Source organism: Anabrus simplex, chromosome 1, assembly GCF_040414725.1.
Source record: "Anabrus simplex isolate iqAnaSimp1 chromosome 1, ASM4041472v1, whole genome shotgun sequence".
Taxonomy (NCBI): Eukaryota; Metazoa; Arthropoda; class Insecta; order Orthoptera; family Tettigoniidae; genus Anabrus; species Anabrus simplex.
The window spans coordinates 1039226348-1039298436 of NC_090265.1; positions in this window are offsets into that span (position 1 = coordinate 1039226348).

Here is a 72089-nt window from a genome sequence, read left to right on the forward strand (position 1 = left end):
TGGAATAATTACGAATCCAGACGTTCTGATCTGGGGCATGGGTCTGAAGAGGAAAAAGCAAAACCTAAACGATCTGGGGCCAATAAGAAGAAGAGGCCTAAGAAAAGCAGCAGTGATAAGAGGGATGAACGTTCAGACGAGGATGCCAGTAATGACGATTATAGTCCGTCAAGAAAGGCTCAAGCAAATGCGAAGAAGTGTAAGCCAGCTGCTAAAATGAAGATGGGGATGATGAAGAAGATGTGTAAACCAGCTGCTAAAATGAAGAACATGGGGATGATGAAGAAAAAGGGTAAGCCAGCTGCTAAAATGAAGATGAGGAGGAGGATGAAGAAGAAGGGTCAGCCAGCTGCTAAGATGAAGAAGATGAGGAGAATGATGAAGAACGGTAAACCACCTGCAAAAATGAAGAAAGTCAGTGACAACGATAGTAACGAGGACAGGGATTTGAACCCAGAAACTTCGCATTTTTATGTGAATGCAAGTTCGTCGAAAAGTTGGAAGGACAAACCACCTAACTTCCAATAAGTCAACTACAATTCACTGGAGATCTACCCCGCAACCCCGAACTCTCCAAGCAACCAAGAACTACCAGGAAGCTGAAGGCATCAACCAGTATCCGTACACCAGGAGATGAGCAATTGCATAAGAGAGAAGAAAGGAATTCGTGTTCAAAGGTCATGTTTCATCAGACGTCAAAATTAGAAAATGCTAAAATGCTAAAATGAAGAACATGGGGATGATGAAGAAGAAGGGTAAGCTGATAGGTAAGGAAGGTAGGTATCCCTCAATATGGACCAAAAGGATTTGTGGATATCCTTAACGGTTTAGGCAGAGTAAGTCGACTATGTTGTCACCTGGAGTCATTTACTTCGAGTTGTTTAGAAATCATTACTGGTCGGTTTCCTTTCATCACAGTTCAATTTTTTGTACACAAAATTCTTGTTCTGCAAATCCTCTAGGGTACAGTGAAATCTGCATAATAACGGACAGATAGACAGACAGACATTAAGTTTTTTTTATTTATTTATTTATTTATTTATTTATTTATTTATTTATTTATTTATTTTATAGCCAGGGACACATACTTGCGTCACGCGAACGTTGCTACGAATACCTAGCGGTCAGTCCCTCACTGGCCCCACCCCTATTTTTTCATCATAAAGGTTAGAAACTGATATTAGTTTATACAAGTACACACGTAGTTTCTCTTAACTTCAATAGATCGGTCTACTGTTTTAAAACCAGTGTGTCCATAACATGACGATGGTAGTGCTGCACGAAATGGAATTACAATATAATTTGCATAATACAGATCGAGAAAGTTTTTTAAATATTACCATCGCATTCTATTTTTAGGACGTATGTCGGTGAGATTTTGAGGGTGGTGGTGGTGGTAGAAAAGCAGAAATGTAAATCATTTGTCGCTGACGATTCCTCTCCCCCTTCCTCCTCTCAAAACACCTTCAGAATAATAATAAAAATTCTCAAGGATAGCTGCACAGTTCGTTACTCGCTAGTTGGACAATAGCAAACCAAATTCATAGGAACACGATGATCATTGGATGGCAGACGAGATTCTCCAGAGACGAACAAGGAGCGCCATTAAGCAAAGCTTCAGCGGCGAGCCCGTTACACGTTCTGAGCGTCATAACTCCTCCCGCATCTTTCTCTCTCATGATTTAGTTGGCTTTGCCAGTGTTTACCCTGGTCTTGCGCGAGATCTTCTCCACCTCGCGGTGAATTAGCAGTGCCGCCACCGAGACCTTTTATTTAGTTCTGATAACGAGACGCTCCGTATTAACAGAAAAGTGTGACCTCATTCTAGCTCTTTCGACGAGAATTTTGATGCTAAACACGAACTGAATATAGCTAAATGAAAAGACTTCAAAAAATAAAGAAGGAAACAGGTTCACTTTATGGCTTCTACTGTTCCAGAAAATTGCTTTATTAGGAGAACTGGAGGCTATATTGATGACATCAAAGAATAATACACGGAGAGAGAATAGTGGAGAGACTACAGCGCCTTAAGGCAGTGACTATGAAAAGCAAAGGTGAAAAATGATATCATAAGCTTTAAATTCCCTACTCTAGGTAGAGTTGGAAGAAACAAGAATCGATCAAAGAAATTCGGACAGGAGATTAGAACGAGTCTGCCCATAGAGACTGGAAGAAAAGTCAGAATCAGTTATAGACAAAATGGTCATCAGTATACCTAAAAATGTACAAACTCGTAGGAAGAATGCACAAAAGTAATATTTAAATAATGGAAGGTTGTAGTGGTGATGGTGATTATTGTTTTAAAAGGAAGTACAACTCTCCTAAGGCTAATCAGAGGCAAAAATGAAGAGGTCCGACCCTTCGAAGAATGAAGGTACCAATGACAGGAAGGGAAGAGTCACAAAGGAATCTAATGCAATCAGTTTTGGAAGAGAACAAGAATTGGCCAAGGGAGGTCAGATAGGAAAATAGAAAGTGGCGAAGGTTGAGAACCACTGTTCAATAATCATGTAACGAAAATTACGGATTTGCGGCTTAAATATTGGTCATAGATGCCATTTTTCTACGCTGCTTTCATCATTAGGAAGATTTTACGAACAACTTAATCTACTGTTAAAAGTACTTTAAAAGAATAATTCAAGCACATAACACATTTTTGAAATAAACAAATTTACGAGTTTTACTTTAAGGAATGTACTGATTTGATATTTTAATATCCTAATTGAGGACCGTTTTTGTAAAACTAGCTTAATGCAGGAAGCATTTTTTTCATAAATCACTTTTTTATTTTACAGACAAATTAAAATTTCCTTTATAAGCAGCAATATTTATGTTGGCTTAAACATGTTTAACGACATTCCTTCCACATAATCAAATTGATGGTAGCTAACTGACAAGTTAGAAAAAATGGCTTTCTTTTGCAAAACTCGCTTTATGTAAAAAAATAATCACAGGAATAATATTAAGTTTACACACAAATTGAAACACTTTTTACTTACAAACAACAATGTTTATGCATGTTTTAAGACAGTCCTTCCATATACACCCAATAATGATGATAGTCTTCGACAACAAGGCAGAGAAATGTACTTTCTTTTACAAAACTCAGTTTGTCCTTGCCACTTAAACTTTAACGGTATTTGAATTTACACATTAAATAAACGCTTAAACAGCAATTTTCTGTTTTTTTTTACTCGAGTATTGGTGTCTCCTCCTCCTCATAAATTCTTCGTGAGCTGTCATGGTCTTCATACCCTGCACCATGAACAGAGAATATGTCCTTGTAGAAGCTTGAGGCTTCGAGAGTAATGGTAAAGAAATGCATTAGCTTTTTAACATCCTTCTTCTTTCCTGCAGTTACGTGGTTTGTTTTGGGGATAATGTCAGCTCGTTTTAGTACTCTGAATGAGGAAACATTCTTCTGATCCAGTGAAGTAAGTTGTTTTAACGACGCATTACACTTTACCGTTGCTTTGGCTGTATGAGATCACACGAGCGTCCATCATTTTGAAAGGTAAGGTAGCCTTGATGAGTTCCTCAGGAATACGTTTGAAGTAATAGGAAAACAAGTTTTCCCCGCACTAATACCTTTTTAAACTTTTCTATAATACTCCTATATTCACAAAGCGATATGGTGTTCTCCTTCCTCCGGTATTCTTCCTCAATCCTGCCAGAGACACAATCTGGTGGCATTAAACCATACCTGCCGTGCGTAAAACACTTGGCCAACAGAGAGCTTCGGCAAAGATTGATTTTGCGCCATGTCAAAAGCAATTTTATGTAGTTTTCAGAATAAGCGTTCATAATGGCGTGGAACTTCTTTGCACGGGCTTTGTGCACTCTCAGCTCTGTTCTACACACTTCTTGAAGTTCTTCAGATTCTGCAATCTTTATTCTTAGTTCGAGTTCCCTGCACTTTTTAACAGATGTCGCTGTGCGGATTACCGAAACCGAGATTAAAATTGTTATTTACCGGGCAAGTTGGCCGTGCGGGTTAGTGGCGCTCAGCTGTGAGCTTGCATCCGGGAGATAGTGGGTTCGAGCCCCACTATCGGCAGCCCTGAAGATGGCTGTCCGTGGTTTTCCATATTCACACCAGACAAATGCTGGGGTTGTACCTTAATTAAGGGAGGCTGGGACAGAGTTTTTGGTGAAAAATATCGATTTTTCAATTTGTGCATATTATTGTACGCCGGAATCCTGCGGATCATTTGGCGGTGGTATTGTTCGGGTTCCGCCATTTTTAAAGTACTAGCGTGACATTTAAATGTCCGGTTGAGTCCCCACCCACTAGCTTTTACTTACGAGAATGTGGTTTGTTTTTTCATATGTACATTTTCAGGTATTTAAAATGTTCCAGCTGAACCAATTTGGTTTCAAATTCCATGAGAATTTCATAGGTAGTTAAAACCTATATTGTCTTGGTATTAACAGAAGGAATTTTTTATAATGTTGATACTTTAAAAGAGGTATTTTTTTAGCATAATTTGAGAAAAACATAAACACATAAAACACACTTTTCCTCACATTCATGGACTACATATGCAGACTTCCTCTCTGTTCAAAATTCTTTCCATATCTTGAAGTGCCTGTACACCAGTTTTCAATGTGATATTTGAAGTAACTGTTCAGCTAGAGCATTTTTTATGCTTTAAAAATATTAAATTGTAAGTGTTAATTTCTCAGAAAGTTATGTTGCTATTTTCCTGAAAATTTGTATATGACCTTATTTCACCATTAGGAGACCACAAACCAAATTTTATTCAATTCTATCAATAATTACTATTTTTTATAAATTCAGTCCTAGCCATGGCCGCTTTCTTCCCACTCGTAGGCCACACCATCGTCGCCATAAGACCTACCTGTGTCGGTGCCACGTAAAGCAAATTGTAAAAAAAAAAAAAAATTAAAATATCTTATAGAACATTATCTTGAATTTTGATACAGAGCAAAAATGTTCTTGCCTTTACTCTTTACAAAAGTTCTCCCACATGATATTTACATTTAGTGTTGGTGGTCAGTTTTCCTAGACTGTAATGGCTCTCTCTACACTTATACGTTATAATATGATGTTTCACTTGCTGTGCAGTATCAATTTCATTTTGCGTTGCTCTTGAACCACCCCTTAGTTCCTTCATTGCGGTCCTGTGTTCCTGATAATGTCGAGCAATCCTAGCTACCCGATCCCGCGACACGCCTAGAAGTCAATAAAGTACAGATAAGTAGTAATAATATTAAACACAAGAAAATAAGAAAGTATTAATAGTTTGTTTTTCAAGAAGTTCATTGCAGAGTAGAACAATACATACCTGTTATTTTCTGAAATGTAGCCGCACAAACTGGCACAATCGACCGATCTCTAATCTTTATCTTGTACTTCACGGACACTGATCTAGGGGATTTAGCTTCAGTGGGATCTACAACATATCTGGCAGGTGCTGTGATATCCGTGTACTTCAAAAGGATTGCATCTTGATTGCTCTTGCCTCCAGTAGAATACAATAGATTATTGAAGTCTAAAAGATGATCAGCAATGCACAGACCTTATCTACCATGTTTGTAGACAAGGAGTGCTGTAATATATTTTGAAATGAACTCCTAGCCTTTGAAGACATTGGAGTGCTATGACCTACGGATGAGCTGCCATTTTTCAGCGAGAAAGTGCCGACTTTTGTAGAAAGAGAATGTCATGGTTAACACAGCAGTTCCCTCCAGATGTTATTCTACAGATACAGATACATAAATATCTACTCACATGTGATGTCAGCAAAAATGAGTTCGCCTGCATGGCAATCTTTTTTCTCACAAATAACAAGATACAATATTAACATACAAAAGTAACACAACAAACAAACCACTCAATCTCTTAACACAGTAAGTATAATGTTCACTTGTCATATGTCCTTCTATCCCTGAAATAACAAAACAAACAAAAATTTACATTTTCTCTCGTATCCTATTGTTCTAAAAAATAGTCATTTCAACTGAGAAAAACAGATAAAGAAGACAAAGCTATTGGCACAAAACACTGCACTATTCACTGCACGACCATTCGACTGTTATAATGAAACACTCTCGAGTTCCTTAACGTGATGTTTCTCTGTCGGTGGCACACGTTACAATAATTTTTGTTTGGCATCTTTTGGAAATAGGATAAATGTGTTCAGGGAGCACTGTTCGTTTTTCTGGGCATAATAGCGATACCCCATGAGAAGCCAGGTTTGCGAAAATTTCAAGTGCTGCGTACTAAAATCTAGCTCTAAAGCTGCTCTGTAAGCTGCATTAGGATTAGCTGAGTCTGTCATCTGTCTTAGCACAGAACAAAACCATTTCCAGACAACCTTGTCACTTCCACAAGTAGTAAGTTTACGCCCCTGTGTGTCAATCTCCAGACATTTTTTTTAGAGTGGGGATTGGGTGATGTTGTGACGGAATTGTTTGTCTACTGTTGGAATTATTTTCGTTTGAAGTTTTATATGTGGCTGCCATCCAGTCACTTAGTACATGAGGATCTTTAAAATTTCTCCACTTATCATTCCATTTCCTATATGGGTACTTCTCCGTGATCTGGGGTTGTGTTTCGTTCTTCTCTAATAGATGATTTTATATTACTCTTGTAGGAGGAACGTTGTTCCCTGTCACTCGTATCGTATCTATCGCTTGGAGCGCTCTTCTTAAACATCGTGTCGGCACTAAATACTTTGAAGATTGCTGACGTGTATAGCAGCTCCTACTCCTGTTTTTGCATCAACAGCGCTTGGCATTTTTCACCGAATGCTATGAGACCCAGTCCTCGTTTCTTACTTGTGATCTTGCTACACCAAACACATATCCTCGCCATCAACAATAACTAATACAGAGTTCAACTCACTGCCTTATTTTTACCGGCATGGGTGGAATTTGTGCCACGTGCCACACAAGCTTATATGCCGCACCTTTTGGATTATGTTCAGGTTTCGACTCAAACTGATTGACAATGTGGCGCGCACCCTTGAAACTATGGTTGTCCAATTTATGCCAATATTTTGGGCCATATTAGGGGTGAACACTAATCCAAAAATCTTAATTCTATCTTTAATAGGTACTGAATCTATTGACATCTATTGTGACCAGTTACCAAGTGCTAGTATCTCGGATTTTGATAACTGACTTGGGCATTAGAGGCTTTCTCGTAAGTTGTTATTATGCACTTCAACTGTGGGGCAACGGTTGGTGTCTGCAGTAATATGGTGACGTCATCAGCATAAGCTGCAACCGTGAACAGGCTCTGGGTGTTGGAAAGCGTGCACATCACAAAGTGGACTGCCCGAATAAAGGGCTCAATACTTAAGCAAGAAGAGTCGTACCTATGTTTTAATTGGAATTGGTCTGGAAAAGTGTCCGTTAAGAAGTATACTAGAATGCGCCGAACCATAAAGGGTTCGAATAAGATTGCCTATTGCGGTTGGGAGACCCAAGCGTTGCAGCACTGGTAACAAGTACCCATGATGCACTCTGTCGAAAGCTTTTCGGAAGTCCAATTTTAGAATCGCGCCGATTTCAGTTAGTTCTGCTTCAGAGTGAAACACTCTATTACTTACTGCCTGCTGGATGTGGGTTATTTTCCTTTCGGGAATAAGATAGGGTCGTATTCCTTTCGCCAGTATTTTCATGAAGAATTTGTAATCGGTGTTGAGGAGTGTTATCGGGCGAAAATCTGATACAGTTCGTGGTGCGGGGACTTTGGGTATAAGGATTATAATTACTTAATTAATGCCTGTGCAATCTTGTAGATTAGCGAACAATATTTGCAACAGTGTTGGTTGTTTTCATGATGTTCCAGTCCTTTTTGTAGAAAAAGTAAGTCAGACCATCAGGGCCTGGAGCTGATCTGTTACTGGCCGTTCGTAGGGCCTCGAATAGTTCACTTACTTCAATTGGACGGAGGAGCTGCTGCCTGTCATTACCACTGAGTTGTTGTTCGACGAAAGACAGAATGGTTGTTTGATCTAGTGGGGAATTCTCACAGTCTCCGAACGTTTCTCTAAAGTATTTCTCAGTTTCATTTAGACAGTCTTTAGTAGATAAGAGTCGTCTGTTGTCATCTGTATGAAGAATGGATATTATTTTTCTCTTCCCGTTCTTTTTTCATTGGCTACATGATCAAAGCTCTACTTTTTCTTCCGCTAAGGGTGAATTAGAACACGAACGAACTAAGGAACCCTGTAGGATGTTCTTCTGAATGCCTGTTATTCTTCGTTTAACTGCGGCTATGTGACTGTTTACGTTGTAACCTGCTTGTTGACGCATCAGAAGGTCAGTTAGTATAGTGTAGTAAGAGTGTAGAGTTTTCCATCTGTTACTTGCTTTTTCTGCTCCATGTTTCTTAAAGAAGCTTTGAATCGCCGGTTTAACCTTATGCAACCTTTTGTGTACAGTTAAAGGTCCCTGTTTGATGAGACGACTGAGCATATTTGACCACATCTGTTGAAAGTTCTCTTTCACTTGCTCGTCATCAAGCAACGCATTATTTAGTTTCCAATATCCCTTCCCGATAACAGGTATTCTGCTAGTGGTACGAATCTTCAGTAGGACAGCGTGATGATCACTGAAGGGTACTATTTTAACGCTGATGTCATGTACATTGGGTGCTAGGTCTCCGTTTATGTAAAATCTATCAGTTCTAGAAGCCGATGCTCCTCAGAAAAATGTAAATTGTACGAAATTGCAGTTTTTACTTTCCCATCCATCGCAAATCTGTAAGGCCTGACATATCCTTTCAAGCGCTGGAGAAGGGTTGAATTCTCCTCTCTGGTCTTTTTTGTCTAAAACACAATTAAAATCCCCACCGAAAATTAATTCTTTGTAGTTATGTCGTAAATAGAATGGTTGTTGAGTGGTCAGAAATTTCTCTCGCTCGTGGCGGCGATGAGTTCCAGAGTGCAGATAGATGTTTATGTACAGTGTGTTACCTTGTGTTAATATTGTCGTGATCCCATTAGGGTTTGTTTCACAAATTGTAATGTGTAATCCAGATCTGTATATAATTGCAGTACCTCTCGAGTCTTCCCCAGGATTGGTAATATATTGCTAATTGTCCCCAAGGTAAGGCAAAGTAAAGACGTTAACTTCTTGTAGGAAAAGGATATCGATGTCATAATCCCTAATAAATTCTTGTAATAGTACCTGTTTGCTGCGACTTTTCAGGCAATTTACATTAAGTGATGCTACGGAATGAAGAAGTAGAATGGTAAAGAAAAATGACACAGCGCCCAGCATAATGATTAGTTTGGAGATGGAGACGAATGCTGAAGTTATTTATTCGGAACATGTTTGATCATTTTCGCGCCTTTCGTTTTGTCAGTGTCATCTACCAGCTGCTTTAACCTAGGATCCCTATGCTAACTTGTGGTAGTTTTGTTTCCGTAATTTCCATTTCTTCTACCGACGGGGGTCTCTCATTTTCAAAGGTCGGTGATATATTATGCTCTTCCCTACTTTGCCTGTTATCGTCCTTGACGGATGTTGAAGGTGTCAATATATCCCCGCCCTCTGTTTTCATAACCTGATGTGGTGGAGGCTGTAACTGATTATGATGTATTTTTTGGGGTAGCTGTGCTGGCAGTAATCCATATGACTCGATCGTAGGTAGCCTTTCTGGTTGCGGCATTTGATTAATATTATCAGAATTATCGTTCTCAGTTATGTGATCCCCCACCTGTTGATCTAACAACTCTGTCTCCTTGAGCATCACCGAAGTGGCCGGCATAGTGTTCTGGTGATCATTTTGCGTTTCCTGTGTAGTTTCCTGTAAGTCACTAGATGACGAACTGTGTGAGTTGTCTTCAGGAGTCAACTGCTTAGCTTGCAGCGGAATGTGCTGTGTCGGCAGTTTCCCACCCGCCAAGGTCGCCCAGGTGGGACTAGCAGGTTGTTCGTTTAGCTGGACAGGTTGTTTACGTCGTGGGCATTGACCCCGTAAGTGTTCCACTGCATTATAAGACGAACACGTGATAGGTTTGTTTTCGAAACTGATCAGGGCTTTATGCCCACTAATATCTAAGTAAGACGATATACTTCTTGCTTTAACATTTATCTAATTGCTCGTACACTATTATGAACTTTGTACCGGAAACCTGAGCTCCATGTTTCATCCTGAATCGGAAAAATGGTCCCATATTTACTAATTTGTCCCACAATTATTCTATGTGGTACCTTCATTGGAAGATTAAAAATTCGCACCGACTTTGTACCAGGACCCGTAGAATCAACAGTCACTTTGCTACGGAACCCACTGCTGTGTAAGAAGGAGTGCTCACCTGCATAATCCTGTAGCAGTTTTTCAATTGTTTCCTGCTTCCTGGATTTTATGTACACTTGGCGCGATATACAATAAACTGGATCATCTCGATATCACTTTCTTCTAGCTTCAAGGTGTCAAAAATCCAGTCATGCACTTCGTATGGGACTGGTCGGGGCGTGTCCCTTTCGGTGAAGTTGATAGCAATCGTATTCTTCCTTTCCACTATCATGATGGTCTTTTAACTATAAACACATAGATACCTTGAACAACCCTATCTGTCACCACTGTGAAGCGTTTATCAGGTAGTCACACACAAGTAAAAGCAGACTCGTTAGACCGTACACTCAGTTCAAAGGCTCTCTAGCTGCCCTGACTTGCACGCACGCTGGTTCAAGCAGAACTGTCTTTCATACCATTCTTGCTTGCCCCATTACGTTGGCCATATGTGCAGTCAATATCAGGTTCTACAGTTTTTTACTACCTCGGAACTATATCACTGCTTGCGTTGGTTAACTTCTACTGTTTGGCGGGCAATTACCACTGACTTATAACAGTTTCAGCGCCAAGGGACAGAATATAATACATGCTCTGCCATGTGTTGTCAAGCAGTACAGTTACTTAAGAACCACAAATATTTGTCGTCGGACAAGTGTTGGAAAAATAATGCTCATCCTGCCATCTACTTTCAGGCAGTACAACTATAAGAGCACACTAGTAATACGGAATTTTAAAACAGAATAGCATTAAGTGAGTTTTTTTAAAAAAAACAGCCTCTTTTCTCTATGCTATGTCTTCGGTATAAAGCAAGTTTTTCTCAAGCTGATTGCATAGGCTGGTAGACAACAATAAACGGTATGTATTTAGAAAAAGAAACGATTTTCAAAAAATTTGCATAATTCGAGTTTTGCTAAAACGATCCTCAATTATTAAATTAATCTCGCCATTACAATTTTGTGTGTATGAGTGTGTTTGTTCATATGCTGTACACTTCTCTCTCTTCCCTATGAAGCGAATAAAATGACCCTACAACAGGTGACATTGTGTGTTATCAATATAACTTTTCTTTTGATAACATTTCGTCAAATTTGTATCTGTTCATTGATTCGATTTAGAATAGAACTAGTCGTTTCAAAAGCTCTTTATGACATGCGAGGCCTAATTTTAGACAGCTAGTAACTTAATGATGAACAGACGTCTACTATACAGCGTTATAGGTATATCTGCATTCACAAAATCGTTCCGGAAGTGCCTGGTATAATAGAAAATAAGATGGAAAATTTAAAGTTATTAACAACGCTTATTGTACTAAGATTAGCTCCTGATTAGCTCCTGATAGTCTCTGGTAAGACCAAAGTTAGAGTATGACTCAAATGTATGGGATCCTCACGAGGACTACTTGATACGAGAACTAGAAAAATATCAAAGGAAAGCAACACGATTTGGTTCTGGGTGATTTCCAACAAAGGACTAGTGTTACAAAAATGTTGCAAACTTTGGCTGGGAAGACCTGGGAGTAAGGAGATGAGCTGCTCGACTATGCGGTATGTTTTGAGCTATCAGTGGTGATTTGGCGTGGATTGACCTATGTAGAAGAATAAGCTTGAGTGGACTTTTAAAAGTAGAAATGATCATAATATGAAGATAAAGTTGGAATTCAAGAGGACAAATTGGTGCAAATATTAATTTATAAGACGAGGAGTAAGAAATATTCCATAAATTTCCAAGTTCCTAGAAAATATTTAAGATGAAGCTAGCTTAACAATTATAAATAAATGTAAATATGAGGTCAATAATTGATAGGGAATCTGCCACCTGGGCGACCGCCGTAAATACAGATCATTGATTGATTGATTGATTGATTGATTGATTGATTGATTGATTGATTGATTGATTGATTGAGTCATTCATTCATTGATGCGTTTCGTAACCATAAATCTGGACGTCGGGTGTAAACTATCGTAAGTGACATTTCATTAACAGATTCACTAACTGTACAGTAGAGCAGAAAGAAGGTGCTGAGGTGCATATTCTGCTACCTTTAAGGCAGGTTGAATTGACAGTTCTGACCATGGTAAACTATCATAAGAGCCAATACGATAAGGAGTGTGGCGGACAGCATAAGGCTGAACCTAGTTGATCTTCGCTGAACTACTGTCTGATCACTTACCATCGTTTATTACTGGTTTCTCCTTGCACATACAATAGTATCACATAACTTATCTTTAATCCCGTGAAACATAAGAATGCACTATAAGAATGCACGACCAAAACAAATCACAAACCTCAATCGCTTTTGTATTTACCTCTGAAAATGTACACGACAATAAGCACGTTGAAAGAATGATTCATTCGTGTAGTAGGAAGTTTGACTCCTTACAGATTGTCAAGATTGTCAAGAGCAACAAAGGCATAACTTGCAACGAGAATTTTCTCGAAATATTAATAACGTTTCAAATAACTTTTTTTGAGGGTTGAACTGATTATAAATAAGCTCCTGAAGGTTGATATTAGATTAATAGTTTCAAATGATGTTGCTAATATCAGCCTTTTGATTGCTTGCTTGCTTGCTTGATTTATTTATTTATTTATTTATTTATTTATTTATTTATTTATTTATTTATTTATTTATTTACAAATAATATCTAAGGAACAAGCTGTTATTGATTATATCAGTTAAATTGAATATGGAGTTTTGAGTTTTTTTCTTTTCGTCTTCTTAATTATTTCCATTTATTCAGCAAGAAATTTCAGTCTATAAAAGACTGGAAACAATAAATTTAACAACTGCGTGTACTGGTACAGCGGGCCCCGCGGTCTACGGGTAGCGTTCCATTCTCTCACCCGAAGGCCCCGAGTTCGATTACCGTACCAGACTTGTCAGGAATTTTTAGCTCGATCTGAGGGTTGGTTCGAGGTCCACTCCGCCTACGTGAATGTAAACGAGGAGCTATCTGACAGTGAGATAGGGACTCCGGTTTAGAAAGCCAAGATTTTCGTCGTACTGACCATATGCATCACTTCGTGATCTGCAGGTCTTCGAGCCGATCAGTTCGTCGCTTGGTAGGCCAAGCGCCTTCAGGGCTGTAGTGCCATGAGGTTTGTTTGTATTGGCACAAGTTGTTATTGTGAAACACAAATACCGGTAATTTTGCCATATTCGCAGATAATAATATTTATTAAACATCATTTAACATTTGAAGGACACTGAAGGGCATTTTAGATATTCCCAGGTATTGTTTACGACAGCTCTCTTGCTTTCAAATAGTAGTCCTACTGAAGGCGGGAATACTGCCCCCACCACTCGCAGTCTCGACTGGACCACGCAACTGCAAAAGTTTCCGCTCATTCCTGCAATATTTTATCCGTAATAAACGTAGCCATTGCAAGTCAGTAATTTATAATCGGGAGTGTGATGAAATATATAGCAGCAGTATACTTGTAGTTATTACAATAAAGCGTTGTAATTGCTTCAGTAATACTTCTAAACAATTCTGTTACCACCCACAGTAGGTGTATATAGTATGATTAAAGCTTGGATACAAATATGAAGATATTGCGGGAGATTCATTTACCATTACAGCAGATGTTGGAAATACCCTCCGTATTTCTGTAGATATAGCCATGCCCGTCGCTCCATGCTTCTGATAGTTCGCTGCAACATTTCCCCGCATAATCCATTATTGACTTCAGTCATGATGTTGGTCTTCAAATCTTCAATTATTCGTGGCCGATTTTGATAAACTTTATCCTTAATAACCTCCTTGAAAAAATCAGATGACGTTAAGTCTGGTGATCTTGTCGGCCACACATTTTTAGAGATTACTCTGTCTTCAAAGAAGCTGCTGAACAAAGTGAGAGAATCTGTTGACGAGTGGCAGGTCGCGCCGTCTTGCTGAAAATAACCCGAAGTTAGTTCACTGTCGTCTAGTTGCTTGACCAATTGCAAGAAAATATCCTTGTACCGGTCTGTGATCATAGTATCCGGGAATAAAAACGGACCCATTATTCGGTTTGCCGAGACTGCACACCAAACTTCGACCTTCAGTGGATGCAGGGACCTGTATAAATACCGTGTGAGTTATGTGAGGCCTAAATGCGGGTGTTTTGCGAATTCACGTCAGATGAAACCAGGCCTCATCCGTGAACTATATGAGGTTCAGAATTCCCGGTAGCCGTACAATAGATTCCAAGAATATTGTACAGTAACGCGCTCGTTTTTCCTTATCCGACATCTGCAATTTGTGAATACCAACTTGTATGGCCTTGGTTGTTCATTGGCATATGGAATACGAATACCCCTCCTCCTGAAATAAACAACGTAACGATTTCCTAGATGACCACAGTAAACTAGTCTGAACACATTCGGCCACATCTCTCAAACTAGATGTGCGATGCTTGCCAGACTAGCTCAACAAGACCCAGTTGTTTCCAACTTTCTCACCTCTTTCTTAGGAGGACCTCGCACACCATCTCTTCTGAACGCCCTCTGCGTGACTACGATGGACTTCGTAATCCCATAATTTTTCACTAAAAGCATGTGTTGGAGCAATGTGTACTGCATCCTGAACGAATGTGCGGTAAAAAGCAAGCTAGCAACAAGCAAAAACGGGAAAATTTATTGACGTCTAGAAAGTAATTTGCGTGTTGTTGACAAATGTTGGTAAGTGGATCTCCCAGAGTTTCTTCATATTTAGAAAGCAATCGCATCTTCCTATCTGATATTAGAAAGAAATGGGACCGTTTTGAAAACTTCCCGGTTAATGTAAATCATCCTAATATTGTAACGCAGACGTCAAGGCCCTTCGGTTCTACTTGGACATAACGTACTGTAATTACATCGAAATAAGTTAAAAAGAAAACACGGGGTAACGAGCTCGTGGAAAACAAGTAGCATCATGGTCATCACATAAACTTTCTCCAGGTTTGACAACACTATGAAAGTTTAAAAAAAAATGAGTTAGGAATTAAACTGAATTTTAGAAACGTCAGCCTTAAAGCACACTAACACGCTCTGGATCTCGACGATGTAATCTATGTTGGGTCTCTTTCTATTCACATGAAACATAGCATGGGACCTTATATGTTGGTATCAGAGTAAGAAACACGACGGCCCTACTCACAAAAATGACAGATCGTTGCTAGAAGGAAAGTATTTTATTACAAGTTTCTTGTCTTAGTGGCAAAGAAAAATATGGATTTTCCATTGCTCCGTGACAGAAGTATATAAAACACTGTTCATGCCACAGTTGTGACCATCCAAGACCTGCATTTTGAGTGTCTCCTACACTCACCATAAGAACCAGACCTCGCTCTCGGTGATTCCATAGTTTAGGCCACTCAAGGAGGCACTAGGGGAAATATATTTCTTTTGGACGAAGATGAAGGCTGTGTGCGAGTGGCTACTCAGACATACAAATATATTTTTCTAGAGGAATGCACGCTGTTTATAAATGTTGGAGGGCTTGAATTGAACGTAACGGGGGAAAAATGACCCAGTTGTGTATCACTTCCGCCGAATAAAAGTAACTGAAAGGAATATTTAATGTTAACAGTTGACTCGCCCTCATACATTATATGTCGTGTAACACAAGGGTTTGCATGTATTTATATTATTTTCATTCCTCTCTCCTTCAAGTTCATTATTTCCTAATGCAATAACTTAATTCTTACATTGTAAGGTTAGGGAGTAAGTACTGCATTTAGGTCCCAGACTTCTGCACTATATAATAGATCACCTTGTGATCCAGAGAGAGTTAGGGTTCCCTCCAAGCTTATTCTACATTTTGTCGTTCCTAGGCTTAGTATCCCCTGTGGGTGGGAGTGGTAGAATAACATCCACGGTATCCCCTGTCTGTCTAAGAGGCGAGTAAAAGGGGCCCGAGTGGCTCTTAACTGCATAACATGGGTTGTTGACCACGGGGCCCTTAGCTGAGTTCTGGTATTGCATCTATTTACTTGAGCACGGTTCCTCACTTTCATCTATCCTATCCGACCTCCCTTGGTCAACTCTTGTTCTTTTCCGACCCCAACGATATCAGAGCACTCGAGGCCTTGGGAGTCTTTTATTTTCGCGTCCTTCGTGACGCTTGTCTTTGTTTGGCCGATACCTTTATTTCTCTGTTTAGTGTTATATAGAGGATTGTTGTCTAATTGTACTTGTTCTTCAAATTATAATCACCACTACCATCACTAGGCTTTAATGTACCCTCAAACATCGAGCAGTTGTTGCTGGTTAATTACGTAAATCGTCATCGTTTAGAGGTCCGAATTTTGGTACTAACGATGAATATTCTGAATAGCGTCATTCCTGTAAGTAGGCTGGAATAGCATTATATTTGAAGTCCTGGAGCAATTATACGAATCGCCACCTTCCGCCACTTTTTCGTATTAGCTTGGAATCGGTGGAGTCGATGGAGCAGTAATTTTAAACGGGCAGTAGGTCTCGTCCAGGGACTTAATATGCCGGATACCCTGCCTGTCGACATACCCTGATCCTAGCGGAAATCGCACTCGAAATCGATGGTTTTCGAATCCAATATACTCGGGTTGAATGTCAAGTGGCTAGACCATTGAGAAATAGCTCTCGTGAAATATACAGCTGTGAATTTGTGGCTGCCTTTGTATGGTCTAAAGCTGATTTTGAGTTTCTCATTCCTCACTTACCGTTTTCCTTGATTGAAGTTGTTAGTCGTAGGCCTTTTAATTACTGCTGGTGCTTTTGTGAAATTCAAAGGTGGAACAAGCTTTTCCCAGTATCTTCTATATTCCGTACCAGTACGGTTCCACAATCATATACTGTACCTAATTTTGTGGCCGTATAGTGACGGGTTGCAACGTACAAATTCATTCTTACGGTGCTTGATGTCCATTGAATTAAGCAATTCCTAGCTATTCCTAAGTTAGGGACGTGTTTTTGCTTGTTAATGAGAATCGTGATCTTTGTCTCTACATTCAGTATCTTTCTTCTCCTCAAAGAAGGTTGGCGATAACCATGAAGTACTTGTTTCTATTACGCACTTTCCATACCAGGGTTGCCGTATCTCAAACACTATCGGAGGCTCCGGGCCTAGGATAACCTTTTCCGTCCAAGTCCACGTTTCCCCATCCCCCATTGCCTTCTACTATGTGATCATTTCTATTAGATCATATTTATCAGTTCGGAAAATGTGATCAAAATCGACTGCTTTTCTACGTTTTTCGAGAGCTAAGGCACAGTGTCATGTTTGGTGACACATTCTACTCATGAGATTTGCACCATTCATCCACGTTTCAAGAGTCTGCTATGAGCCTTTAGTGTCCAGTCTTGAGCATCGTAAAATAGCACCACTAACTTAACGACATGCCAAAGAGTCTCGAATCATAGTCACGGATATACGCGATATATTTTAACTAGAGTTGATCATTATTCTCCCTGTCTTACTATTGTACATGCATGCCACTTCACCTTATGGTATGCCTCGTTCTTCTGAAATTGCTAAAACGTACGTGTTTTGTGGTATTGTGGCAAGTCCATCTTGTTTGTTATCAAATCATTGTTCCTACTGCAATAATTATGTCAACCCCTGTCCAGAGATATTCTGGTGCTGTTGCGAGTAGTGTTTGTAAACTTTAAACCTCTCTCAATCCGTAACATAACTTCTATCCATGTTCACGTAGTTACCTTCTCCGCATTTCAATAGGTGTGGCGATATTAAAAAATGGGTTCTTTCAAAAATGGGTCGTCGAAAACTGCATCGTCTCAAGATAATGTTTTTGGCCATGATGCTGTCTCCTCATGGTTGAAAGCGATGCCAACTTTGAAGGCCTTCTGCCTCCACAGATGCTTATTGTCTCGCAGTCTATTTCTCTGTTCACTCCTGTTTATTTGAAGTGTTTGATGAGTTTGTTTTCGTCCGTTACTGGATGCAGTCTCTCAATAAATAGCTATGGTTTCCAATCGGCTACCCTTAGCTCGCAAGTTTCAGGAAGTTTGGTTCCTTGAATTCATATTTCCCTTCGTCTACGCCTTCTTACAACTTCCGTCGAAGGCGGTGAGGCTTGCTGTTTCCTCCGCTTGTAAATTTTGAAATATGTCCTCCTTTTCACATTCATTCCGGATGGTGTCGGTGTTAGGCTTCGCTGTGTATTTTTCTGCTATCTGTGCTGCAGTAAGAGTGTAGTCTATCTTTTGAGTACATTGCATTTCGTCTTTAACGAAGTTCCCCAGGTCAGTGAGTATGTTACTCTTGATCTTCAGTATTTTCAGGGTACTAATAGGAAGATAAATTGGTGATTAGAATAATTTACCAAAGGTGATGTTCGATAAATTTCCAACTTATTTGAAATTATCTAAGAAGGGGCTAGGCAAAGGAAATCTGCTATCTGTGCGAGAGCTGTAAAAGTAGATCAGTGCTGAATGATGAAGATGATGTTTAATCCATTAGTATTCCTCAGAAGTTATTAAATAAAATCACTGATATCGGTTACCGAAATATCTGAAATTCAGTAACTGACCTGCTAATCCAACTTTGTAAATGTAGAATGGAACTAAATTACGCTCCATACTGACAAAATTTTACTTCTAAAAAATTACGTTCAATATTTATTATTTCCGATGTCAAGCACAGGATTGTATGTATGTCCAACGCTTGTCCCGTTTCTCTAACGCCTAACATTCGAACTGGCTAGTGAATCATTCTTCATAGACGACTTCATAGATCTGCCATCGACAGAACAGTATTCGCAACTGCTTCTTGAGCACCAGGTAAAGACGAATGCAATTCCGATCTATTTCTACCATGATGTCATCAGAATGAAAAGTCTGCGCCACACGGTTACGAGATTTTCAGTACATGGTTTTCATCATAAGATCTGTATGGCAAGAATATTTCACTCTCCAAGTTCTGAATGCATTTGTGAACTATGTCGCAGACAATGTGGTATATAAAGCGCTTTTTTGTGTCCCAAGAGAACATTATCCCTGACTGCACTCTTCAGTGAATGATTTTATTGCCTTGCTAATTAATTATTTATATCATGATCGACTCCAATCCTCAGACCGTAATATAAGAAAAACATGGCGGCCGAAGTAGCCGGACGTACATATTATATAAAAGGCGATAATTTAACATGATAAATGTAATACCATAGGGAAAATAACTTTTTCACGTATGAAAACGCTTCGTCAACAAGTAGCCTACGCACCACAAATAATCAACTAGAATCATATATATTCTACTAGAAAAGAGAACAAGCTGATTTAGAAATTTCAATTAGTCAAATAACGTTTTCTCATATATTTCACTTTGCTGGATACTGTTAAAATGGTATTTAAAAATCATTTTGAATGTTTCAAAATAAATTAACGTGCGAAATTCCTCAATTCACTCTCATGAGAACTATGAAACAAAATGTGCTGCCTTAGTTTTGAAGTGGTAGGAAATTTCTTATGTTTAGCATCCAATGAAAAGGAAGTATGCCCGAAATAGTAATGTTATTGCCTTTACGTCCCACTAACTACTTTTTTACTGTGTTCGGAGACGCTGAAGTGCCGGAGTTCAGTCCCGCAGGAGTTCTTTTATGTGCCAGTAAATATACCGATACGAGGCTGACGTATCTGAGCACCTTAATATACCACCGGACTGAGCCAGGATCGAACTTGCCAACTTGGGGTCAGAAGGCCAGCGCCTCAACCGTCTGAGCCACTCAGCCCAAGTACACCCGAAATAATTATGTTAACCCAATGAACGGCCCTGTTAATGCTAACATAATGTTGACATATGGCATAGCAGCACTTCACACAATGATAGTACCTTAGTAATGAAACGTTCAGACACTAAAGATATAATAGGTGTTTACCCATTAAAGAACATGAGTGCAAAAACTCTATTGACTCTAAAAATTGATATTTAACCACATGGACGAACTTCAGTTTGGTGTAGTCTGCTTGATAACAGATAACCACAGCATGAATCAGAATGTGTTGATCGTGTAAAACCCTGCGTTACAAACCCAGCTAATCCCTCCAAGTCATTATTTCTTCTATATAACAGCATACAGATTGCTCCATCTTCTCACACTTATAAGTTTTGTTATATTCCAAGGCCCAGCCAAACATTTCCGCCGACAAGCACAGATTATTGTAAAATACACTTGCATCTGAATCACTCGACATTTTGAAGCATATAGTCACTGATGGAATATCACAGTATCAGTTATATTCTATCTAAATTAATATTTTCCGAGGAACACGAATAGGTTAACCGTTTGCAATTATAGAAAATAGTTCCCTAACTTCAGGCTTATTCTTTGGTCTACATTGCGTGTGTGCTTGTTTAGTTAGAGGGTTCTTGCGGCTGGAATTCGCGATTTCTTTATCTGTTAGTTATTTTGTACCGGTATGTGTTCAGTAGTGTTATCGTTACTTTTATTAGCGATCCTGAAGCTTTTGATAATATATGTCATCGTAATATTTAGAATTTACAATTTCTATGACTTGAGTGTATGGTGGTGCTTCAGTTGCTTTCTGTGGTGTGTACTGGAATGATGCGTAAAAGTGTGATAGATACAAAAATGGGCTATACATGTGCTGTGGCATATTGTCGCTCTCATTATGAATGTGCCAATACCACAACTTTTACATTTCCTAAGAACAAATCATTAACAGATAAACAGGTTAGGAGTACTCACCATGGTCACTGTAAAGTTCTTGGTAATACTTAGGTGTGTTTGAAATATATTTATACCAAATTTATTAACAGATAAGTCAAACATTTATTTTCCATTGTGACAAGGAAATGCTTGGTAGGCCTATTTCATTGTGTTGATAGAAGGAGGATCTGATGTGTCCATAGTCAATGTTTATGTCCCTGTGCTGCAATGTTTTCGTACTTTCCCTGGTGATGATTAATGCCAATTGTTAATCAGAATTTATCCAGTTACAAAATGAAAGGTAGTGTAGGAATTCAGTTAACTGAGAAAACTGTGTATGACCTTGATGGTGAGTGTCTGCGTTATGTTCTGTTGAAAGTAGTAATTAAAACATGGGCTAAGTTGGAAGTTTCGCATCCGGTAGATAGTGGGTTCGAACCCCACTGTCAGCAGCCCGGAAAATGGTTGTCCGTGGTTTCCCATTTTCACACCACGCAAATGCTGGGGCTGTACCTTAATTAAGGCCACGGCCGATTCCTTCCCATTCCTAGGCCGTTCCTGTCCCATCGTCGCCAAAAGACCCATCTGTGTCGGTGCGACGTAAAGCAACTAGAGAAAAAAAGAAAAGGTGGAAGTTTCTACTTTAATCTCCTTTACACTGTTATGATTTACTGATAAATGTTATTACAGGTTTGTGATTTACAATTTTGCTGTTTCCAGGGTTAGATGTGTAGTTCGAACGTTTTAGTGTGTTTTAATACTTTTTGGACGATACAGCAATATTATTTCTTGGCTTTCAAATTTGGAAGTACGGTTTAAACTGAAGAAACCGTTCTTCATTTCGGAAATTATGATCTTTATTAGCGTTAATTATTTTATATAGGTTTTTCTTTTCAGTGTCAACCCTGTGGTGTAGGGGTAGCGTGCCTGCCTCTCGCCCGGAGGCCCCGGGTTCCATTCCCGGCCAGATCAGGGATTTTTCTCTCTAAATAAGGGCTGGTTTGAGGTCCACTCAGCCTACGTGATTAGAATTGAGGAGCTATCTGACTGAGAGATGGCGGCCTTGGTCTCGAAAGACCAGAATAACGGCCGAGAGGATGCGTCGTGCTGACCACACGGCCCCTCGTAATCTGCAGGCCTTCGGCCAGAGCAATAGTCACTGGGCAGGCCAGAGCCCTTTCAAGGGCGTTAAGTGCCGTGGGGTTTGGTTTTCCTTATCAGTAATTACAAAATTGCTGTCGAGTAAAATCCTTCCCATAGGTATTTGCTAAGAAATTCTTCTTTCTTTCTTAATCTGCTTACCCTCCAGGGTTGGCTTTTCCCTCGGACTCAGCGAGGGATCCCACCTCTACCGCCTCAAGGGCAGTGTCCTGGAGCGTGAGGCATTCGGTCGGGGATACAAAAGGGGAGGATGACCAGTACCTCACCCAGACGGCCTTACCTGCTATGCTGAACAGGAGCCTTGCGAGGGGATGGGAAGATTGGAAGGGATAGACAAGAAAGAGGGAACGAAGCGGCCTTGGCCTTAAATTATGTACCATCCCTGCATTTGCTTGGAGGAGAAGTGGGAAACCACGGAAAACCACTTCCAGGAGGGCTGAGGTGGGAATCACACCCACCTCTACTCAGGAATGTGTAATATATATTTATGTTTTTAATATTTATTTTAGACGGCACAATAACATCATTTTGCGGTTTTTGACTTTGAAAACGCGGTTTATGTTGAATATATTTCCTTATTGCGAATATTGTAAACATTATCAGCGTTAATTACTTTATATAGCATAGCTAATCTTACAGCAGACAGCAGAACTGCACCGAGATTTATGGCCCAAGTCTACCAATTTGAATTCTGCATTACGGTCTGATATATATTGTAGTTGGTCTTGGTTAAACTGTTTGTTTGGCTTGTTATATTCACACCATCGTATATCATCTTTGACACCAAACTTCATAGAGATTACGAAGGAACAGGGCTAAACTGTTTGTACTAACACATTGTACCAGAAACGCTGGTCAAGCATTAGAGTTTAAGCATTTCAAACTTAAAATACGTGGCGCACGCCAACAGAGCACCTGGCGACACCAAGCATGTTGGGGGTGACGTAGGAGCCAGCCCTGGGTCGCCTAGGTTAAGTTGCATCATCTATAGAACCTTCCAAATTTTCTATCATTAATAACTCGTAAAGGAATTGCAATATGAATGTATTAATAACATCACCGTATACAGCATTTTAATATATCCAATACCACGGTGAGACGTGATTGAAACATTTCAATAATCTTGCGAACTTAGAATATTGAACAGTGCATTAGGAATGGTATTTTTCAAGTGAAATCTGAATGTTAGGAAACACCAAAACATCACCTGTGAATTAATTGTAATTTGATGCTACCTTTCGAAGAAGCCAGGACCATTAGTGAACGGAACTAATTTTCACTATCAAAGTGTTATAAAGCCTTACCAGTGTGATTATTCATATTTGAACATAAATAGGACAGTGTGAGTGAACGGAAATAATTTCACATGTAAAGTATTTAACTTCTTCTACGAAAGTGAAGTGATTGCCATTCATAGTGTCATCACAGTGCTAAATAAACTTTGTAAATACATGAAAAGCAATCACAAAGGAGTAGAACTCTACAAATAATTGCGTCATATTCTTCGAACGTTAAAAGCTTAAGTGAACTATTCGTGAACAATGTCATCATTTGTGCCAAGAATCACGCACGTTAAAAAAGAGTGCGGGTTCGATTCTATTGACATTCGGCCACATGAAAGTTAATTTCTTTATTTTCTCAAGTGACCAGTTTCTTTGCGGGTTCGATCCTATTGACATTCGGCCGCATGAACGTTAATTTCTTTATTTTCTCAAGTGACCAGTTTATTTGCCTTAAAACATTGTGTCGATTCCATTGACATTCGATACGACATCTTTGTATTTACTTATCCTCTCATGGGAATGATTAAAGTGAGTTCAGAAATTACATCTCAGACTAATACGTCCAATATGTACAAGGGCTTAAATGCGGGTGTTCGCGCTATCCTTCGGAGTGAGTGATCTTGGCGAACCAAACTCCTAGACCTCCAAGATCTCCAAGAACTTCAAGACATTCTAGAACTTCTAGAACTTCTAGAGCTTCCGTCGTTGGAGCGGACGTGGTTTCATGGTGCCGAGAGTTGATCCATGGTGAGGGCGAGAGGTGTAGGAGAGCAACGCGGGACATCCCCAGCCACACGGCGGAGAAAGGTACCTCAACCGTACTGAGGTGATATGAACTTGACTTCTCCCAATAAAACAAACAGTTTTAAAACATTTTTTGAACTTCATTCAAAGCAAATCCTTTCGTTCTCTGTACCACTCCAATTTAATGTGCCGTTCACGCCCTGCGTATCATCTCATTCTCTTCAAGCTTAAAGTACGAGCATTTCCGGTTGCAATATAAAGTGAGGGAGAATGTGGATTTATTTATATGTAACGGTTAATTTTAGAGCCTACCGGACCGATTTAGAAATTTCTGACACCATTTGAAAGATATAATTACAGACTGTGAATCAGCGTGTTTCCTGGATAAGGCAAAGAGCCATGCAATTTGAGTAAATATTACAACATGTAGACTATTTCGCATACAATTCTGTATACAATGTAGAATTCCGTAGCGAAGCACGGGCAAGTTAGCTAGTATTATAATAATTACAAACGTGCTGGACAGCATGCTTGAAATTGCTGCTACTGGGTCATTGCTGTGCGTACAATTATCATCGTGTAGGCTTTTCCTGTTCTTTTTCACTTTTCCTTTGATGTGAAACAAGAGTCGGAAATTATTGTGATATTACTTCGTGCTTATACTCCTGCACATGTTACAGAGTGCATTCCATCCGATTTCATAATTGGATACAGGAAATATCAATTTTGTTTTCCGTTCAGGGGGAAAATATAGATTTCGTGAAAGTTATTATAACTTAGTGAAAAATCACTTCAAATCATGATTACCTAGCCTATATGATAGGCCCGATTTGTGTTTTCCTTAAATAATTTCAAAGAAGTAGTAAATCGATCGAATATTTCCCTTGGTAGAGTATTTCAATCCATAACCATCTTCCTGTGATTAATAATAATGTTATTTGTTTTTACGCTCTACTAACTACTCAAGCTTATTCCTCTACTAATGCTATTCCATGCGATCTCTCCACTTACAGCCCCGAGCATACCACTCAAGGGTGCCTGGACGAGAACCCTGCATGTTTAAGGCTAATTTTGTAGGTTCACGTCAAAGAAACTATTTGTTTCAGGGCTACCAAACTTTGCTCAACTTGAAAATTATACGTTTATAATGTGAAACATCTGTCTTTCTTGGAGCAGTCTGAATGCATATATCAACTAATAGCATTTAATTAATTGAAATTCAGACACAAATTTGGGTACTTATGAGTTTTTCCAAGTTAATAACACTTACCTATATCTACAATGAAGTCCTGCAATTGTATTAAAAATGATTATGCACTAACAGAACGGAAAATAGTTATTTCCTCAAAAAATTAGAAGTGGTTGGTATCATACTATTTAAATTTTAGTGAAAACGAGCCATTGAATCAGTGATACCCGGATAGAAGCGTGTAGAAACCCCTTTCTCCTTGATGACGGCGGCGATTCGGTGTGGCATGGACTCCGCAAGACACCGGATGTTTTGGGCAGCCATACTGTTCATGATCGCTGCACAGATTGTCATAATCCACGGAGATTGATCTAAGTAGAACCCAGGGCATGCACATCCCTCTCGACAGGACCCCAGATGTGCTTAATGGGATTGAGATCGGGATTCCTCGGGGGCCAGGCAAGCACCTTCAGATCCATGGAGTGTTCATTAAACCAGTCAGCCACAATTCGAGGTCGATGGGCTGGGCTAGAACACTATCCTTACGTAGGCATACGCCACCTGCAGAGTACTGGAGGCCAACAAAGGGGTTAAACATGATCAGCCAGCAGGTTACTGTAACGTTCAGCGGTGAGGAAGTTTGTCAGATGTACCAAGGGTCCCATTTCATCCCACGTGAACAGCCCCCATACGAATATACCACAATCACCGGCCTGAACTGTACCCTGCTGGCAAAAGCGATATGTTGCCTCACGTGGTTGACGATGCACTTGTACCCGCCCATCGGCGTGTACCAACGTCCCTTTTGCCATGCTTTGAGCAGCTAATGGTGTTGTTCCTTTGCCCATGTCAGTCATTGTGCCTTTTGACGTGTGCTGAGCAGAGGTACAATCGAGGGACGCTTACTTCTGTACCCTATTGCGAGAAGATGTTTCTGCATAGTACGACTGTTCGCAAATCGTTGCTGTCCGCTGCAATTTTGTCCGTCTGTCCGCTTTTACCCTCCGACCAGCCGGACGGCAAACCCTGTCACCAATGCGTCGTACATCATGACAGTTGACTCTGGTGGCCGTGGGTTTGCTCGAATTCACGTACTGACAGTACACTCTTGATATGGTGGCCTTCAAAAAGCCTGCATGGCTTCAGAAATGGAGTGGCCCATACCTCTGGCGCCAAAAATCTGGCCACGATCAAATGCAATGAGATCTCGTGTCTTAAAGTATTATACATACAGCCCGTGTGATGTCTGAAGTCCTATCATGTGACAACATGCTACTCCCTCTTATTACATTCGCCGAACCCAGCACAGCGCCATTTTCCCACTATATCTGCTGTCACTAAATGTATATTTTTACAAGTTTTCCTAATAGCGTTTAGGAATGTTTGCTATTGATTTAACATCGCACTAACACATTAAATGTTTTCGGCGACGCAAGGATAGGTAGGAAGCGGGCATGGCCTTAATTAAGGTACACCCCAGCATTTGCCTGGGTGAGAAAATGGGAAACCACGGAAAACCATCTTAGCTGCCGAAAGATGTGTACTGAGTTTTATTATTCTAGCTGCTATGGAAAAAGGTAGCTAAAGATTAGAAAATGTCATATAATGTTAACTCACAGCTGTGGAGGAGGGGGGGGGCAGTGCTTGCAGCAGTGATGCCACCATAAATTTAAATAGCCACTTGAAATACAACGTTGATTCTGGAACTTGCACATTATTTTTGGACTCAGGAAAGTGTACTCTATTCAATGAAATGAAAATCCAAAATGCCAACTGTCAGTACCAAGATTTGATCACGCAACCTTCACCATAGAAGAAGAGCTAATCACTTTGAGTTTTATTCAGTTATATAGTTAAACTTCATCCTTGAATTCGCATTTGAAATTTGTCACTTACAAGTCAGCGGAGAGTAGTTTGATTCGTTTGCTGCATTCATTCAGCAACTGTTTAATACCAAAAGAATGACCTATCAGTTGATATTAAAGCAGCTCGATTAGAGGCTCTGTGATGGATGTATCAACGTTTATAAATTCTATCTGTGACCTTCAGATCGACTTTTTCGTTTACAATTGGTTTTAGGCTACGTCACACCGACACAGATAGGTCTTGTGGCGACGATGGGCTAGGAGTGGGAAGGAAGCGGCCGTGACCTTAAATGAGGTACAGTCCCAGCATTAACCTGGTGTTAAAATGGGAAACCACGGAAAACCATCTTCAGCACTGCCGATAGTGGGGTTCGAACCCACTATCTCTCGAATACTGGATACTGGCCGCACTCAAGCGACTGCAGCTATCGAGCTCGGTCAGATCGACAAACAATGTCTTTTAAAGAAGATATATGAAAACAAAACGAAACTATCTGTCGTTGTCTATCACCTCTGAAGCGGTAGCCGTTTCTTTCAAAGTCACCACACTCTACAGATACAGTATGTGTGAGCTACCTGACAAAATGGTTGGCTACCAAAGATCTACAGTGGTATATGAACTACAGGCTACAGTAATTGTATTTGAACAGTCTTCTTTTCAAAATAAAGACAAACCATACGCCAATTATACGTTGTATATTTAAAATACACAACTCCGTTGCAGCAACTTGCACTTTTGAGAGTAAAACCATGATCGTCTTAATGTAGTGTTTGGAATTCCTTTTCGTCACTCAGGTTCTTGACGCCTGCTTCTTAGTAGGTTACACCAAATCGTTTTAGCTTCTTTTTATAAACTTCATGATCGCAAATGTTGATTCAAAGAGAGGTAAGTAGAGCAATATAACGCCTTCATATCCAGAGCTACGTTGGTAATTACTGGTTTTCTTTTTCGCTGGACGCAACATGCAAAATTCCATCTTCCTCTTCTTATCGAACAACACTTATCCAGTCTCCAATAAAGGGTATTAACTGTTTACTATTAATATCCCTCAACCCAACAGAGAATGGAACTCACGGCCCCGAGGCCTGAATGCCAAGACACTGGCCACTTAGTCATGGAGCCGGAATCTGAAAAACATACTTGAAGGACAGGGGTTGATTTAATAAGTTTGGATTAGACTGGTTGCAAAAGGGCAGTTTGTTGAAGGTTCCTGGGCCAAGATCTTAAAAGTTGAAAAAATATGTAGAGTACTGTAAAGCGATAAGCGTTTTGAAAACAAAATTAATAGGATATATATATATATATATATATATAACTCCCTCTAGTGGTTGTGGTTATTATTGTAAGGCGAAGTACAACTGAGCAAACAAAATTTACAACGTCTTTGACGTCATTTAAGGAAAGACTAGGTATACAACTGATAAAGAAATTGCCACCTGGATGACAGTCCTAAATACAGATCAGTGGTGAATTATTGATTGATTGACTGATTGATTGATTCACTCATTTTCATTCATTCATTTTTTCCTCGAACAATACATACACACACATGCATATATATACTCAAACCCCCATGGCACTACAGCCCTTGAATGGCCTTGGCCTACCAAGCGACCGCTGCTCAGCCCGAAGGCCTGCAGATTACGAGGTGTCGTGTAGCCAGCACGACGAATCCTCTCGGCCGATATTCTTGGTTTTCTAGACCGAGGCTGCTATCTCACCGTCAGATAGCTCCTCAATTCTAATCACGTAGGTTGAGTGGACCTCGAACCAACCCTCAGGTCCAGGTAAAAATCCCTGATCTGGCCGGAAATCCAACCCGGGGCCTGCGGGTAAGAGACAGGAACGCTACCCCTACACCACGGGGCCGACAGATATATAATACTGAGATATTGCTATTAATGAAGAAATATTCAAACTTTCCGGAAAACTGATAACAAAATATACATAAATCTTCATTAAGACTGCATTGCCTTTCAGGGTTAAGTCTGTAAACGTCCTTGAATTAACTACGCGCCTCCACAATCCTCTATTTGCAACTATATCTTTCGACTTGGTTAGCCTCTGTTTCTCTTACTCTCCAACGTCGAGTCCATTGTTCTCCTCGGTAAGCTACGCTACTCCATCCGTCGCACATGACCCCAACATCTAAGCCAGTTTATGAGCCCGGCTTCAGCCAATGAGTTAATGTTCATTTCTAACTTAGCCTTTATCTCCTCATTCCGAGGACCCACCTACCATTGTTTCCACGAGTTTGTGCCAGCAATCGTTCTCGCTACGGTACCATCATGTCTGTTAATTCCAACTTATCAATAAGATGTGAATCGACCCAACTTTCATTTTTGTGCAGCAAAATCGGTCTGAAAACAGACCTATATAAAATCAAATACCATAAACTGAGAGACCTTTTATTCCTTCCTAGCGATTTAACGTCGCTCTAACATATAAGGTGGCAGTTGCTGTTTTTACATGGATGCAATTTTTTTGCATCTGCCTTTTGGCACCGGCCAGAGCAAAATGTAGATTCCACTGAAGTCTCTACCTCATTTAAGTCTGTGACAGTATAGAAGCTTCTGATGTATGGATGATGCTGAATAATGACATTCGGAGTATTACTAGCTCATTCAGACGTTATGCTACTCATAGGGTCAGTCATGCTGCAATACCATCTTCTGCCACAGTGAGGTAATTAATGGCAAACTACTTCACTCCCGATCATGTCTAGTTTGCCTCAATCGGCGCCACCTTCAGTTTTTAGTTGTTTCCCCTATAACGGCTTAAGTAGTGGTGGTCATTATTGTTTTCAGAGAAAGTACAACTGGGCAACCATCCTCTATTAACACTATAAGAGGGAAATGCTGGAAGGGGCTCAACACTTCGAAAAATGAAGGTACCGCCCAAAGAAAGACAGGGGGCACACAAAGGGCGTTAAAATGAAAGACTCCGTAGGCCTCGAATGTTCTAATACCTTCGGGGTCGGAAAAGAAGAAGAGTTGACCAAGGGAGGTCAGATAGGATAGATGAAAGTGAGGAACCACGCACATGTAAGTGTAAGAAATGCCAGGACTCAGCTAAGGGCCCCGTGGTCGCCAACCTACGCTTCCAAGTTAAGAGCACCTGGGGCCTCTTTTAGTAGCATCTTACGACAGGCAGGGGATACCGTAGGTGTTATTCTACTGCCCACCCACAGGAGGATATTACCGTAGGGGAGCAGCGCACCCCTCTCCATATAATGTGTTGACCTTGCCGTCCCTCACAATCCAAGGGAGTCTCAGGCTGCGTGTGGATCTGTGAAATTTTAAAAATGGAAAAGTTTATTTTCGCTGTGTGTTTAGGCAGCGTCTTGCACCTTTCTGATCTTTAACCACGTGATCAAATATACAGGTAAACAGATTTTTTCTGTTTGTGATTTAAACCCTCAGACATAAGCCTTAGTTTTCTAATGTAAGATAATTCTATCTTTCCTCTGCGATTAACTGTAACACAAAATATAAGATGGCGGCTACTGGGGCTAGTTGTTACTTACCACGCGGGGCACGTTGATACATGTAACGATTCTTCGTGGAACAAGCCTGGCTCAAGTATATCCACAGTTACCATTAGCACAGATAGTCTCAAATTACCAGAAACATTAGAAGATGGAAATTCAGCATTACGGCATGTTTGAGACATAAATAATTTTAGAGGGGCATTTTTTCATATTTTTTGTCTTCACTGTAGGCTACGTGAATAAACTTCAGCTCAGACCATTATAAACTAGTAGAGTATTGGTTTAAAATGATGTTAATTAGGTCATAGGGGCAGGTGATAACCTATGATATTAATTGTGTATGTACGGTCAGTCCTAAGCCATAAGCCTGGTTGGATCCTCAACAACTCCGCCATCAGCTGTCATGGATGGCCTAGGCATCACTGAAGAGGCGTACAAGGGAAATGAGGAGTGAGGTAGTTTACCGTTGCTTTCCTCACCGAGCCAGGAGTCACAAACATATCAGTCTGCCAAGCCCACTGAAATGCATGCACCAACAGACCTGATGAGCAACATTTTCGCACCATTCATAGCAGGGACTGGCTGCATAAGGAATGGCATTACTAGCATCGCTCATACCTCAGTCACTTTCATATTGTCAAAGCCAAGGATAAGACTGAACAGATAATTATGTTATATTTAATGAATGGGCTAAACATATTTTGATTATAAAATGAAAATTATAAATATTTATCATATTTTCAGTGACATTTTACTCTATGTAACAAAGTGCCCCTTGCATGTAACAACCTGCCCCGCTGTGGGGCATGTTGTTACAGAATACCTAATCTGAAAATAATGTATCTTATTGACAAATGTGTGCATGTTCTAGAATTTTTCAACTGCTATTCTTATGATAAAAGTTTGTTCATTCTATCAGCAAAATTGAAATTTCATTTACTATTCACCTTAAAATTTAAAAAAATGAAAACCAAAAATTGTAACAACATGCTCCGGTCTCCCCTATAATCCTTAGTGGCGATATTTGAGGGTACACCCAAGCTCTAGGTTTATGATAACAGGCAAACGTATAAACGATTTCGAAGATTCTGGGATGGGAAAGAGTTAGGACCGAGACATTAGCAGCCGTGGCCCTAATAAGGTATAGCTCGGGCATTTGAATCATATGAAAATGAGAAACCATGGAAAATAATCTTTAAGGCTACCAACAGTGGGATCGAATTCACTATCTTCCGAATGTAACCTCATGTTTACATGACCCGTTATATATAGCCAACTCACTCGGCCATAACAGCATTCATATCGCTGACCTTGAATTCAGTGACAGTTCAATAATCATCTTTTAATTCTTTATAGTTTTTTTTTTACATTCTGCTTTCGTCGCACCGACACAAATAGGTCTTTTGGCGACGATGGGATAGGAAAGGGCTAGGAGTGTGAAGGAAGCGACCGTGACCTTAACTATTCCCAGCATTTACCTGGTGTGAAAATGAGAAACCACGGAAAACTATCTTCAGGGCTTTCGAGAGTGGGGTTCGAACCCACTATTTCCTGAATGCAAGTTAATAGCTAAGTGATCCGAACCGCGCAGCCAGCAAAAATATATAAACGAAACCTGTAATATGTAAATAGTCTTATTTTTTCACACCCGGAAGTTATTTAAACGACAGTTTATGGTATCTATGACAACAGTAGAATACTTGCACGCGCTAACGGCTGTTCACAACGCTATTCTTTATCGCTTTTGACCAGTAGGTCCTCTGAAAGGAAAAAGACGTACGCTACTCTATGTAGAAGGAAAAGTAGTTTGTGAGAGTGACATTACTTCACCAGGGATTTAACGAGATTTTTCAGTACCGTACTGAGGATTTTGTGTCGCAGTTTGCAAAGCGGCGTACAACGACTTAGGTTGTAACGACTGTAAGCTGACGTCATGTCACGTCATGTCGTGTTTGACATTATGACTATGCGAACATGGAATAAGGTCACGTTCTCACTAACCTAACAAAGTTTCGACGACAGTTCCTCAGAATCTGCTTATCTTCTATTGTGTACTTTGTATGAGTTGCAGCAGACGAACTTCTCTTCAGCCGATACACAGACATGTCCTGTGTTCACAATGGAACATCAATTAGCGCAATCTTAATATTATTATCAGCTCCTGGGGCGTACATTGTCGGGAATGTACTTGCTAGGGGTGAGTGAAAAAAATAGAAATTTGATGTCCTTTATTCTGGCGAGTATTTCGCCGACTCAGTGCGTAGTTTCTTAGTTTCCTGGAATATAACATAGGCTGATGAAACGTGTCAAGGAGCGACAAGTAGTGAGCTCCTTACGAGGCTTCAATTGTGACTGACTGGCATTTAAGATTATCGTGTTGAATTTCAGTACCGTGAAACCTACAGCAGTTGAAGGAAAATATGCCAGACCACCTCTAAATCTTTATATTTCCTTTTAGTGTAACATGACTAGAGTACATATTATGATAAGCCATTAGTTTATATATGCATATATTACATGGAGTACATTTACTATGCTGACATGTGACAGACGTAAGACCAATTATTCCTCAGTGTAACCGTTATTCGAAAGGAAGCTAAATAATATGTGGTTTATATATATATATATATTTCATTGTAGCTTATATCTTTACTTATTTCATCGCAGCTTACTTCTTCATTTACTTCATCGCAACTTATCCCTGATGCGGAAATTCTTTTTTCCTCTTACTGAAATCTTTCTATTAAATATAAATATAAATAATAATGACTAATGGAAATTGGGAGCCATAAATATACAAATAAATAATTCTTAAACTTTGCCGGCTGTTGAAACTCATCTTCAGGGTCGTTGCCTTGTGACAAGGAGATCTGAATCACTTGATACCTAAAAAATTAATATTGGAAAAGGAGTCCATCTGGTAATTTCCCCCACCCATAGAAATTAAACAGAATATATATTAATCTCATACAATATACTTAGTCAATTAAACCTGCATTAACCTAGAAATCCGAGCAGAGCTCGTCGTGATACACCCTTGAACATATATAACAAAATAAAGAGAATATTGATAGAAATAATAAATGTCTTAATTTATGAAATAACTCTCTCTCAATAACTGGTACTCAGTTTATTCCGCAACGCAAAATATTCACACGCAGTCATGACTCATTTTTCAAGAATGGACTCCACTTTGCTGATGGCGCTGGTATAGTTTGAAAAGGCCCAACACGTTACCTTACGTAGACTCTCCGTAGAATTATATATGGCTAACATTCATAACCATAGAATGTTGTTACACTCCAGCATCTTTCTCCCTGGTTCCTTCAACAGCAGATCTCGAACTCCCAACATGGAATGGGACATCTTCCCACAACTCGTACAAAACACCTCTCCGATTACCACCAGTATCACATCTGCACACTGCAAGCTGCAACTTCTAACTCTCGACGCGTGCTTGCACCACACTAGCCCAAGCCAACACAACAGCATCTTAAAATAGCCCAGTTCCTGGAATTTTCCACCTCAGCTCCGTCAAGACGTAAACCCCCGCTCGGAGACTCGTCACGTACACAACCGGGAGATAAACTGAGTGATCGAAACACACTAGTCCCAAATAAAATATAGAGAGTATCCATAATAACGAGAGTTCCAAAAAGAGTTACTAAGCCGCGACGGCTAAATACACACATAAATGAAATATACACATGAATAAATAATAATAATAATAATAAATAATAATAATAATTATAATAATAATAATGACAATAATAATAATAATAATATCTGACCGGGGTTTGTCAGGTTACAATACTCCCCCTTTGTTTTCCAACAGATGCAAATGTTGGCAAAACAACACAAATCAGGTGGCTGATGGCCCAAGGACAGCTCCTCAAACTACCCATCAAATATACAATATACAACATTAGGGATCCCGATGGTATCTCCTCAAATTGAACACATTATAAGTTCCAATACATTTCCTATTAGCATCAATTAAGGAATATGCACACCTCCCTATCCTTCTCGCAACAATAAAAGGACCCTTAAACAATTGAAAAAACTTAGACATGGTCTTATCCTCAGCGTTAGATGGGTGAGGCACTCGCAACAATACTTCATCTCCTACCTCTAAACTATCAGAGCACCTATTCTGAACTATCCTAGCACGTTTCTGACCAGACTTAACCAGCTTCTCCCTAGCAAGCTGTACAAATAGATCCTGAGGAACCTCCTCCACGCTCTCCAACCTCAATATCTTGGCCAACTCAAAATCAGGCTTTCTCCCAAAGTGCACCTCAATGGGTGTAAGACCAGTACTCTCATGTCTTGTGACATTGAGCCAATTTTCCATCCTACTTAAATGTTCATACCAAGAGCTATGATTATGACTTACATAGGTCCTAAACATCCGTCCAAGTTCCCTCATGACTCTCTCAGACATGTTTCCACAAGGAAACCTTATAGACGAATATGTTACCTGAATACCTCTGTCCTGTAGAGTCTTCTTCCAGATGTTCGAAGTGAACTGTGAGCCGTGATCGGATAGGATACTCCTAGAGTTACCGAATTCCTCGCAATACTTACTCACTGCATTGGCACATCCTCTAGCAGAAGCTTTCCGAAGTGGGTATAATTTAACAAATTTAGAGAACGAGTCAAGTATTACAAATATATATCGGTAGCCATACCTAGACTTAGCCAACGGTCCATAGATGTCCACACACAGTAACTCACCTATATCCTCGGTTATCACAGCCTGCCTCGGCCCGTGCATATACCTATTTGGGTGTTTACACTTCTGACACACATCGCAAGTAGCCAAAGTCTGACGGACTTGTCTACCCATATTGCGCCACACAAAGTGATACTGAATTGCACATAATACCTTCTCCGCACCAAAGTGACCTAATTCCTTATGGAAATACCAAATCATGTCTTTCCGCAAGGCTTGAGGCACTACAACCCTCCATACATCCTTATGACATATGCGAGCTACTAAACCACTCAGAAGTTTATACCTCATATTCCCTTTTTCCACAATAGTGTCAGGCTCAGCAGCCTCTAACTCAAATAAAATATCACACAACTCCTCATCCTGTCCCTGTTCCAATTTCATCTTCGAGAGTTTCCTTCTCTCCTCTCTACATTCGTCATACTTATCAGCACATACCAAGATATTCTCACTAAAATCAGTGCTGACCTCATCAGCTGTCACAGAAATATTCCGACTCAAATAGTCAGCTAACACATTATCAGTACCCTTAACATGAACAACTTTAGGGTCATACTCCTGTATCGCCAGAATCCAGCGTGACATCCTGTTGGAGGTTAAATTACACGTTTTCATAAAGACAAGAGCATTATGATCTGTATGGATCTCAAAAGAATGGCCTAAAATGTAAATGCGGAATTTCTCTAAAGAATAAACAATCGCTAAAAGTTCCTGTTCGCTCGTAGTATACCGCCGTTCCGCTGTGCTAAGTCCTCGACTTGCCAGGGAAACAATGCCTAGATTACCTTGTTCATCACGCTGACAGAGAGCACCAGCTATACCTGAATTCGACGCATCCGTCATTACAATATAAGGCTTCTCAGTACATGGAAATTTCAGCGTGACAGCTTGGCGGAATCCACTTTTCAGGCGCTCAAATGCCTCATTGAGGTCATGGTTCCATCTCCATTTCGCATTCTTTACTAATAACTCGCGGAAAGGTTCAATTAAACAAGAGTATCTGATTACAAAGCGCCTGAAATAATTGCAGAGACCTAAAAAGGACCTTAACTGCTTCCCATTGCGAGGGTGCTAGCATTGAAGATGCTGTCCAGTTTCTCCCCCTGTGGTGTGACCCCGTTCCGATTGATGGTGTGCCCCAGAAAACTAATTTGATGCGTTGCGAAATTAGATTTAGATAGCTTCAAAGTGAAGCCCGCTTCCCTTAATTTTGTAAAAACACTCCGTAAGTGTGTCATGTGTTCAGAAAATGTACGAGATGCAAGGACCAAGTCGTCAATGTAACACGTAGTGAATTCCTCTGTGTCCGGCCCTAGTGCAATAGATAGGGCTCTAATAAGCCCTGATGACGACGTCTTGGTTCCGAAAGGAATTCTGGTGAATTGAAACAACCTGTTCTTATAGAGAAAAGCAGTAAAAGGCCGGTCCTCCACCCGTAATGGTACCTGCCAGAAACTACTACGCAAGTCAACCGCAGTAAACCAATGACAACCTTCAAATCTCTGAACTAAACTCTCAATATTCTCAGGCCTCTGCTGATCCTCAGCTATCCGACGGTTCATAAGCCTAGCATCTAAACACAGTCTCACAGACCCATCCTTCTTGCCAATAACAACCAAAGGATTAACGTACTTGCTACAGGAAGGCTCAATAATCTTACCTGTAAGCATATTATGTATCACTTCCTGTACCGCCTGAGCATGAGCATGAGGAATCGGATATCTAGGACTATTAAAACTAGACCTATCTAAAATATCAAATGAGTGTTCGTACACAGTAGTACACCCTAATTCACCAGAGATCACCTCCTTGTTCTCCATCAAAACATTCAAAAGTTCCCTCTTCTGCTGCTCCTCCAGGCATGTCTGTCGCACCGCTTTCTCCACCTCACTGACCAAATCCTGACTTTCCGATACCATACTGTCATTAATTCTGATACTTGCATTATTAACTTTAACATCGACTTCATCCTCAACAATTTCCTCAATAACCTGAATATGACTACAATGAAGCACAAAACTACTCCTATCCACCTGATAATTAAGCTTAATCGGTTTACGTTCTTCACCAACAAGAAATTTCAAAACAGCAGTATCATAGTCAATCACACACTTGGTTTCAGATAGCCAGTCATTCCCCAGTATAACAGAATATACCAGATTAGGCACAACAAGACAACATTGCAACATGGTCTGACCACCAACCTCAATAGGAACAATAACCTGACTACGAATACGATTACTCTTAGCACCAGCTGCTGTGATAATAAATGTGTTCCTCACAGGAATCTCCTCAATAATCTCACCTCTGCGACGAGCTTCCTCACAAAATTTAAAATTTACACAAGACTTATGACTCCCCGAGTCTACAAGCAATTTCTCCTTCACACCCCATATGGTAGCCTCCATAGCTGGGTTGATCAATAATTCAGACGAACCACCTTCCTTAGCACTATCCTGGTCACACAACAAATCCTTACCAACATCAATCTCAAAAGCCTCCCTGATAACATGGATTTGCACATCAAGTGGGGATCTCCTAACGGACCTATTTAGGACATCCCGTTGGAGTTTAAATTCTGATTCTGCTGATTACCACTATTATTACCTCTCTCATCCCTTCTCCCCCTATCATTCAAATCCCTAGACTGATTACTAGAATTAAAATTCCTACTATCTTGATTCCTGAAATTAATCCTGGTTTCTTCCTGCCTATTCCCATTACCCTGATCCCTTCTGCTATAGTTATTCCCATTCCTACGATTACTTTCAAATGCTACTCCTCTCCTGTGATTAATTTCCCCCACACTCCTATGTCCTACCTGCCTACCCAAAGAATCGAAACGTTGCAACAGCCCTTCCATTCCCTTAATAGTCTTAACCTGCTGGATGCACATGGCCAACTGAATATCTTCATTAAAATGTCTAGCCATCCTCCTAACAATATCCTGCTCTGGCAAACTCTCTTCTAAGTTCTGACTAATAGCCACGTGCACAAGAAAATACTCCGTACGAGAAATACCCTCATTACCCTTATACTTCCCAGCCATAATCCTATCTCTTTCCCTACCCTGAATCTCCTCATCCCAAAACTTATCCATAAACAACTCCCTGAATCCCCTTAAACCCTTAATATGACCTCTATAAACATCATACCAACTCCTAGCTTCACCCGTAAACGCACTTGCTAACATATCATCTACCAAGTCCCACTCTAACACACCTTCTTCCAAGCTCCTAGTAAAACGTTTCTCCACTACCTTGAGAAATTCCAGAGGCTTAAACTGCTTACCATTAAACTTAGGCAGCTCAATTTCCTTAATAATATGCCTTTGTATGCTAGAACTCTGAACATCACCTGAGGACCTGACTGATTGAATCTTTTCGTCAACCCTCTGTAATACATCTGCCTTCCATACATCAATATGACTAGCGTTCTCTCTGACCTGATGTTCAATTACACCTTGTTTACTTATCACATTGTGAATACTGTTAAAGTTATCTAAAATTTTATCCTGACATTTAGAATTATTTTCAACAAGTTTAGCTTCAAGATTATTAGCAACGTTACAAATTACTCGGTTAAAGTCACTTTTATTTGATTCAGATATACCCCTAATTTCTTCAATTTGCCTATCATGCTCAGACAATTTACCATTAATTTCTACACATTGATAGTTTAATTCCTTCCTCATCTCCATAATACCTGAATCGACTTTCTCACTTAACCTCTTTACTTGATTATCCATCCTATCACTAATTTCCTGAACTTGTTTTTCAATTTTAGCAACATTAATTTCCATTTTCTGATTATTATCCTCAAGTTTACTTTCAAGTTTCTGTGTTAACTCATCATTCTGCTCTCTAAGTTTACTTTCAAGTTTATTAGTAAATTCACTCAAAATATGAACTAATTGGTCTAGCTGCTGGTCACTATCATCGCTACTCTGCTCTGATAGAGATGATGAAGCATTGTCCCCGGTTACCATCGAATCTAACACAACATTTAAATTATTATCGCCCATTGTGGCTTCACTCTCTGAATTAATCATGTCAACGGTATAGTTTGCTCCCCCTGTACTACAATTAATATGCACTTTCCTTTCCACACTCCTATTTCTTAATTTTAACAGATTAATATTTTCTCTCGTCCAACTCATCACCTTGCGTTTCCCACATACGCAAAATTTCCACAAGACATATTATACACTCCACAGCGAACAAGAAATCTCCACAACAACTGTACATATCATGAAATCTGAGAGCAACTATACCATTTCTGTGTGCATACCCTATCGTGACTCAGATCAGTCTTGCCCCACGTTGCTAGCGACATTGAAATCTTTCTATTAAATATAAATATAAATAATAATGACTAATGGAATTTGGGAGCCATAACTATACAAATAAATAATTCTTAAACTTTGCCGGCTGTTGAAACTCATCTTCAGGGTCGTTGCCTTGTGACAAGGAGATCTGAATCACTTGATACCTAAAAAATTAATATTGGAAAAGGAGTCCATCTGGTAATTTCCCCCACCCATAGAAATTAAACAGAATATATATTAATCTCATACAATATACTTAGTCAATTAAACCTGCATTAACCTAGAAATCCGAGCAGAGCTCGTCGTGATACACCCTTGAACATATATAACAAAATAAAGAGAATATTGATAGAAATAATAAATGTCTTAATTTATGAAATAACTCTCTCTCAATAACTGGTACTCAGTTTATTCCGCAACGCAAAATATTCACACGCAGTCATGACTCATTTTTCAAGAATGGACTCCACTTTGCTGATGGCGCTGGTATAGTTTGAAAAGGCCCAACACGTTACCTTACGTAGACTCTCCGTAGAATTATATATGGCTAACATTCATAACCATAGAATGTTGTTACACTCCAGCATCTTTCTCCCTGGTTCCTTCAACAGCAGATCTCGAACTCCCAACATGGAATGGGACATCTTCCCACAACTCGTACAAAACACCTCTCCGATTACCACCAGTATCACATCTGCACACTGCAAGCTGCAACTTCTAACTCTCGACGCGTGCTTGCACCACACTAGCCCAAGCCAACACAACAGCATCTTAAAATAGCCCAGTTCCTGGAATTTTCCACCTCAGCTCCGTCAAGACGTAAACCCCCGCTCGGAGACTCGTCACGTACACAACCGGGAGATAAACTGAGTGATCGAAACACACTAGTCCCAAATAAAATATAGAGAGTATCCATAATAACGAGAGTTCCAAAAAGAGTTACTAAGCCGCGACGGCTAAATACACACATAAATGAAATATACACATGAATAAATAATAATAATAATAATAATAATAATAATAATAATAATAATAATAATAATAATAATAATAATAATAATGACAATAATAATAATAATAATATCTGACCGGGGTTTGTCAGGTTACATTACATCAAAATAATATCCCTCAATTATTATTCACGGAGTTCAAGCCTCATTGTGTTCCATCGACGACATAGTACGATCTACTTCTTCATTAACTGCATGTTATTCAATTTAACCCCGCAAAAATCGACCCATTTTTCTGAGTTTAGTCTCCAAGAATGACCGTAGGGCGTAACTTTACATTCCCATATCTCTTAACGATCGCGAATGTACGATTATTATCCTGTCGTCCCAAACCACAATTTTACCAATACATTTAGATCATTATTTAGAACTCATAACTGGCGGCAGCGTTCTGACATATTAATTAATACAAATCTTTAATTCACACCCAACATTGAAAACCAGTTTCCCGAATTTAACATAGCATTCGTGATTCATAACCATTTTAACGTTTAACCACTTAAAATCCAACTTTTAACACTGTTTACGTTTAGATATATTTTAATCCCGACAACGTACGCCATTGACAGCCACCGATAAAATCTTGGAATCTTAGTTATTTATATCATTATCAGACCTTCCACACGTATAACACATTTAAATTCACTGGCAATTTCATACCCCTGGACTTCAACGTAACAACATGCCTTATTTCTAACAATAAGATAGGTAAATATAACACTGACCTAAGTGGTCGTGCAAATATGCAAATTGAAAGAGCACACAGCTGAGTCTAACTCTAATTCTATACATGGTGGGTGTGACACTCCCCCAAACATAACATGTAAACACATAATAAACCCAAATAAATTATATACAAAAGCAAGCTTTAATTCATGCAAGTTCAAACTTGCATCACTCAAAAGGGCGGTTACCTTGACTTCCATGTCACAATTTGACCAAGAATCGATCGTGGAATCAAAAGTTATGATTAAATTTACGTCCTCTCGTTTTCGCAGGCTTTCTGACTTCACTAATGTCTCTGACCAATCGCAGTATAGCGGGGCTTGATTATCGGAAAACGACACCTTAGAATTTTAAAATTATTGCAGTATTTTATGGTATTGACCTTCAAAAGTTCTCACGGTTGTGGTTCTGTCATCATCATCATCATCATCTGTTTACCCTCCAGGTTCGGTTTTTCCCTCGGACTTAGCGAGGGATCCCACCTCTACCGCCTCAAGGGCAGTGTCCTGGAGCTTCAGACTCTTGGTCGGGGGATACAACTGGGGAGTATGACCAGTACCTCGCCCAGGCGGCCTCACCTGCTATGCTGAACAGGGGGCCTTGTGGAGGGATGGGAAGATTGGAAGGGATAGGCAAGGAAGAGGGAAGGAAGCGGCCGTGGCCTTAAGTTAGGTACCATCCCGGCATTCGCCTGGAGGAGAAGTGGGAAACCACGGAAAACCACTTCCAGGATGGCTGAGGTGGGAATCGAACCCACCTCTACTCAGTTGACCTCCCGAGGCTGAGTGGACCCCGTTCCAGCCCTCGTACCACTTTTCAAATTTCGTGGCAGAGCCGGGAATCGAACCCGGGCCTCCGGGGGTGGCAGCTAATCACGCTAATTGTGGTTCTGTACTCAGTATAATTTAATCATTAATGTCAAAGTTAGCCAGGTCACGTCCACGCATAATCATGTTGGCACTCCCGTTTTTCTCTTATATTGTAATAGAATGTTCTGATTGTTCTAGGGTATAGGCGGGATTTGAAATTTTCCTTATTCCGAGCAATGGTTAACCTTTGCTGCTATTTGTCCGTAGACTGGGACTTTCAGTTGCTCAATTTTCAGTAACGTGACAATTCGCATGGAACAGGCATTTCGTCTCCATTTTCCTGTAGCAATTAGTGACTCGGTATCATAGAGTGCCTGTGGCAGAAGAATTTCCCCTGCTTTATTGCCTAGAAGTAATAAAATAAATAATAATAATAATAATAATAATCGTATGGCCTCAGCTACCGTTTGCAGACATTTCGATTTGACGCCATCTGGCTGTCTGCTCGTCAATTTCGACGTTCCGGTTTACTCTGTCTGCCATCTAGCGGACCTAGAGTAAACCGAATCTCTCTTGGGCGTCTATGGCTGAGATTGAATTAATTTTGTCGGGTAAATACCAAATGTATCACCAGAGATCTTTTACATGCCGACATCGTACGACATGGAGTGTCGAATGGACTTTTTTCCGCCCTTCAATAAATCCGACTACCTCTGCCGGGTTTGAACCCACTATCTTGGAATCCGGAGGCCGACACTCTACCACGGATCCACAGAGGCAGCGCCTAGAAGTAATATATATATAGCGACAGTTGCCTTCTTGTGTCTCCCTGGTGTCTGAATATTGATAAAATGAGAAAATTGTAGCCCCAGAATCTATATGCCATACTAAACTATGATATGTATATTAAATCGTGACACGAAGCCTGGCCCGCACGGTTACAATATAGACAAGGAAGTTACAGGAAAAGCAATACAGTTACTTTTTTAAAGAAATAAAGTGATCTGATGAACTTCTTAAATTCAAATATTCTTTTTCTGTTCCAAAGTGGGAAACGATCTTCGGGGTTCTAGTCTGCGGATACCAATCACTCTGTACGAACATGCTTCCTAGTGAAAAATAATGTGTGGTTTCCAATGAATGGACAGCGTGCATACGGCAGAACATCGGCCGTATGCAGTTATAAGATTGATCACACGAAGTTGTGTACTACTAAGTTTGTTTGCACGCTCCAGTCCGTGGGGCTGTCAGCTTGCAGTTAGGAGTTGGTGGGTTCGAATCACTCTATAAGCAGCCTTGAAGAAGTTTTCCGCGGTTTCTCCATTTTCACACCAGGCAAATGCTGGGTTTGTGCCGTAATTAAAGCCACAGTCACTTTCTTCCCGTCGCTAGCCCTGTCCTTTCATGCCGTCGCCAAAGGACTTGTCTGAGTCGGCGCGACGTAAAAAGGAAGGTAATGATTGGTTTTAGAGTCCGACTCGTTGACTCAACGGTCAGCGTACTGGCCTGCGGTTCAGAGGATCCTGGGTTCGATTCCCGGCTGGGTCGGGGATTTTAACCTTAATTGGTTAATTCCAATGGCACGGGGGCTGGGTGTACGTGTTGTCTTCATCATAATTTCATCCTCATCACGACGCGCAGGTCGCCTACGGGAGTCAAATAGAAAGACCTGAACCTGGTGAGCCGAAACCGCCCTGGGATATCCCGGCACTAAAAGCCATACGACATTTCATTTCATTGGTTTTAGTTTGTACCAAGCATTTTTCTTTTAATGGTAGTTACTGAGAGGTTTGAGCAAAATATTAAATCGAATGATTTACAAGATGTTAATAAAAATAAAGTATCAACATTCAAAGCTTAATAACAAACCTCAGGGGTCGCAACTGAAATTTTACCAACACGATTTAAAGTTGGAGATCTCTTTTAGATTTAGTGTTTCAGTTGGTGTAGATATCTCCTTGGTACGTTGAGATATACAGTACTTACCAAGCAGCTCATACAGTACTGGGCCCAGGACTTACTCTAAATGTTGTTGAAAGTCTCTCCTTCTTTAAAAATAAATAGGAAGTTTAATCACTCATTATGAGATCAAACAAATGTTGATGTCGATAATAATTGAGAGTATATGCGGATGCGGAACGAATACTCTTCACATGTCGACCTGGTAACGAAATAATTATAAAAGAGAATCCATTCCGATCTCATTTTGTTTGCTCCTCATTACGTCACGCTCCACTGCAAGAGCGCGCCAATCAATATTTCACACTATCTGCACGAAGCAATAGTAGCAGAAGCTTTTTAATTAAGCGTGTGTCCTAGCTGAGTAAACATAAGTCAGTAAGTTAGACCCTCTGAGGATACATCAGTCAGATAATGCCCATTGTTCCGAGTTCGATCACACGAGGGAGTCCTTATCGAGGAGACACAGTGTTGTCATTATTCCGCTTTTGTCGCGCTGTTTTATATATGCAATAATATTTTCCTTTTCCTCTCCTTTAAAATAATATGAAAGGTATATGCAGCACAAATTATAAAAACTAACTTGACTATATATTATTTCTAGCACTTTCCTTTGATGCTTTCATAGATTTGTCCACATGAACTACTTTTATAACAATAATAATAATGTTATTGGATTTATGTCCCATTAACCACATTTTTCAGGTTTTCGGAGACGCCGAGGTGCCGGAATTTCGTCCCGTAGGAGTTCTTTTACGTGACAGTAAATCTACCGACATGAGGCTGACATATTTGAGCACCTTCAAATGCCACCGGACTGAGCCAGGATCGAACCTGCCAAGTTGGAGTCAGAAGGCCAGCGCCTCAACCGCGCTGAGTGGCTCAACCGTCTGAGGCACTGAGTCCGGCTGAACCACTTTTACGACAACCAAGCGGTACAAGTATTCAGCAAACAAAGATAACCTGGACATTTTTAACTGCATCTTCTGAGCTGCAATTACAGCGAATCTTATGACCAGTTATTTCAGAAGTATCATATGACAGAGGTAAATGAATCAACAGCATGTTGTCTCGAGAGATAGCTGAGTCAAATAAGAAACTGAACGGTCTGGGCCATGTTGCTGTAAGCTTGCTTTCGGGAGACTGTGGGATCGGAACCTACGATCGTCAGCCTTGACGATGGTGAAACGTGCTTTCCCAGTTTCACACAAGACAAATACCGGAGCTTAATTTGGGCCACTGTTGCTATTTTCCTTCTTCTATCCTTTCGTTACCGACAACATAAGCATATAGCAAGAAAGCAATATACAATTTAAAGGTAAGCCATAGGCCTACGGTTTTTCCTCTTCATAGCTGTTGTTGAGTGCAAGTAACACGGAATATGTGGAAGTCGGTACCTGCCCACTCGCCATTGAGTTTATTGGTATTTCATTTTATAGCACTTAGGATGTTCTGGTCAACAGCCTTACTTTGTTAATGTGAATGGAGTCTTAAAATCACGTATAGACTGTGGTGTAGAGAAAAGCAAATAATTTTGTAGTTACTGGTACAAAGTGAGTAATCCTACTTATAGCATAGTATGCACGTTATCTATGTATTCGGAGCAGAATTGGCTTGAATTTTTCCTCTAGTCATACAAAAAATATTTTCAAGCTGCTTTGAAATTCTGCTGCCTCTATGACTCAGAAGAGGAGGGTCCGACTCATGATTCTAAATTCACGGGTTCAATTACCGAATTTTGAAATTTGGCGCTCCATACCATAACAAAATATTAAATATATTTTGTGGTGCACTTAGCGGTTATATGACAAAATCAACTTAGCCTTAAAAGTGTTGGTGTAAATTTCTGATTTTCTGCTAGACGATGGTACCATCTGAATGTAGAAGTTGGTATTGAGGATACCGAAATGACAGAAACTTGTAACCCAATTTCGCAGGCCATTCGACTTGAAATTAATATAGTGATATTTACTTCTCTTACTGTAATCATTTGCAGCAAAATCTTTATCACGCATTCTTCTTACTGTCCCCTTTACTTTCCCTTATGTAAATGTGGGTCGTTTGAGGATAGAAGGATGGCCAGAATGATTGCCTTCTCCAGCTGTGTAGTGATTTGAATGCGTTACTTGATGACTATACCCATCCAAGCGGTACAAGTCAGCTTCCTCGCCTGTGCTGAAGATAAAGTCTAACTTAAAGGGCAAAATGTTAGGAACAGGAAGTTATATGCTTGCGAAGAGGAACATTTTTTGGAATTCTGAGATTTATTATAGCAGTGAAGAATAGCAATAGGAGTATTACACTAGTATAAATCGCAGTGTTCGATTTACAAGGTTATAAACAAATAAAGAGATTCCCCACCCCCACACATACACAGCAGAGCGATGCTCAAGGGCGATGATCTCCGTTGCTTCTATGTTTCTTACCAATCATATACTGCCCCTACTAAAGTCTTTCCATTAACTTTCGATTTCTTCTACTTTGTAAACCGATGACCGTCGACTTTCTAGGCAAGTTATCACCTAAACCAATTAATACGTACTCTTTTGTCCATCATCTTCATTCCTAGAGCTTGCTTTACGTCACGCCGACAGAGACAGGTCTTACGGCGACGATGGGATGGGAAACGGCTAGAAGCGGGAAGGGAGCGGCCGTAGCCTTATTTAAGGTACAGCATGGTATGAAAATGGAAAACCACTGAAAACCATCTTCGGGGCTGCCGACAGTGGGCTTCGAAACCACTATCCCCCGAATGCAAGCTCACATCTGCGTGATCCTAACCGCATGGGCATCTCGTTCGGTTATCTTCATTCCTGACTTAGACCATTATCATGATACGAATAATCGTATCATCTATACATTTTTTTACAATTACTTTCACGGCTTTTATGTTTGTTACCTCGACGTTATGAAGTCACTCATCCTTCATTCTTCTAAAGTATGAAATAAAAGTAGGAAATTAAATAAAAATTTAAGTAGACAGCAATTGATAACTTACTGTATTAGTTTTGCTACACTTCGATTCAATCGTCCTCACACAGATTATTATACGATTTAAAAATTTAAATGAGTTTCGGTTACGTAAGATTTTATTGAGGTTTTAGAATTTTAAGTGAATAGACTGTTAGTAGGACAATGAAGATAAGGGAAGCAGGATGGAAGTGAAGAGAAGAACAGCCCTGGCAATACAGGCATTTGAGAGAAAGAAAATATATTGACCAGTAACTACATGAATATAGAGAGACCAGAAAATCTTCTGCAAAATCACTTGGATGGAGCACACTGCTTAATGAAAGTGAAAACTGGGACTGCCTCAAATCAGCATAAATGTGAATGTGGCACAAAATGACAAGAAGGAATAAACAAAAACAAATCGAAGTATTGAGAGAAGAGACGTGAAAACTGGACACATTTCTATTGCCAATATTTTGAAAGAGAGAATAATGGCTGTGTCGCAATTAAAACATCAATGAACGAATGAACTGATGCAATTACGAGCTACAAAAGTCTACGCCTGTAGAGATAATTCCTAGAACATCTTGTGATAAATATGACGGTCATATGAAGAAATGGAGAACAAGAAGCTATGATCTGCTTCATTGTGGGTGGTTGGACTGGAATTGAACTGAGAGACATATCATTCTCGGGTTGCTTACTGATGAGGAACAAAGACCTGATAACCATGTTGGAGAATTCACGCAGAGCTCCAGCACACAATCTAGAGTCTCCTGCGGTGAGTGATCTCAGTAACAAGGTTAGAGAACAATACATCAACTTAGCACTAACTTAGTGCTAGCTAACTTCATTCCAGCAATTGACAGGTTGCTGCAGTCAATACTCCAATTAACGGAGCCTAATTCAAGTGCGACTTGATTTATTGTCACGGCGAGCATATGCCACTGTAGAGACAGGAAACACACACTGAGCTCAACACACTCTTTCATATGGATATAATATTGTGTTTGTATAATATTTATTAAACGGTAGAAAGAATACATTGGAATGAGACTAGCAAAGTAATGCGGATAGATGTATTATGGATGAATAATGTAATTTTAGTAAGAAAATATTGTAGTAATCTTGACGGAGTTTGCTGTTTCAATTATATAGGGCTGCAGGATGAATTATAATGAGACTATATGCAACGGGAAACTACCTCGCTCCTCATTTCCCTAGTACGCCTCTTCAGTGATGCCTAGGCCATCGATGACAGCTGATGGCGGAGCTGTTGAGGATACAACCAGCCTTAGGGCTGAAGACCGAACATACATGTACACATGCCTCAATGCTGAGAGATGCTACACTATTTACCTCAGGAAATAATTCCTGTTTATTTATATGGGATTTATTGATCAGTGGTCGTTAATCTCATGATAACAAATCCATAGCTTTGATTCTAGATCTGGTAGCCAACTTTTGGAAAGTGAATAAAGTCCTGACATTTCTTAATTGGCGACATACGAAAGACTTCTCGTGACACATTTTGTGTCAACTCGACAAAACAAACTCAACCATAGGAACCATCCTGTAGAGCTCCACTTCCTTGCTAGATGGCAGCACAATTGGCACTTCCAATTTGGTATGCAGACCACCAGAATGGCGTCACTTTTAAAGCCTGCAACCCGATTGATGGGTCTATATTGTTATAATAATAATAATAATAATAATAATAATAATAATAATAATAATAATAATAATAATAATAGATACTGTAGTTTACTGATGCCGTACGTAGGAGACGCTTGAAATTCTATGGTCACATCTGTAGAATGGGTCGACGGATACAGGGTGAGCTTCGGCTGGTCCGACGGCTCTGCACTCCGACCGATCAACTGAGCAAAGGAGGAGTGGCCGCGGTTCTGCTTTGGGTCTACGCCTCTGCATTCAGGAGACGGAGAGGGGCTGGTCCCCACCGTCTGCTGTCCTGAGAATGGTTTTCCGTGGTTTTTGCTTTTTTTTGCTAGAGGCTTTACGTCGCACCGACACAGATAGGTCTTATGGCGACGATGGAATAGGAAAGGCTTAGGAGTTGGAAGGAAGCGGCCGTGGCCTTAATTAAGGTACAGCCCCAGCATTTGCCTGGTGTGAAAATGGGAAACCACGGAAAACCATTTTCAGGGCTGCCGATAGTGGGATTCGAACCTACTATCTCCCGGATGCAAGCTCACAGCCGCGCGCCTCTACGCGCACGGCCAACTCGCCCGGTTTTCCGTGGTTTTCCATTCTCCTGCACTAAGGCAAATTCCGGGACAGTTACTAGTATAGGCCACGGCCGCTAACCCTCTCACCTTCTCCGCACATCTCCTTCACCGTAAGAAATCTCCTGGCCAAGGAGACGGCGTCACCGTCTAGGAAGCCCACCTCCCCCTTCAGGGGAGGAATGAAAACATTTAGTAGTAGTAGTAGTAGTGGTGGTGGTACTGTAGAATGGTCAATAATAGATTTACTAAATAACTATTAGCTATAATCAATTCAAAGCACGTCAAGATCAACTGGTTGGAAGGAATTAAGCAGGATTTACAAGAAGTAAACGCTACAGACGACAGCATAAAAGTCGTAAACTCTTTGGAATGCTGGTTGCAAATCACACATTTGTGGAAAGAGCTAAAAAGAGCACTGGAAAACAGCGGAGAGACGAACGGAAAACCACCACAGCGAATTCATGAAAAGATTTTGGGAGGAGGACGAGAAGAAGAAGAAGCCGTCAGACCAGGCTAACAAATTCAAACGCGTTCTATAATTGGGAATAACGAAGAAAGGAAATGGGTAATAGATACTGTATTATTAGATGGGCCGACTTGTCGATGAGGTTAACGTAAGGATAACCGCAGTTTAGACGAAATGGTGATTAGCGACCCTAGTTACGTGTGACCAGACCAGTCAACAATCTATTGTATAGTTATCCGACCTATTGCACTGTATGATTACGAATGTTGGCTAGCTACTACTGACGCAGAAAGTCTATTAAGGGTAATGGAGATAAATATGCTGAGGTGACAGCTGACGTCACTAAGTTGGACCACATCTCCAATGAAACTGCCAGGGAAAAATAAGGCGTTGCACCGATTCAAGGTAAACTGCATGAGAGCCGTCTGCGATGATTTGAACATGTGGGGACTACTATGAACAGGAGCCGATGCTATCGCGAAGAAACTTCAAAAGTCGTCCGTAGGAGACCAAAAGAATGACTTAAACAGATATAAGCCGATGTTCTTTACAAAGATCTGAAGAGCGTCAGTTTACACCAAGACAGGGCGGAATTAAATGGAAACAACAAATCCATGTAGCGAACTCCACCACCAAGCGGGATAAACGTTGAAGAAAAATTAGATGGTATTATTATTTTATTATTATTATTATTATTATTATTATTATTATTATTATTATTATTATTATTATTATTATTATTTTGTGCTGTGCATAAATAGTTTCTTAATTATGAGAAACTTTTTTGTTTTAAGTTGAAAAGGAAAGGGTGTAAAATACAGAGGAGGGAACTTCCAGACAGATTGAGCGTGAGTTGGAATCAAGGAACTAATTAAAAAAGATAGACATACGCTACTTGGAAATTTCCTTCAAAGTGTGGATAACAGTAGATATAATCATATTCCTCTTGTCCAGCGTACATGGTGATGAAGGCAGTTCTTTTGAGTAATCTCAATTCAGAGTGTTTAATAGAAAACTAGTTGGTAATTCTATACCATCTATGTTATCGCGTGGAAGAATTTATCAGATTTTGGAACGGCCTTCTGCTCCCTAAGTAATCGGAGCTATCTGGAAAGTATTGTCACTTGTTGAAGGGGCTCGCAATATCTGAGAGTGCTGTATTGTCGTCTTAATGGCTGGCCAGGCTGTGGGCTGTGTTGTTGTTCCTATCTATCTTAGCGCCACCAGAACATGTATCTTATTGGAAGCCGATCCTTCTCAATTGGTCGCAGTGGAATTGCTTTTTCGAGTCCACAGTTTCTCCATCTCTCTTGAGCTCCCTACCGACCGTCGTCGTCCTTTAAATGTAGTGTCATTTGTTTGTTGCCCTATCTGGGAGGGGAACTTGTTGAAGAAGAGGGACGGCGGGCTATTAGTACACTAGCAGCGGCATGAATTCATCAGAGATAACATTGTGCGTGAGTGCGCGCGCGCGTTCAGGTACATCTGCAGTAACAGTATCTGGAACAAAGCAAGGTTGAATGACTCGCTTTGGAGAAAACAACGAGATGGGTGTGTTAGTATCTTTCCAGTATCAACTAAGTTAATGATGACATTGTAAGAATATGTTTCACTCCTAACAAGTCGTCGGCCGGCCACTGTAGGTGTAACATGGCTACCTTCCAGTCTTTACCATGGATCCATTTATTTGTGTTTAATTCTACAACTACAATATAACTCCTCCTGTAGATCAGTTGCAAACTGTCGGAGTCCGAATCCAAGGCCACAGGTTCAAACTGCGCAGAAAAAGTCGAATATTTGAAGGGCGGAAAAGAGCCCATTCGACACTCCATGTCGTACGATGTCGGCATGTGAAAGATCATTGGAACTAATCTAGGGTTTAGCCCCAGCATTTGCATGGCGTCAATATGGGAAACCACTGGAAAACATCTTCAAGGCTACCGATAGTGGGATTCGAACCCACCATCTCCCGAAAGCAAGCTCACAGCTACGTGTCCAAAACAACGCAACCATCCTGCTCGGAACAATTTTTTAAAATTTCCCTTATGTTTATCTCTCTCTCTCTCTCTCTCTCTCGCCGTATGTATGTATGTATGCATGTTTGTACACTACAGCTCATTAATTTGAATGCACCACAACAGTTATCTGGTATTTCACATATGGACACGAAAATACATTTATTTGTCTAAAAATGCAATCATATAAACTTATATATAATACAAACAGAAAAAAATATAAATTCTGTTATCATCGAAGTATTCTGTGTAGGTTATTAGGTAATTGAAATTAATATGCGGCAGTGTATGTACAGTATATACGCGCATCACGAAACAGCAGATCAACATAACTGAATGAAAATTGGTATTTAAATTCAGGGGAGGAGGCACTGAAATCTAGGCTATAAATAATTATTTCACGCTGAGTGATTTAGTAGACTAGTTTACGGGAAGGACTGAAATAAATTCTCAGATTTCCATTAATATTGGTCTTGCATGATTCTTTCTCTCTCTTTCTTAATCTGCTTACCATCCAGGGTTGGTTTTTCCCTCGGACTCAATGAGGGATCCCACCTCTACCACCTCAAGGGCAGTGTCCTGGAGCGTGAGACATTGGGTCGGGGGATACAACTGGGGAGGATGACCAGTACCTCGCCCAAGCGGCCTCACCTGCTATTTAAAACAAGGGCCTGGGTTGGCGATGGGAAGATTGGAAGGGATAGACAAGGAAGAGGGAAGGAGGCTGCCTTGGCCTGAAGTTAGGTAGGCTACCATCCCGGCATTTGCCAGGAGGAGAAGTGGGAAACCACAGAAAACCACTTATAGGATGGCTGAGGTGGGAATCGAACCCACCTCTACTGAGTTGACCGCCCGAGGCTGAGTGGACCCCGTTCCAGCCCTCGTACCACCTTTCAAATTTCGTGGCAGAGCCGGGAATCGAACGCGGGCCTCGCGGGGGGGGGGGGTGGCAGCTAATGACACTAACCACTACACCACAGAGGCGGACCCTTTAATTAAGGTACAGCCCCAGCATTTGTCTAGTGTGAAAATGGGGAACCACGGAAAGCCATCTTCAGGGCTGCCGACAGTGGGATTCGAACCCACTATATTCCGGATGCAAGCTCACAGCCGCGCGCTCCTAACCGCACGGCCGGCTCGCCCGGTGTCTTACATGATACACAACAAAAGTTGCAGAGAATAACATTTCCGATCTTATGCACAGTACAGTACAAATTAATTCTACGGCGAATAATAACGGAAAACATACAGTACAATGTTATATTTTTATTTATTCCTCCGTCCTACTGTTTTTAATGTCCATCGTACTGTAGAATCCTTTGTAGAAATGAATTCTGGTTTCCATGCCTCATACATTTCTATCATAGTTTTCTTTTGTTTTACACGTTGCTTTACGTCGCACCGACACAGATAGGTCTTATGGCGACGATACGATAGGAAAGGGCTAGGAATTGAAAGGAAGCTGTCGTGGCCTTAATTAAGGTACAGCCCCAGGATTTCCCTGGTGTTAAAATCGGAAACCACGCAAAACCATCTTCAGGGTTGTCGGTAGTGGTTTTTTTTTGCTAGGGGCTTTACGTCGCACCAACACAGATAAGTCTTATGGCGACGATGGGATAGGAAAGGCCTAGGAGTTGGAAGGAAGCGGCCGTGGCCTTAATTAAAGTACAGCCCCAGCATTTGCCTGGTGTGAAAATGGAAAACCACGGAAAACCATCTTCAGGGCTGCTGATAGTGGGATTCGAACCTACTATCTCCCGGATGCAAGCTCACAGCCGCGCGCCTCTACGCGCACGGCCAACTCGCCCGGTGTAATGGGGTTCGAAACCACTATCTCCCGAATGCAAACTCACAGCTGTGCGCCCCTAAACGCACGGCCCACTCACTCGGTTTCTATCGTAGTAGAAATGTTACTGGTCCTGATATTTGAATGTATTGCCTGTCCCAAAGCGGATCGTGAGCAGACGTCTGCATGGCTCGTGGTGTAGGGGAGTGGAACCGCCTCTCTCTGAATATCGGTGGGGAGGAATTGGGGATTTAGAAAAATCTCTTTTTATCCTGTCGATCTTGTGGATCGTACACAATCTGTTAAGTACCGGTACTTCACATACTAGCCCGTCACAGTATTTGAGCTATTCGATACGAGTATATAGGCGCTAATAGGAATGGGGAGTTTACACACTGGGCGGAAAACGGCAGAGCAGCTTTTCCCGTTGTTCGAAGTCAGGTCATTCCAGCATTGGAATTTAGCTCTGTTATTCTCATCTCAACACTTTTCACACGAAAGCACTGCCTTTAACTACAACATTCGACTTGTAATTTTATTGCGACAAGATACTGACGTAATTTTTTTCCTGATCCACCTGCACGGTCGACTTGATAACAGATATGATAGGTAGTCCACAATATAACTCTGAACCCAGAATGTGTTGAACAAAATGAAAATGAAAACCTATAACCTGTTTTCCAGTCAATGACCGGATCAGGGATGGAATGAATGAAACCCCCATCTTGCGGCGAGGATATGAACTGTGCCGGCTGCCGAAGCCTGTCGCACTCCTCTGGGGCAATGATTCATGACTGACAGATGAAATGAACTGATAGTGGTGAGTGTTGCTGGAATGAAAGATGGCAGGGAAAATCGGAGTACCCGGAGAAAATCCTGTCCCGCCTCCGCTTTGTCCAGCACAAATCTCACATGGAGTGACCGGGATTTGAACCTGGAACTGAGCGGCGAGAGGCCGACGCGCTGCAGTCTGAGCCACGGAGGCTACTTGATGTACAAAACTACTGTTGGATTAAAAACGTGAAATATTTCATTTTTACTGACTGTCAGTGTCGTTATCATAGCCACGGTACCTCCAGTTTTACACAGAATGAAATGGCGTGAGGCTTTCAGTGCCGGGAGTGTCCGAGGACATGTTCGGCTCGCCAGGTGCTGGTCTTTCGATTTGACTCCCGTAGGCGTCCTGCGCGTCGTGATGAAGATGCAATGATGATGAAGACGACACATACACTCAGCCGCCGTGGAGGAGAAATTAACCAATGATGGTCAAAATTCCCTACCTTGCCGAGAATCGAACCCGGGACCCCTGTGACCAAACGCCAGCACGCTAACCATTTAGCCATGGAGCCGTACACAGAATTCGAACCACTGGGGTGTAACTTTCTATTATCAAACTAGCATTTGTATTGTATTGAACCGCATTCGCGGTGGTGGGAAGTCGGTGATTATGGCATTCCTCTTTCGCTCTCTTCATGAGAGGATATTCAGAAGAAGAAGAATTTACAATTTTAAGCCAGTTGCAAGTCATCGAACTGCTCAATGTAATATTAATAGTGTTAAGGTATTGGGCTTCTGACTAGTTCCGTTCTCTGTCCCGTGCAATCTGGTTAGTGTGTAAACTGTCTGATTAACAGCGTTGCTGTTGCCTCTGAGGTAGCAGGTGTAAGTAAAGCGAAGAGAAGTCATCTCCTTACATGTCATGACGGGCCGTAAATGACGTAACCAGGTAAAGGCTTCCATTGTCCAACACCTCGTTACTGAATTGAAGACCTCAATCTCTGCCCGACTATTCTTTCAATCATTTTTCAAGAATTGACTATGTTGCTTTATCTGAAACTTCCAGACTGGAAACTCAACATAGTTCTTACAGGTGGCCTATTCTTAATTCTATGACTGACACATAGGGTTGGCGTTATAAAGGGTATCCGGAGGTAGAACTGTGTATCGTCTCACAGGTTTGTTGTTATTTAGATGTAGTGATTAATGTAGTTACAGGTTTCTTTTGAAAAGGGACGCGGTGTGATTATAACTAAATGCTGTGCTCGTAGCTGACACATTATTACGAACACTACGCTATATTATTACTAGCAAATACATTGCCTTTGGTAGATAACCCGGCAGCAATGCCTGCTCACTGTAGCATAACAACGACATTAAATTATAACAGGGTGTGGGGATATTCAGAAGAAGAAGAATTTACAATTTTAAGCCAGTTTCAAGTCATCGTATTGCTCAATGTAATATTAATAGTGTTACGGTATTGGAAATATTGAAAGTTATATGTGATTTGTGTGTGACTGCCTGGTAATTATTACGCTACACTACTCGTTATGAAGTATTATAGATTTCGCAAATTTTGAGTGAACTTTTGAGTGACTGTGCTTTAAATATGTTTCACGACACGTACATCAATATCTGTTTGAAGTTATTTTCTGTAATTTTTTTACGAGACTACTTTTAATTATTATCATACGCCACTCGTAGGTAATATTTTAAACTATCAGGTTTTGTTTTGTTTATTATTTTAATGCATTTCTTGTTTATTCTTTACCACGGAATTTTTGTTTTTCACACCTTTTAGTAATATTTTGTTCTTATATAATTGCTTGCTGTATTTTCGTTGTTGTTATGTAATTTATGTTATAATTTAATGTCCTTGTTATGCTACAGTGAGCAGGCATTGCTACCGGGTTATCTACCAAAGGCAATGTACTTGCTAGTAATAATATAGCGTAGTAAGCCTCCGTGGCTCAGACGGCAGCGCGTCGGCCTCTCACTGCTGGATACCGTGGTTCACATCCCGGTGACTCCATGTGAGATTTGTGCTGGACAAAGCGGAGGTGGGACAGGTTTCTCTCCGGGTACTCCGGTTTTCCCTGTCATCTTTCATTCCAGGAACACTCTCCATTATCATTTCATAGCATTTATCACTCATTAATAAAAAAAAATCACCTTGGGAGCGGCGACCCCATTGTAATAATAGCCTATATATATTTCATTCATTACATCCCTGACCCGGCCAATGACTGGAAAACAGGTTGTAGGTTTTCATTTCAATATAGCGTAGTGTTCGTAATAATATGTCAGCTACGAGCACAGCACTTAGTTATAATCACACCGCCGTCGCTTTTCAAAAGAAACCTGTAACTACATTAATCACTACATCTAAATAAGGACAAACATATTTTGTCCCTGGAAGCACGACTATTTAGCAATTAGGATAGAGTAAGCAGTAATTAATAAAGAAAGTTTAAAAAATGTTTTATTTCGCACAGTGGTGGAGAGGCCATTACACATTTACTGCACTTGGGATTAATGAGCTGGAGGACGACTAATGACTACTCTTTCGGGCGGAATTACATTCAACGTGGTCAATTTAATTAGTGTCCTTTGTGGTTTAAAATTTTAATGCAAACTCCGAGGGACATGTATTAAAAATATTAGCAGTTTTCGATTACCTCGTGTAGACTAGGTTTCTGACAGATTTCTAATAGGCCTATTTGTATGTAGTATGCGGTCCAGTATACACATCTTGTAGTAATAAATGTGATACAAAAATAAAGACAGTTATTCAAGTTAAATTTTTTTTACGGTAATTATTTCTTCAATTTCAGAACTAAGATTTAGCCACAATATGTTGCACATGGGTATATGCTTATTGTATGATAATATTTTAGAAAATATTTGGATGGACAAAAGAAGAGATATTTCAAACATTAAACTATTACTTCACCAGCAAGGTCACCCTACTATAGAACGGAATATATATGCAATTGTAATGACAACGGACGACTAACAATCCAACTTCATACATTACTTTTAAAAAATACAGTATAGCTCGTTAATTTATTTATTTATTTAATTATTAGATACAGCCTATGGAGGGCCATTTAACACTAATAATAATAATAATAATAATAATAATAATAATAATAATAATAATAAGTTTAAATACGTATATAACATAACAAAGGTATAAAATGAAATGTCGTATGGCTTTTAGTGCCGGGATATCCCAGAACGGGTTCGGCTCGCCAGGTGCAGGTCTCTCTATTTGACTCCCGTAGGTGACCTGCGCGTCATGATGAGGATGAAATGATGATGAAGACAACACATACACCCAGCCCCCGTGCCATTGGAATTAACCAATTAAGGTTAAAATCTCCGACCCGGCCGGGAATCGAACCCAGGACCCTCTGAACCGAAGGCCAGTACGCTGACCGTTCAGCCAACGAGTCGGAACAAAACTATAAACAACAACATTAAGTAACAACAATAAATTAACAATTTTAACAGTAACAATGTAACAACAATGACAACGGTAACTGGCAAGTGTCGGTTACTGAAATTAGGAAGAAGAAAGGTCGAGGGTTGGAGAGACGGAAGAAAGTGAAAACCTGGGGAGGACTTAGAGGAATCTTCTATTTTTTTTGTTTGAAAGATGCGAAAGGTGTGAATATGTCAATATCGGGTAGTGAGTTACCAAGAGTAGGGAGACGGTGGAAGATAGAGCGTTGTTGTAAAGTTAGGCGCGGATGGGACACATGATGAGTGCGCCGGTTGCGTGTAGGGCGGGAAGGAACGTGTATAGGGAAGTACGCCAGTAGAGTATTACATTTGGTGTAGCCATTGATTCTTTCGTGAAGGTAACATAGATCAGAGAACTGTAAATGGCTTCTCAGGTCAAGTATGCCCAGATAATGATACAAATTAATATTACTAACTGTTATTCAAGACCAGCTTTAGGCAGGGGCGTGCCTTTCTGAGGTAGTATTGACGTGCTTAGCTCAACTGGAAGAGTGTGGATACCCTACGCTACGGAGCAGTACACGGTGCACATAAATGGTGTCCCGACATAAATAATCAACACTGCCCCACTCCAGAACTGAAAAGAAGAGGAGAGAGTGAAGGGCAGCACTTCAAACCCACGGGCTCCTGCAGCCAAGCCCGTGCAGTGACGTTAGGCGAAGTCCCATTTTCAAACTGTTCTAGCATTTTTCGGCACTATTTCACTCGATGTGCCTTTTGTTCCTCTAAAAGTGATGGGGCACCCAAAGGGAATAAACCTATCTAACATGGAGATGGTCGTGTAGAACTGAATGAATAGCTGGTGCATGGATGTGGAGGGTCTTTTCTACCTGCCGATATGTCAACCACCTCCCTTGCTGCAACATTTTTCTCACAGCATCAATGTTTTCCTCAGTCACTGAACGAGGATCGTCTTCAACCCCAAAATTTCCTCTCTGGAACTCTTTATCCAGCGGAAAATTGCTGTCCGATGTGGACAGTCTTTCTCCAATACAGTCATTTACTCCAGGCACTGGTCAACAGTTAATCCACGAGCAAAATTGTAGCGGATAATTCCGCGATATTCAACTTTAGACCACACTGACATCTTAACTTGCTTTCAGTCCCACTGCTTGATAACAACTGGTGTGAAGGTCGCGCCTTGCTGTCTTCTAGACCGGTTTAAACCCCTCTTTTCTTCCCTCACCATAACAGGGTTGTCAAGTCAACTGTTTTTGTGTATAGCAAAACTTTCCTAGTGCCCTTTGTATAAACAGAAAATTAATATGCTAAAATAAGATGTTGATGTATGCATTTCTTTATAAAAATAACTGAAGATATATTTTACTCCTTGAGCAACAAAAAATGCATCTGAAAATAATTTAATATCATTAAAATTCAATTTCCGTGAAATACAAAGTCGTCTCCTAAAATATACAACAAAGATGCTATTATTGCAACATCTCAACACAAATAATTATTATAAAACTAACATATTTTTACAGAAATATCTTATCAAAATATGAACGTATCGCATCTTGATAGAAAATATATAAATAAAATAAACATACGGTAAAATAATAAACATAATGCATTGTCCATAGTTACATCATTTCAAGAATATAAAATGGAAATTAACACAAAACTAACTGTGAAATGGGTATTTTTTTGTTTTTTTGTTTTTTTTTTTGCTAGGGGCTTTTACGTCGCACCGACACAGATAGGTCTTTTGGTGACGATGGGATAGGAAAGACCTAGGAGTTGGAAGGAAGCGGCCGTGGCCTTAATTAAGGTACAGCCCCAGCATTTGCCTGGTGTGAAAATGGGAAACCACGGAAAACCATCTTCAGGGCTGCCGATAGTGGGATTCGAACCTGCTATTTCCCGGATGCAAGCTCACAGCCGCGCGCCTCTACGCGCACGGCCAACTCGCCCGGTGAAATGGGTATTAAATAACTAAAGAGTTGTGTAATAGTGACTTTACAACAAGCGTAAGTGACTAGTTCTTCCTCCCTTCCAGAACATTAATAATCAGTCCATGCCCCATTCCTGTTTTTCACCTTGCTCTAGCTGCTTGGGAATGGAATCTGTTAGATGTTAGAGAAAGTCTGGTTCATTCCTCAGATTCGCCAAAACTCAATGGCAGTGCATTAACAGAGTCGCTCTTGTCCTCTCCTGACTTGAAACAAACGTGTTTACCGTTTTTGCCCAGACATGTTCTATTATGTTTAAGTCAGCTGACTTGAGAGGCCAGTCAAGCACGTGAACGTCAGGATGCTGTTTGAAGAAAGCTTCGGTTACATGTCCAGTGTGAACAGTGCAGTTATCTTGCACAAACCTGATAGCGGGAACTTCTTCTACGGAGTAAATAGCTGGAACACTAGGAAGAAGAGCGTCTTCTAGAATGTCGACATTTTCACAAGCAGTCATATATGGAGTGACTTCTATCAACTCTCCTGGAGCGACACCACTTATACACCACAATAAGCCACAGGTGACGCTACCCGACTGATTACTTACCTGGACAAAGGGCTCTTCATGACACTTTCCAACTGGACGCCACCACTTAAGCTGTTTACCTGGATCGGAGCAAGATACCTTTTCATCCAACCAAATTGTAATTTCCCATTCCTGTCGTGGATTAACACTTTCCTGCAGTGCAACGCCTACGCGAAGTTCTCTGTGGATAGGAAGAACTCGCCTCTTTTTCGCAGCTCGGCGATTGTGAATACCCGTAGCGTGGAGTTGGCGACTTACGGTAGTCCGGCTTATTGGCAATTCCAATGCGACAATCGCATTACCGATAGTCGCAAACGGAGAACTGTCCATAGTCTGAACGATTCCAGCATCCTGTTCCGGAGTAGTTCTTCTAGGAACCTTGTTATGTGTCCTATGATCTACCAATCCTTCACCTCGTCCTTGCCATATTTCTACCCATCTATAAACTGTCTGAAGATTGCATGGTATTGCTCGAACTATTGCTTGGGAAACATTGTGAGCTTCCCACATGCCAATAATACGGCCTCGATACACTGGTCTAAAGATAGGAGCCATCTTAGAGTGTTGCAGTATACCGAAATATAGGCCGCCACTGAATACACATACTGTGCCTTCAGCACTACCCATTCACTCCCTTCTCCTCTTTTTTTGGTACTGGAGTGGCCTTCGACACTGCTCCTTCACTCCCTGCCCTCCTTCTCAGTACTGGAGTGGGACAGTGTTGATTGTTTATGTCGGGACACCATTTATATGCACGCGTATACCTCCTAATAGTCAAAGTGAAAATTGCGAAGCAGGATGCCAATCTGATGAACCAACCAATAATGTGGCTCTTAGAAAATCCACTCGGTAGCATGTAGTGCCCTCCATATGGTGGCTGATTGGCACCTAATAGTAACCTCAAATGTACAATCACAAACGAGACGAGAGTTCGAACCACCAGAAGTGGCTTCTGACGTACAGTGACCAGGTCGTGAAATGGTGCACAACTATGTAACCAAATTTCATTCCCTAAGGCATGCCACGTGGTCGTTCGCTGTCAGTAACTGCGCTGTTGTTGGGTCTACGTAACTTTCTACTTGACGTATCGGTGCAGCGTAAGGTTCACCAGGTGAGTCAGAACGGCATCACTTAAACTTGCCAGTCAAGGCAGTCATTCAAATCGTTACAGCATAAGAAGGGTTGCCTCTTGCTTGTAACTCTACCGTTTAACGCCAACTGTGGTCGGTTTCTTGAGTACTATTTTCCTATTTCTTTCATTTATATTCACTGCTATCTTTCTTATTAGTTTCCATCCAACAGCGTAATTTTCTGTGATTCATCACAAGGTTCTCTGCCAAGTTCGGCAAATTTCATATTTCTTCATGTAGTTGTTTTGTTAAGATGAATAGCTTATAATTTCAATCAGTTCGCCGGGCTCAGTGGCTCAGACGGTTGTGGCGCTGGCCTTCTGACCCCAACTTGGCAGGTTCGATCCTGGCTCAGTTCGGTGGTATTTGAAGGTGCTGAAATACGTCAGACTCGTGTCGGTTGATTTACTGGCGTGTAAAAGAACTCCTGTGGGACTAAATTCCGGCGCCTCGGCGTCACCGAAAACCATAATAGTAGTTAGTGGGACGTAAAGCAAATATTATTATTATTATTATTATTATTATTATTATTATTATTATTATTATTATTATTATTATTATTATTAATTTCAATTTCAATTAGTTCTGAAATTTCTCATCGATAGTCATAAACAGTTAACTCTGGCTATAATGAACCTCTGTGGACTCAAGTATTTGGGTTACTACAGCCGATGACCACTATACCAAAAAATCTTCTACCAGGCATCAATTTGGGTTTGCAGATCAACATGAAAAAGACATAAATTACGGTCGTTGATAGGTTGAACGAACTCAGTGCCTTCAGCGAAATGGAAATGGTTTCAGAAATGTTGTACCTGCGTGCCATTATAAGTAGCAACAACAGCTGTGAAATAGAGATCAGGAGGATTGTCATGGCCAAGAATATCATGTCTCAGTTATCTCATATTTGGAAGGGTCGCTACCTTTCTGTAAAGCTAAAGATGAGACTAGTACAGACACTGGTATTCTCTATCTTCCTCTATGGTGCTGAAACGTGGACTTTACGAGCTTCAGATTTGAATAAGATCAACTCATTCGAGATGTGGGGCTGGAGAAGAATGCTTCGCATTCCTTGGACAGCATTTCGAACCAACGAATCCATCCTCAAGGAGCTGAACATCAGTACCAGGTTATCGGCAAAATGTCAACAGAGGATTCTCCAATGCTTTGGTCATATTACGCGTCGTATAGAAGGAAGCCTTGAAAAGCACATAATCTTGGGAAACGTGCCTGGAAAGAGGAAGCGTGGACAAGCACCTGGACCTACGCTGGACAGATGGCATAAAACATGCAACAAAGACATCGTTCATACTATTTACCCGTACAGCAGAAGACCGTGGAGGATGGAGACGGGTACAAGGGAATATCTTTAGAGATCACGATCCTCAGGATTGAGGGACCGATATAGAGAGACAGACAGAATTATGTAAACAAGTGACACAAACAATTGATTATCTTAAAAATACTACAGGAACAAGAAGTGTTCTGTTAATGACATACTCAATAAGAATACCATTTTATGGCACTGTGTACTCACGGTTATTGAACCCTGAAGAAGTCTGTCATTTGCAGCTCCTTACTGTACACTTTTTTACTTAAAGTGTTCTCTAAATCCTTCTCTAGGGCCTGTGCCTTCTTTAAGCTAGATTCCACATTATTCACAGTTTCTAAAATCGGATCTCCTTTTCCCCTACCCAGAGACCGAAATGTGTCCAGTGTGGTCAAACTCTGAGAAGGACAGAATTTATGCAGGAAGAATAGAGGAGGTTCGTCTTTACCTAACGAGAGAGTGCCTTTTGTTCGGAGATTTGTAGGGTGTCTCGTCTCGCCTCCTGGAGCTCCATCTGTTCTTAATTTTGGCAAAATAAGGACGAGAACGAGTACCAAGTATAAGAAGAAACAAATACGTTGTTTTTGAATGTAATGTACTGAATAACATTATTTTTCTTTAAACTTCATTTTTTCGTGTTCTCTACAACCGAAACAAAATCTGTGATATGTATTGTAATGTATGCGAATCGGGAAGAGAAATTAAAGTTCACAACAGCCGGATGTTCATTGTAACTGTCCGGCTCCATGGCTAAATGGCTATCGTGCTGGCCTTTGGTTACAGGGGTCCCGGGTTCCATTCCCTGGCACGGGGACTGGGTGTATGTGTCGTCTTCATCATCATTTCACCCTCATCAGGACGCGCAGGTCTCCTACGGGTGTCAAATCAAAAGACCTGCACCTGGCGAGCCGAAGTCCTCGGACACATTCCGTCACCGAAAGCCATACGCCATTTCATTTCATTTCATTTCATTGTAACTGAGTTCACTATATCCAGGGCTGACTGTTACTAATTTACGAATATGATGGTATCCCTATTAGTCTACATTCTCATTGTGCGTGTTACGTTATCTATTAGGTACTGGTGTTTCGCATTTGCTCACTCACGTAAGTTTGTTGGCTTTGGCATACTCTCCAAGAAAGAATTGTCAACTTGTCAATAAGGTTGGAAACACTATAATAACAAATTCACCAGTCCACCAATATATACGACAATTTACTATTATATGCACATTTGAATCAATAATTCACTAGACGTTCTTTCTCTTAAAGCAAAAATCACCACCATCACTACCACCACCACCACCACCACCACCACCACCACCACCACCACCAGGATCCAAACTTTTTAGTGCCGTGCATTACGTAGTGATAATCAAATGTAAAATATTATCCATTTTCGTTAATTTTTTGTCTATAAGAAACTTTCAAACATTTTTAAGAAGACATCCTCAGCAGCAAGTAGTTATGTAAGAGAATTCATTACAAATTAAAAAAATATCAATTTGGATCCTAACAAGGAAATTTCATGTAAAAGGAAAATCAGGCTCTGGAATGCAGATTAATTATCAAGTGTAGTAGTCTCTTAAAATACAAAGTGCAGGGAAACCAACCTGTGTATAAAAGGGTACACGAGCAACGAAGTTCATTTTATGTTATATTCGTCAGTACAGTTCAGAAATTTGTTATCAAGTAGTATCGACGTTATCGACTTTGAGATAACTTCAGCATGTAACAATGAATACTAACGTTTATGAATAAGGAAGTAGAATCAAATAAGAAGGCCTTCACTGAGAGTAACGTTCTCAAAATTAATATAATAGTGGTAAAATTAATCCATAATTTCTATGACTCCACACATTAGGGGAACTATGTATGTGTTGCCTGTGGCTCGTCCGAAGTTTGTCGTGCATGAGTCGCTTAGCCGAGAGCTTGCATTCGGGAGATGGTAGGTTCGAATCCCACCGGCGACAGCCCACCATTTTGACATCAGATAAATATTGGGGTTGTACCTTTATTGAGGACACGGCCACTACCTTTCCAATCGTACTCATTTCCCGAAAACCTTCGATGTATTAGTGTGACCACTAGCAAAAATATAGATATAATAATGTACATCAGAAGAAAGACAATGATAAATAAACTTAAAGAAATTAGTAGCTCAGCGAAGACCCAGATTATTGTATCAAAACTGTAATCCAATTTATCAATATAATAAACCTTTAGGAGGAAAATTAATGTTGTTAATACTAGGAAAATTTATTCTGCAACAGTTGTAAGGTGATGATTGTTGTAAGAGGATGTGCAGCTAGGGAACCATCCTCTATTACAGTAACCCTAATCAGAAAGGAAAAGAAATGAACGGTCCGACACTTCACTAAATGAAGGCATCGACCAAAGAAAGACAACGGTCACTAAGGGCGTGACATTGAAAGACTTCGTTGGCTTCGCAAACCTGATACCGTCGGGGTTGGAAAAGAACAAAGGTTGAATAAGGGAGGTCAGATGAGGTAGATGAAAGCGAGGTGCCTGGAACAAGTAAGTGGACACAGTGAAGGACCCCATGGTCGCCAATCCACGCTACCAAGTTAAGAGCCTCTCGGTTCCCCGTTTAGTGCCCTCTTACGGCAGGCAGGGAATACCGTGGACGTTATTCTACCAACCGATCCACAGGGGACAACCAGTTGTAAGTAGCACAAGAAGCCACCATTGTCCAGTTTTTTAACCCTTTACACTATTTGAAATACATGACATTCAGAACACATGTACATCATACCCTAAAATTTACTTTACGTCTGTTCGCAACACGGCAGATTCGAAAGTTGTTCATTTCTTTACTGGAAATCAGCTCTTCTTGTGCGTGTAAGTGGTAATATATGAAAGGTCTTTGGTGAAAACAAGAGTACTGGTACCATTGCAACAAGCACCTCTCACGTATTGCTATAATATGAGAACAGTTATAATTGTGTACAGTTCCTATAAAAACAAGCACCTCTCATAAATACTGTGATAACTTAGCACAGTTACCATGGAGCACGCCAGAATAATATGATACAAGACAACATAGCAAACAAGCATCCAGATATATTCAGATGACACGAGTACGGTTACGGTTACTATAGTAACAGATACTTTTCACGGGCTGTGATAATAGAGTGCGGTTACGTCTCGTATATTGTATGAAATGAAATGTCGTATGGCTTTTAGTGCCGGGATATCCCAGGACGGGATCGGCTCGCCAGGTGCAGGTCTTTCTATTAGACTCCCGTAGGCGACCTGCGCGTCGTGATGAGGATGAAGTGATGATGAAGACAACATATACACCCAGCCCCCGTGCCATTGGAATTAACCAATTAAGGTTAAAATCCCCGACCCGGCTGGGAATCGAACCCGGGACCCTCTGAACCGAAGGTCAGTACGCTGACCGTTCAGCCAACGAGTCGGACCTCGTATATTGTGATGGCATGGATATAGTTACTGCGGTCACAAAGCACTTCTCATGGAGTACGATAGCATGATTATGGTACCATGACAGCAGGCTCCTGACATGTAGGCCTATAGTGACAACATGAGTACGGTACCATGACAACCAGCTTCTTATATGTATTGTGATAGCATGAGTTCAGTATAGTAACTATTGTAACCATAAAACAAGCCACTCGTACATATTGTCGTAACGTAAGTACAATTAACATGACAGCGAGCACATCTCACGTTTCGTGATAACATAAATACAGTTACCATGACAAGAACTTTTCATTAATTGTGATAATATGAGTAAAGTTAATGTGACAACAAGAAACTCTCACATATTGTGATAATACGAGTACAATTACCATGACAACAAACACCTCTCACGAAATGTGATAACACGATTAGAGTTACCACAATGTTACGAATAAAAGGCACTGTCTGTTTTATATATGTATTCTAATTCAGGATGACCCAATTAGTACACGCACTACACACACAATAATATTCGAACATGAAAGGTCACACTTCACTAATTGCTGTCTATTTAAAGAGTTTCTGTCCTCCACACAGCAGGTAGTCTGGCTTGCTGGCATTAATTGAAACAGCGATAATCCTGACTGAGAACTCACCTTTCACTTTCACTTTGCTTCGTACAGCAGCTACACGCAGGAAGGTTCGAATATAGGGCTGTTGACCATCACAACGCAGTGCAATTTTTCCTTGGCTCGACTTCAGATAAGTCGAGTAACTTACACAGTCAACACAGTCAGTTAACTTAACTCTCAGACAACGTAATTGCTCCACACAGTGAACTACTTTACATTGACAACTAAACAGCGGTCACATAACTGCAACGGCTCAACAGTGCTAAGTAGCACTACACTACTCTTCACAACAACGCTGACGACAGGTACTATTGCCGGCCAGCTCAAATTACTGACTACTCGGTTTTGTTCGCGGCTAGCCTCCTTTTATACAGCTGATGATGGAGTACTAAATCTTCGGAGCTTGGTTGTAGACGGAATATTCTCGTTTCGACTTCCGAAGGTCTGCGGAAAACGGGATGAAAAAAAAAAATACAAACAAAGGCCGGCCACGTCATCGGCCGGCCTAGAGGTTCCTGACCTGACTTACTCATCAATTTCAGGAAATGCTGAAGGGGCTAATACATGGCTGGCATGTAACAATAACAACCAGTTCTCGCAAATAAGAAGTGTGAGCGTGCGACTTGTGCGAAGAGTAACTGGCAGGTTCTCTGATGGCGGCAGCAGTGGTGGCGTCGAGACAAATCCTGGTCGCGGACCAGTGGAATCAATTGAGTGGGAAGGGACGGAAAAGATCAGGTAAATAATCAGAGAGGCTTGTTAGGTGGAACACACTACAGACCGGGAACAACATAATGAAATGGAGGAGATAAAATATTGTGTAAAAGAGGAACTGGGAATAATAACAGAGAAGGCTGTGAAAAATACTGGTAAGGGTTTAGAGGAGGAGTTAAGACATGTGAAGTGGCAAGAAAATTTGGCCAACCAGGAAGCCAGGAGGAAAAACAAATTTATCTATGGTGAACCTGAGAGTGAAAATGAAAATTTAAACGATACAGTGAATAAAGTGTTGAACGTTATTCAAATCAGAATGAAGGTAAACTGCAGTGACGTAGACATAGATGACGTGCACAGAGTAGGAAGAGCGAAGGGAAAGAAGCCAATTAAAGAGTAGTTATTATCGGCTTTGATGGCAAATAATGTTTTAAGGAATACTAGGAGTTTAAAAGAGAAAATAATATGGATGAAAAGGGACATGAACAAAGATATCTTCAAGGAGCAGAACATTCTGCGCTTACATTTAGGAAGATCAAGGAATTCAGGGCTCAAGGCGTACATACGAGGACTGCGCTTAATAGTTGGTGATGATAATCGGTGGAGAGCTTCGATACCAGACCAGCTAAAGGAAATGGATGAGAAGCAGCAACAACAGCAAAGTGTGGCACGTAGGACGGATGAAGGAATGTGCAAGGTTACTACGGGTAATGATAGCGCTTGTGCAGAAACTTGTGCAGTTTCATTTATTATTAATAATTTCTTTGTGGAGCCAACGAAACACAAGAACATGGCAACCTGCGCTGTGTGTGACAAGGAGCTGGGTAAGAAGAAGAAAGTACAGTGTGGACTATGTGAAAAATGGGCTCACGGTAAATGTAGTGAAATGAACAATGGCAAGTGTTGTGGGGCAAGTACGAGTCAAAAGCAGTGCTATTCTATTGAGGACGTGGTAAAGTTGCTACTAGAGCTGCAAAGTGAAATAAGGGAACTCAAATCTGAGCAAATAAAGAGAGAGTGTGAGCTAGGGAAGTCTATAGATCTCTGCCATGAAAAGACAGACAGCAACACCAAATCTATTGCTCAGCAAGACGACCTTATTAGGAAAATTAGTGAACAGGTGGAAGCAATCCGGGTCGAAAATTCTAATCTCAGAGCTCAGTTGAAAAGTCTCGGTACTCGATTAACAGAGTCTGAACAATATTCTCGCAGGAACACACTTGAAGTATTTGGTGTTCCAGAGAAAGCCAACGAAGACGTGCTGGAAACTCTAAAGGGCATAGGGAGAGCTCTGGACCTTCAAATAGAAGAACATATGATTGATGCCTGTCACCGGTTACCTAGACTACCCGGCCAGTCTCACAGTGGGATCATCGTGAAGTTTGTTCGACGTTCCGACAAGGAGAACTTCATGCAGAGAAGGCGAGTTAAATACAACTTATCAACACGACACCTAGGACTTCCGGACGACAACATCATTTATGTGAACGAAAGCCTGGCGCCGGAGAAGAGGAAGCTGTTAGCACTCGCTCACAGATTCAAGACGGAGCACAACTACAGGCATCTATGGGTAAGGAATGGAATCATACGACTAAGAAAGAGTGAAGGTTCAAAGATATGTGTAATTAATGAAACTGAAGACTTGAATAAGTTGAATTAGAAATGCCAGCTATGAATTCAGTTATGTTTCATGTCCTTTGCATTGTCTGTAGTATTAGGAAAGTGAGTGTACTCCGAGTCAGGTATGTTCAGAGAGCAGCGGGCCTAATCATCTTTACTTTCACTTTGCAAGGGCTTCTATTCAAAGTTACCGGCATTCCTCCCTCCATTACTTGAAGAGTTCTCTCTAAGTAAGTCATTAAGCGTGTATTACGAAAACTGTAGAGGTCTAAGGACCAAGCTTAATTTATTTTATACAAACTTATCAGGTGAGAACTTCGATCTGTTGGCTTTGACGGAGAGCTGGCTAAATTCTTCTATTAGCAATTATGAGCTCTTTGATCAGAGATATAACGTATTTCGATGCGATCGTAATAAAATATCTACAGGTAAAGAACTTGGCGGAGGTGTTGTACTGGCTGTTAGCAACAAATATAAGGCCTCACAGGTTGACATAGATGTTTCGGCTGAGCATGCATGTGTTAAACTTCTGAGGGAAAATCTTGATACTATATTTATTTGTGTGGTATACTTTCCGCCTAGTACTAAACTGGCTGTATATAATGAATTTTACGAAGGTATTGAAGCCAGTCCTATTTTAAATAGTAAACAGTTAGTAATATTAGGAGACTTTAATTTACCACAAATTATTGAAGAAAACGATATAACGTGTACATCCGTACGCATGAATAATTTTTTACAATTCATGGGATTAAGAAATGTTAACGGCGTTGTTAACAACAATGGCAGAATGCTTGACCTAGTACTGTCAAATATCACTCACATTACTGTCGACCAAAACTTTCATCCTCTCGTACCAGAAGACAAACATCATCCGGCCTTAAACATTACTTTTTGTTACCAAAAAAAGGGAGAAAATGTAATGATGCGGGAAATAAAATTGTATACAATTATAACAAGGCAGATTTTGAATTGTTATACAGAGGACTTTCACACATAGATTGGAGCTTTCTGGAAAATTACACTGATGTTAACCAGGCACTAGATATATTTTATTCTAAATTTTATTCTGTTTTAAATGTCTGTGTTCCGGCAACCGTCAGGAAAAAGAAACGATACCCTTGTTGGTTTACGCAAGAGATAATAAGAAATATTAGGCGGAAAGCATACCATCACAGGAAAATGCGCGAAGGGCAGAAAAATCAGACTTCCCATTTCTTGAAATTCAAAGAATTGAGAAGAAGTGTTAAGAAATATATAAGCATCGCGTATAAAGCCTACATCGGGCAGGTAGAGCACGAAATAGGCGTAGATACTAAGAACTTTTGGGCATTCGTTAAAAGTAAGCAAAGGAACCCCTATGTCAGTGTAATGAAATACAACGGAAAAGAACTAATAAGCGACAAATCTGTTGCTGACAGTTTTGCAGGCTATTTCTCATCTGTATACTCAGAGAAACGGGCGCGGTATGATTTACCGAAATATGAGAATACGGAAATAGATCCATTGATGAATGTACTAAATGTTAATGAAATTAGTACTACCGAATTTCAAAACGCAATACGCAAGATGAAACCTAAAAAAGCCGCAGGCCCAAATCTAATCCCTCCGTATGTAATTAAAGGCTGTGGAGATATTTTATTACACCCTCTCTCAATTATTTTTAACATTTCGCTAAAACCTGGAACTTTTCCTACAAAGTGGAAGACAACGCGAGTTAGTCCGCTTAACAAATCCGGGGATAGGTCAGTAATTAATAACTACAGACCCGTTGCAATTTCTTCCGCATTAGCAAAAGTCTACGAACAAACCCTATATCGGCATCTGTTCGAACATGTAGAAATTATCATCAGTGACTCCCAACATGGCTTCAGACCGGGGAAATCGACAACGACAAATTTGTTGGAGTTCACTCATGAAGTGTCGGCAGCCATGGATACAGGAGGCCAAGTGGATGTAGTTTTCACAGATTTTAGAAAAGCATTCGATAAAGTTGATCACGATGTACTTTTAAATAAATGAGCTTATTATGGACTCTCTCACACCTTAATAAAATTATTTGCATCATATCTCTCTGATAGACAACAATTTGTGTCTTATAAAGGATTTGAATCTGAGTATTATAATACTCGATCTGGTGTCCCACAGGGCTCAAATCTTGGACCATTACTCTTCTTACTACTTATTAATGATCTTCCTAAATGCGTACAGTATTCAAACATATTGCTATTCGCAGACGATGTAAAAATTTTCAAAACCATTCGTTCACAGGTGGACTGTAGATTTCTTCAGAAAGACCTCAATAGCATATCACATTGGAGCGTTATTAACAAGTTAGATTTTTTAAACATTAACAAGTGTCATGTAATGGTATTTTCCAGGAATAAAAATAAAATTAGTCACTCGTATAATATTTTGAATACTAATCTGTCATCAGTGAATTTTATCAAGGATCTTGGCGTGCATTTTGACGCTAAATTGACGTTCTCTCTGCACATAAACGAAGTAGTTGCAGATGCTTACAGAATATTAGGATTTATTAAGAGATGCACACGTGACTTCACAAATCCCGAGGCAATAAAGCTATTATACAACTCCTTTGTAAGAAGTCGGCTAGAATATGCACCAACCATTTGGAATCCCACCTTTAAACTATATGAAAACAAAGTTGAAATGGTGCAAAACAAATTTCTTAGATACCTTACGTACAAAATAACTAATAATTATCCTAAATTTGATTCGTATGATGACTT